Source organism: Pelmatolapia mariae, linkage group LG13 (assembly GCF_036321145.2).
Source record: "Pelmatolapia mariae isolate MD_Pm_ZW linkage group LG13, Pm_UMD_F_2, whole genome shotgun sequence".
NCBI classification, from domain to species: domain Eukaryota; kingdom Metazoa; phylum Chordata; class Actinopteri; order Cichliformes; family Cichlidae; genus Pelmatolapia; species Pelmatolapia mariae.
Window position 1 is genome coordinate 1,875,486 of NC_086238.1, and position 67,015 is coordinate 1,942,500.

Genomic DNA, 67,015 nt, shown 5'->3' on the forward strand with positions numbered 1-67,015 from the left:
CTCTCTTGCATCTTAGAATCAGGACCAGGTGGAGAGTCATGCAGGTGGTTTTATAGATCAAATGAAAGAAGAAGGTGATATTTGAAATGAGGAAATCAGATTGCTCATTGTGTACATTATGTGCAAGTTCCTCATTATTTAACTCTGCAGAATGCCAGCAGTCCCATGTACACAAGTGTGGAAATCAATGATCACAGGGCTGTGCCAAATTTATTTCAGTTGGTCTTTTGTTCCACCTGCCTGCTATTTTGATCTCAGGTGAGCCAGGCTAATAAAAAAAAAAAAAAAAAAAACTTTTTTAAAAAGGTAAAAAAAATATTCATATTTAAAGGGGACGTGGCCTGCTTATTTCCAGCACATTTTTATTATTGGAATATTTAATCAGTGAGAGACACTACAGTATTACAAAGAAAAGCCCAACAATCGGAAAACCCCCTATGAGCAAGTACTTGGTGACCGTGGGAATGAAAAAGTCCCTCTTAACAGGAAAAAACCTCTGGCAGAACCAGGCACAGGGAGGAACAGCGATCTGCCGTGACCAGCAAAGGAAGAGAGCAGAGACGGGAGAAAAGAGAGTATGGTAGAGGGAGCCACAGTTTAATAACTACTAGTGATTGAATGCAGTAAAGAGTGAAAAGAAATGAGTAAGGAAGAAATTCTCAGTGCATCATGGAAAGCCCCCCCCAACAAGGGTCCAGGGTCATTTGATCCAGCCGAAAATATAAGCTTTATCCAAACGGAACCTTTAAGTATAATCTTAAAAGTAGAGTGGATGTCTGTCTCCTGAATCAAAGCTGTCTAAAACAAGCTGTTTTAGATCCCTTCTTTTCTTCTGATTGGCAGCTCCTCACCAACAGAAGGTTTGTGGTTTTTGGTTGTCCAGGTGTGGGTGATTACTGTCACAGGGGCCAAGGTGTAAAGAGCCGAGTGAGGAAGAAATGCAATAACCTCCCAAATTATTAAGCAAATACCTTTAACACTGAAATTATTCCCAGAAGCTGTTGTTTTTTGATCCTTCTTTTCTGATTGTATGCACTTTCTTCTACCAGGTGCATGAGTCCTTTGGGTCCTGCAAGCAGAGCCCATGGAACCCGACATCATACCCTTGCACTCCTCTTCCCCGCCTCTGATGGATGATGATGGTGATGGGGAGGTGGCATCAGAGGAGGATGAGTTTAAGGACTTTTCTGTCGGGATGTCCTGCTCCTCTCTTAATTTTGCTGATGCAACTGAGTCACCTTCTAGTTTCAGACCTTCTCCAACCTTAGAACCAGCCACCCATCAACCCAGTTGCAGTTCTAATTGCGCAGGTGAACAATTCCAGCCTACATCCAAAGTGAAGCTGGAGTCTGGTAAGGCTCAGATGGATGTAGGACAGCAGGATTGTAATGCTGAAACTTCTTTGCACCTCACAAATGGATTTGCTGAAAGTGAACATAACTCTGGGGCCCATACTTCTTCTGTAGCGGGTGGTCGGTCTCCTGTGGAGGAAACGGGGTTTGCTGATTTCACTGTGTTTACAAAGCAGACGGGACACCCCTGGTGTTGTGGCTTCTCTCCAATGGCTAACGCAGAGCAGGAGGATGCGAGAGTAAGAGGGACAAACAGCACCTTTAGTGAACAAATACATGAATCAGGAGAGGATTTTATTATGGAATCTGAGCCCAGATATTACTGTGCACACAAAGAAAAACAAAACATCTGCACTGAGATCAGGGACAGGGAGAAAAGAGATGCAGCACTTGTGCAACCAGCTCAGGTCCATCATCAGCCTCAGGAAGCTGCAGGAAATTGGAGTTTTCCATCTGAAGAGAAGGAGCTAGAAAAGCCTTGGGATAGTCAGAGGGAAAGGAGGAATAGCTTTAATTCTCCTCAAACCTCTGAGGTACAGGATGATGGAGATGCAGAAGAAATCTTTCAAACATGTAGTATGCATGAGCCTATGTCAGAGGACTTAGCATCCTTCAGTGATGATTTGTCGTTTGAGGTTGCTTCTGCAGATTTGGAACCAAATGTTTCATCTCTTGCTTCTCAAGATGATCAAACTGATTGGGACCAGTTTGATGAAGATGATGAAGACCTGGGAAACTGCAGACATTCTGACTCTGTTGGAAACAGCAATGTGACAATCCTCAACCAGACTGAGTCAGACAGGGGTGTTCATCACTGCGAATATCCGACTCAGGAAAATTCTGCTACCTCCAAACAGTCACAATCTGGAACAAATTTGCAAGACAGCTTTGCTGACTTTAATGACAGCAGTTTTGAGCATCACAGACCTCAAGAAGATCTTCAAATGGCTGATGCAGGGGTGCATATTCTGGGAAATCTCCCACTGAGTGACAGCTTTGCAGATTTCTGCTCGGCGCCCACGCAGGAGGATGAAGAGGGGTCGTGGGCGGAATTCAATGACCAGAGTGCAGAGGATGGAAGAAGTTGGAGACAGTTCAGAGCGCCAGTCAGCAGCCTGCAGACTGATGTAGACGATGAGGAAAAGAATAAGCAGGACAGAGTGGAAGGAACAAGAAGGAACAGCTCTCAGGTAGAAGTTAATTTTATTTAAAAACCTAAACTGCTGCTTACATTATCGGTTGTCTGTTTTTATTATTAAATGTTACCAATTTTGTAAAAAGAATGTAAGCTATTTAAAGGCATGTTAATGTTTTAAAAAGATAAATACATATTTCTGAACTTCTAGTTTAAAAATGAACCATCTTATATTCCTATCTGACCAGGATTCACTGCCCTGTCGTGTCCAGGAAATCCTTCAGGCCAGTTACCCAAAGGTAGTGGTTCCAGCTGTGGAAGATGAGAAGGAGCTGGTTGGCCTCAGTGCTTTGCTTCAAGCTGAGCATCTCTCTGAGAGTGGGGAGGAGGTACCAGTCCCCAGCAGTGCTCAGCGGTGAGGAGAACCTCCTGAACTATGGCTTAACCAATCTGGAAAGCCATCAGCTAGTCTGTCAACTTCCCCTCAGGCTTAGGATTGGTTAATTTTCTGTGATTTCCTGTTGTAGATAGAGTATCTATATGTGAGCTTCTGGGTTTTGTTTTTTTTTTTGGGGGGGGGGAGGCTCTTCCTCTTTGTGACAGGTGGATACTGACATACGTGGGTGCAGCTGCCAGCTGTCCTCTAGGCTGCACCTCTGCTAAACCTGTGTCTGTGAACTGGACCTCGTCAGTGTTTGTAGTCTCATAATCTTAAGCTCTCCTGTGATATTTATTTTGCATACTTGGATTATTCAAAAGAATGATTTGTATATTATGCTAAATCTATGCAGATTTTTCCACTCCGGATATGATAGTAGGAGTTAGTAAACATTAGTAAAGTCTCCCTCTATAGTCTGAGTTTTTTATAGTTTCAGCAACAAAACTCAATTTAAATCAAAACATAGATGACACAAACATTCAGTAACACTCAGAAAGGTACGCTGGTAATTAGATAGTGTTAATAAATATATTTCACAAATATGATCCTATCCTGTCACTAAGTTTTCTACATGTCCTAGTTTACATTATGAAAGAAGTTATTATGAGTGATTATGAGTCTAAACCTTTTCTAATAAACAGTCGTCTTCTACTTTGGTTAGGTTTTTCTTTTTTTAAACAATCATTTATTAAAACTTATGTTTTCCTTTAACCCATTCATGAGTAGCGGTCACTACAGTGGACAGCTATTCAGAGGCTGTTTTCTTGTATTTGTGTTAGTGTTGATGGTATACTTGCATATAAACCACTACATTGGACACTGATGTGTCACTCCATACCCTGCCACCCACTCCAAAGGTGATGTTGTCCACCTAAGTGGACATGTAAAAAACTATTTGAAAAATAGTTTAAAAATGAAGTTCAAAAATCTTTTTCATGCCTAAAGATGAATAAAAATACTTAAGAAAAAAATCCTGATTGAGGTTGTCATAATTCATGCATGAAAGGGTTAATAGAAATCTGGTCTGAAGATGTACCCTTTAGGATTAGTTTGCACTAATCATATTAGTGCATATATTTGCAATTTGTAGTGGTATCCTTAACATTTTAGAATTTCATTCCTTGATATAGCAGATAAAGTAATAACTTCTCAAAATCTTTGCTGCTTTTAAATTTTCTTCTGACCTTCCAGGATTCAGCAGGAGATGTTGAGGCCACATCAGGATGTCCACAATGCAGTTGGGCTCCAGTTTCAGTGGGGTGGCTCCCATACTAACAGGACTCTGCTCAGTTGCCTTGGCGTGGACACAAGAAACGTGAGTTAGGCATCAGTAGAATTTTCCATTACATGGCTTAAACTGCTGCTAAAATGGACCAAAAATTCTGTTGGCATCTTCCAATGTTATAGTGTTCCTAACACTTGCTCATTCCCAATTCCAAGGTGTTCACTGGGAGGAATAAGCAGTCTGTGACTGTGCCTGCTTTTGCATCCAGTCTGGTGAGTCTTGCTGCAGTAAATGTGAATAAACTTCACTGGTGTGTGGTAGGAGATCAGACCAACTGTGTCTTGTCTGATTGTCTCTGAATCGAGGACAGATTCAGTAGTACTAAAGCATACTGGGCTTTGTCGCTTCCCTGTGGGACCGGTTGCTCTTTATATATCTTTATTCAGTGTTTCCCAGCTGGAATATCAGTTTCTGTCACTTTCAGGGAATGCTTGAGCCAACCAAAGATACTGTGCCAGCTGCCTGCTCTTCAGGACGCACAGCTGTTCCAGCACAAGCACCTCCAGGGCCCCGGGATATACCGGGCCCCTCAACACATTCAGCGCAGGTAAACTTGTCTGTTTGATTTGACTCATTAAAAAAAAAATCACAAAGCATTACACATGAATGGAATAACTTAAAATGCCACTAAAGAAGGTCAATTTTGTGTTGTGGCAGGAGGAGCTCCCTTCCAGCCAGCTGGACTGGAGCGGTCGTGGCCTTAGCAGCTCTCAGGACGGTACGTCCCCTCGCCGAGCCCCACATTTCTGGGGTCGGAAGTAGACTACCAGTCATGGCTTCTATTATCAAACCAAACCTTTTGTTAAGATTTAACTCTGGGCTTCTCACTATCTTCACAGCATGTGCTTTTTCTCTTTGAATTTACTGTGTTTCCCCTTAAGGCACTTTGCAGTAATACGGGATCACAACATGTCATCAAAATATAATATTTTCCTTTAATAATAATTTCCTCTCAAGAATAACAATCATCCAGTATTTTGAAATCATGACCAAAAACAGGGGAAACACTGTGCTGATCTCCCTTTTTGCTCTTTTTCTTCACTTGTTGTATTTACCTGTTGAGAAAAAATTTATCTCAGTATTTATCAGTCTAATTTATTTATGGACAATTTCTAATGAACTCACACCTGATGTGTAAGAAGCCTATTGAAGACATGATGTGCATACTAACCTGTTTCTTTTCTGGTTTGTGGTTGACTCACTGAGCATGAAAATAACATGCACTCTGAATAATTAACAGATTTGTTCTTCTAAAGGATCTTTTTTTTTTTGTTTTTTAATTTTTGGTTATTGTGGAGGTCAAACTCCCAGGTCCTTAGTACTAATATCGTCAACCTGTTGTCAGAATTACTGTAAGTCAGCCATTTAGACATTTTTAGTAAAGACAAATTAAAAAAGAATAATCTATACCAGTATACTTTTTTTTTCTCAGGAATGTTTTATGAAGTCAATGAGAATCATAACTTATTGTACTGTTCAGTTTTATGTTTTTGCAGTTTTCAGATGAACGTTTGTATTCATCCTTTATTTCCAAAAATCCTGAGTAATAAATTAAAAATTATTACATATTCTATTTGATAAGAAAGTATGATTTTTAAAAAATGTTCCAAGACTCCACAGAAAAACACAAATTAGATTAAAATATGGCCAATCTCCCCTTCAGTGTAATCTCCCTGTGCACATCTGGATCACTTCAAGCATGACTGCCTAATTTCATGATGAATGTCAAACTTTTGGAAAGCAAAGATCAAGGAGATGATCTTGAAGGGGACTTCAGCCAAGTATTGGTGGGGTACAGTTTTTGGGTTTTTTTGCTGTTAGTTTTTTTGTTTGTTTGTTTTTGGTTCTTTGTTTTTTGTTAATTTGCCTTTTGTCAATTGAATTGCAGAACTTTTTGATGAGACCACAAACAAAAAAAGGGCTGGTAGGAAAATCCCATCTGGTTCTTTCATAACTTAATGTGACGTGGATTCAAACCAACACACTAAAAAAGATATAGCTCTGTCATTGCTGTAAAACAGCTGTGAACAGTCATACACAAACTTTGCCACGCAAATCATTTTGCTGCTGCATATGTTTAAGAGGGTAAATGTAAAATAAAGTGTGCTAAATAATTATAACAAAGAGTTTGTTTTCCATGTATGACATGCAGCGTGGCTGAAAGCATAGCTTACTAACTTAAAAATCTGAATTGTGACTACTAACTAAAATATAAAATCCATTTCTAATTTGTAGCATGAAACGTAGCATCTTTCTTGATGGTGTTTATTGATATACACATGTATATAACTAAGGATGGCACTGAGCAGCTACTACACCCATTTCCTGGACTTGAGCAGTAATCTCCTTGCTCGTATCTGGATTATTTCAGTCTGCAGGCCCTCAGGCAACTGTACGAAAAGAGGAACTCATCTGAGTTCAGTTTTTTGTTTGTTTTGTTTGTTTTTATTTATTTGTAATTTTTTATTTTATTTTTAGATCGGCAACACGTAGAAGACAAAACATAGGGCAGAACAAAGATTAAAGTTGTAATAATGAAGCTTGCACAGCAGAGGGCAGTGTGCAGGGTGTAAGTGGTGCTGAGTGCAGAAAGAAAGTCAAAACACATTACTAGTTTGCTCGAACAAATCTATTAATACAAGAAGATGCAGGATGCAATCTTATTATTGTACATCATTTTATGTAACTGTGTGTGGTGTGTTCTGTAATTTATTCTTTCTTTCTGTTAGATATGAAGCCAATTTTGGGGTTAATTTAATTTGTGGGATTACTGTCCTAATAGAAGGCAGGCTTTCATAATTAAAACTGCAAAGGAGGAGTCACAGTTAAAGCTTGCAGGTGTGATTTTTATGTTGTCAGTTAATACTTAATCCTTTGTTTTTCTTTTAGTTTTTTTGCACTTGATTCTAGATATGATCGTTCTGTGTGGCAGTGTTTGATTCCAATTCGCTTCATTTTGAGAAAACGGGTTTTGAGTGCTTTTCAGTGTTTCATTATCAATCAAACATGTTTCTGCACTGTTCCTGTAAACCCACACACTCATTATTTAAAAAAAAAAAGAAAAAAAGAGTTGTGCCTTTTTTGCTAAGCATTTTCTAATGAGTGCTTTTTTTTTCTCCCAAATGGTGAAATAATGTTTGGACCTACAGTGACAAAAACCTTTTTTTCCTCTTAATTTATTCAGATTTACTGCTCAAATTGAGAATTAATGCACTGCTATCAGAGTAGAGGGAAATAGTTGTAAATACTGAAATAAATCAGTTGATCCTTTCTGCTTGGTTTGTCTTCTCTTCAAGTTTTCACTCTTTTATCACTTTGTGATAAAACCACTTTTCTCAGTGGTTGACTAGAGTTACAATACTCAAAGCTTAACCATTTGCATGGCTTTTCTGTTTATTTATTGATTTTTTTTTTTTTTTTGCAAGACAACAAATGTAAAAGTCCTAAAAGCAGAGACTTTTTTTTAACCCCCATCTAATTTACATTTTGTCATTTTTCTGTTCCAAACTGTCAGATAGTCAAACAAGATTTTACATAAAAACATTCAGTTAACACTAAATGATTGTGTTGAGTCTTTTGAGGAATGATTCTGTAATTCTGTAATGATTCAGAGACGCGATTACTTTATAAGTAATAAGAAATCGCGTCTCTGAATTTAATAGCTAATTGTGCCACCTTTAGAACATGTACAACCAAATGCTTTGTGCTTTGGTGCAGCCAAATTTAGGGGGCTGGTTTTGAGGCCTAATGGTTCTTTTCAGATCTTCCCACGGCATCTCAGTGGGGTTCAAGTCCAACCTCAAACTAGCTCACATGAAAATGGAATTTTATTCAATTTATGAGCCATTTTGAAGTGAACTTCTTGGAAGTGTTTTGTTTATTGTTATGTTTAGATCATTGTCTCACCAGGGTTGCCCCTGCACTCGAAACTGGGTTCTGGGATTTTTGGCAAGAGCCCCCAGACATGCTAGTGTAATCATCGATCTGGTTTTAAGCCCAGATAAATGGGAGGGGTGTGTTAGGAGAATCCAAGCAGATCCACCTGCTGTGGTGACCCTTTAGGAGCAGCCGCAACCAATGTTCCCTCTAATTTTTCACGTGTCTGAGCGAACACACAAACTCCCTGAGCGATCCCTTGGACCACTGTGAGCGACATCAGACGTGTGCACTGTGGTCACGCCAGCATCGAATCCATCCAAGTTACATGGTTTATTAAAATAATCAAATTACAGCATTTACATTTATGTTAGACTACTTTTAATTAACTGCTTTAGCCCACTTACAATGAAAATGTAAAAAAAAATCTTGTTCATGACCTGTGTAGTATGTTAACACTATTGGAAGTAAAAATTTACTTGAACACCAATTTTGAAAACACAACTTTCTTTTTTTTTTTTTTTAAATAAAGCTCTGACTTGTATTATGAGTCTGTGGTCTGGGAGAGAGTCCTGTAACTCTGTCTGCAAAATACAGTATATAATGACCAATGCTGGGCAATTAATTATATAGTTACTTCTTTAAAAAAAAGTAACTGAGTTTTGCAAACAAAGTTTTTTGCAGCTATTTTTTTAAATGCAGCCAAGGTGTTTTTAAATAAACATTTCAAACTATTTACAGAACAATCAGCTGTTCTGCATCAAGTCTGATGCCACACAAATTATTTGTGCCACTCCAAAAAATAATTACTGTCCACTATGAGATAAAGGAGAACAGCAGCCTGATACCTGCAGGCCTGACAACAGGAGATGTATCACTCCTGTAACACCTGTAACATTCAGCAGTCGCCTCATTGTTCTGACACACTCAACAAAAACTACACTACACACTAACTACACAAGATTTGCGCTAAACGTCTCAAATCTCTCACATCTTAAAACACTGCCGTCACTCCTAAAACTTCCCCCCGTTACTTAACAACTAGATGCCACGTTGCCATATCATTTTTTTGATTGGTCGACATGGTACTTTTTTGGACGAATAGGAAAGGGGGGTGGAGTTTGTTTTTGCTCACAGGCGGAGAGCGCTTTCGAGCGTTTTTCTTATAAAACGCCGTTTTTACCGTTTCTTCCCGCAGTAAATATAAACAACGATAGTATTCAGGAAGAAAACCAAACATTGCATATATTTTTATCATAACTCTGGTTTTACGTGGCCTATCAACACAATTTAAAAACTGGTATAAATTCCACACTTTTTCCGTCAATTGTTCCGTCTGTCCTACTCACATCTCCAATGGCTGTACACGTCATTAACGTGGCTTCACTGCACATCAGCCACGCCGCTTTGCTAGCTAAAACACCGGTGTCGCATATAAGGACGCTGTCATAGCCTGTCAACCACGTTGATTAGCTGCGTATATACGAATGCAAATCGCATTATTGGCTGGACTATGGGATAAGGTGGCATTGTTCTAATCCCATACGGGAGCAGCCAGTCACTTACTGACTAACACTGCAAAACAGAATTGTTAAAGTATTAATTTTAATTTCAAATCAGGTTAGATTTTTTTGTGCGCAACACAGATTTTCTGTGCGCAGAGACCGTGCCAGCAGTGCGCAATTGCGCACGTGCGCAGCTTAGAGGGAACATTGGCCGCAACTACTTTTTGTTCTACAAGATTTTTGGTCAATATCAAGTTTCTCTCTGCCAACTGGCTCCAACACCATTCACAACACTAACACTTCCACGCTTGACTCTTTGTAAAACATCCAATTTGTTGAATTCTGAGTCTGGTTTATACCAGGTGTGACATGTTTTCTCTTACAAAAAGTTCATCCTAATCATTCTTTAAAACATTGACCCAAAATGTCTGAGTCCATTAGAGTATGTTTTAGCAGAGTCTGTATAAGCCTTAGTTTTCTTCAAAAGATGCTATAATGTCTACACTCTTCCATGGGTCTCATTTTTGCCCACTGTGCACAGTTTCTTACATATTTCTCTTTAGATGTGTGTTTCTGCTGACCTCTACTTTTTTTATGACTTCCCGGATGAGCCATCCTGGAAAGGCACACTACTTTTTCAAGTCTTTATTTATTGATAATGTCTCATTGTGGATCTGGAGGCCATGTGTCTGCAAGGGTTTACATGAACTGGCCTCAAAAATAGCTTTGTAACCCATCCCAGACTGATGTATTTATCATTTTCTTCTTAAGTTCTTCAGAATTTCTTTGGATTTAGGATTATTGTGTTGCTGGAAGGTCATTTAACTGACTCTGCGCTTCTGAAAATCTCTAAGTTATTTTTAGTTAGGACTCGTAGTAATCAGGTGTGGTTGTCTAGTCAGGCTGTATGTATATGTGTGTGTGTGTGTGTGTGTGTGTGTGTGTGTGTGTGTGTGTGTGTGTGTGTGTTTACACAAGGTTAGTTGGTATTAATTGACCTTTAAGACTACTTCAGTTGCACACAAAAATGGAAAAAATCAGAACTTGGGGCCAAACATTTTTTTTTTTAACTACAAATGACAAGATTTTATTTCATGACCTTATAAGGACAAATCCACCAGACTCTGCAGGAGGAGGCAATCCTCATCAATTAGTACACAAGACTACTAGTTTGATTAGATTATTCTATTTCATCTTTAAGCTAGAACCTGTTAGCATTGCCATTCACTAGTATTACACACAATAATCACATATAAAACTTAAAAGGAAAACGCACTAAAATAAACCCAACTTTAGCGGTGTGTTTCTGCTGACCTCTACTGTTTAACCTTCTTCATTGCAGTGAAGCGGCAGCCTCCTGGTTGTGACTGGTTTTGTCAGTACAGTTTTACTTTAACATTAACAGGCATTACAAATGACAGCATGACCGAACAATAATGCATCAATTTGAGTCTAAATTCAATTTCACTGCTGGTTATATTTATTCTTCATCTGGTAACATGGCTCTAACATATAACTTAGTGTGCCCAAAAAAACACTGCTCTTTATTTACACGAAAAATATGATAAACCATCATGGACACATTAAGTATAAAGTATAAAGCTGGAGGATTTCTTGTGGCACATGATTTAATGTGACTTACGGTAACTAAGCCCTTGCTACATTCCTGTTGTGACAAGTCACAGTATGTCTTCTGTGAAAAAGGTTTCACTACAGTACACAACACCACTGGGTGTTCTCAGAAGTGAAACACACTTAATGACTTCCACCACAGCAGGCTCCAAAACACTGATTTAAACTTTGGTATAAGAGTCCTCTTTAAAACTAACATACTAATATACATATACTTGCCTTCCAAGTGTACACTCCAAGTCATGGAGAGTACATGTAGATAACATCTAACAAACAAAACTGCTGACTCAACATGTCTGTAAGGTTCTTTTATTTACCTTAATGATTGTACCCATTTCCTTTGACTGTCCTGATAAAAAGACAAAGCTTCAGACCTCTTCTTCTTTCTCCCTTATGCTAGCACAGACTGTTCTGCTCTCAATCTGGATTACTTTGGTTCTGAGGATGAGAGCAGGTCCAGCAGTAGCACCCAAAGCCAGAGTCCCCCTCCAGGTAAATAACTACACCTCTCAATTGTGATACTACCTTGGAGCAATACAGAAATGAGCCTAGATCAGGGGTGGACAAATACTTTTCTCAAGAGGCCACATTAGAAACTGGGACTGTTGTGGAAGGCCGGACCATTAAGCTGAACTCAATTCTGCTCAATATTAATCTTATCTATTTAATTCAATGTTATTTATATAATGCCAAATCACAACAACAGTCTCCTCATGGCACTAAATGTTATAAGGTAAAGACCCTACAATAATACAGAGAAACCCCAACAATTAGACACCCTATTAGCAAGCACTTTACTGACAGTGGGAAGGAAAAACTTCATTTTAACAGGAAGAAACCTTCAGCAGAACCAGACACAAATAGGGGCAGCCATCTGCCACGACTGGTTGGGGGTGGGCTCATCTCTTTATAAGCTTTTTAATGCATCCACCCACAACAATCCCAGTTTCATTTGGGAACTTGGGAAAATTAATTGCCCACACCTGCCTTCAATGCTGCTTGTGTTGTATGTCTTGTTATAACGAAACACTTTTGTGTAAAGGAATTGATCCAGAGCTGTATGAGTTGACCATCAGCAAGCTGGAAATCAACACTAACAGCAGCCACCCAGAGGACACTTTGAATCGCCTGATGTCCTCTGCAGAGAAGACGAGCATTTCAGTCAGGTCAGTGAATCTGATATATGATCCGTTTTTTGTTTTAAATTAAAATAATTAAAAGCCAGTTTAACTGTTACTGGTTGGTTGTGTGTGCTCTCTGACAGAAAATTCCTGCCGAGTGAAGAGCTGAGTGAAGAGGCTTCCAGGGTGATTGCTGTGCTTCCTAACTTGTCTTTCATGCAGGCCAAGGTCCTCATGTTCCCAAGCGTACTCGTACCCAAAGCATGCACTTCTCCAAAATGACAACACATTATTTATATTTACAATAAACTGGATTGTGAAAATATGAGATATTTTTGTTAAACACACACAAATTGAAGAGTTCAGAACATTTGATAACACAACTGATCATTTTAAACAAATTGTGATATAATTGCTTGTGTGCAGAGTTCTCTTTCCACTGTTTATTCCAGCTGTCTGCAAACCTCTTTTATACAATGCAGGTGAAACACTTCCCTGTATAAAAGAGGACAAAGGACACACCTGTGCATCCTCGATTGTAGCTTCTTGTAGCAAGACCTGCAGATGCATTTTAGGAACTGAGACAGGATGAAGAACAGGGGACATGAGAAGGCACAAATTAGAGAAATGAGAAAACCCTTTAATCTTTCACTTGGCCTTGGCCTGCTTTCCCATGTATGTAGCTGATTCAACATGGGCTGTTTGAAGAGGTATAGAATAGGTATACTACTACATGTGAGGTCACATGAAATCATAGTATACACAGTGACTGAAAAGCCCCCTTGTGGGATTTGAATACTCCATAGGTATAAAGACGTATTGGGAAACGAGAGGTTGATTTTCCTGCTTTAGTAAAAATACTCCACCTGCTGGCTATCCTCTGCTTTTAGGGTGAAAGTTGTGAGTAAAAAAAATATCCTCACATATAAGGATATTCAAATTTCAAAGCATACAAAACTGCAAACTGCACTGCGGAAGATCAGCAGCAACAGTACAGTGTGTAGAAGTTTTATTCTCCTCAATGTGCAGTGTTGTGATTTAGATTGGTTTAATGTCCCTTTCACCCAGATTTATTTAGTCTGTTAAAGGAAACACGTTAGTCCAAATGGATATTTTTATATGTATGTTGTTATTTTTACCTAAAAACGACACACACGGTTATTTTAATGTAAGGCTATAACAGACAAATCATATAAAAGACAGAAAGAATGTGATTATGTAATGTGGCCTTTTTAAAGAAATATAAATTTCAAACAATTTTTTTGTTTGTTTAATTTCAGCTTTAGCAAGATCACCTTTGTTTTCACTTTTTCTTTTTTCTTCCTCTATTACAAAGTTTTGCTTCATGCCAGTTACAGTATTCTGTTATGGTCTGTTTTAGTATTAGGATGCCATACATGTGTTTCCATATTCAAGTCACGAAAGTATTTGAGGTTTCTTTGATGATAATTTTTTTTTTCTGTTTCCTGCTCCTGGCTGATGTTTTGTTTTTATGTTTTATGATGTCCACAAATTAATAGGCTACATGTTCCTGACTATTTTAGAAAATATTTAGCATTATTTTTGTTCATTTGTTTGTTTCCAGTGGTTTTATGTTACTGAGTGCTTTGGAGTATAAAAACATTGTCCTGAAATACTGCTGTGACAAGCTTGTTGTCCACTTGCGCACATTCCTGTGAAACAAACAGCTGCTTCCTGTAGTCACTTTACAATAAAATGAAGTGTTTATGTACAGTCATGACACTCAAAGAAAGAACACCTTCTTTGAATCTGAAATGGGCCTGCCTGATCTCACAAGCAGCCTTCTGTCAAACAGGAAGTCACTAATCCCAATGCAGGTGGGAGCAGGCGCATTCAGCCTGGAGAGACGTAGAGCTGGGATGATGGTGTTGAAAGCATAACTTTAGTGCAAGGGATCCAGGAGGGGGTCGATGATGGGTTTGAAATGGGACGATACAACATCCTCAAACATTTTCATTACTAATGAGGTCAAAGCAACAGGACTGTAGTCATCAAGGCAAATTTTAATTGTTTTTGGGAAACAGAAAAATGGTGGAGGCCTTAAAGCAGGCTGGCACATTTCTCCAGCAAGGTATTGAAGATATCAGCTGAAGTACACAGTACTTCAGTACACAAGTCTGCTCAAGCTGTTTTGCAAAGGTTCTGTCTAATGAAGAGTCTATTTACATCTCTTTCAGAAGCAGTTTATGAAAAATTAAGTACACCCCATAAATCAATAGTTTATGGAGCCTCCTTTAGCATCAATAACTTAAAGTAATCGTTTTCTGTATGACTTGCAGTCTGACATGCTGTATGACTTGTCTCTTGCAGAGGAATTTTACCCTACTCTCTGTTATAGTGTTGCTTCAGCCCATTGAGGTTCACATTATATTAAGGTCCTGTCCTGTTGTATGAACCAGTTTGGACCAAGCTTTATCTATGAGATAGATGGCCTTACATTTGATTCTTGAATAATTTGGTATGCAGAGGAGTTCATGGTCGAGTCAGTAACTGCAAGAAGCCCAGAACCCGTGGCTGCAAAGTAAATCCAAATCATAACACCTACACACACTGCTTCTGCTTTTGGGTTAGTTTTTGCTAAATGACACATTGTAATATGTGTCATTTAGCAAAATGTGTCATATGCGTCATTTAGTTGATTGTCAGAGGTTTAATTTTAAGGCCTGCTAAGGATCAGATTATTTTTATTATGTCCTGATTTGTAAAACCTGAGAATTGAAAGATGGTGAACTTTCTTTTTGCCATGATTATAATGTGAAAAGAGGGATGGAAAGTGTTATCGGAAACTAATCAAATAAGCTAAAAGGAATTTGTTCTCTCCTTTTTCCTTTACTAAATAAAAATATGTCTGGAAGTGTGAGAGGGTAATACTAAATGAATACGTTTGTATACGATACATGGATTGTGTGCAGCCATTTATAAATATAGTTGTGGTCAGAAGTGGAACGCTCATCATGGGCCTGAATTTCTTGGTAATTTTGGACTTGTTTTGTCATGATTTATTTGAACTGTTCATTTCCCAGGATGGAACGATTGTACAGCATACATCTGTCTTTGTTCAAAAAACACTAATCTGAATTTATTTTGGATTTTCTCTAATCCACACAAGTGCACATGCAGGCTCAAATATATATATACACTCAAATATTTTAAAAGTTAAGGTTCTGCAGTTTCATTTAACTTGACGAGGCCTACTAACTTCGCATTGGTGATTATGATTGACTATAACTGTAGTTTGTCTTTGCCAGCATAAAAAGAATTTGTTTGACAGCACTCATTGGTCAACACTCAGAACAATGAGAAATTCCAAGGAACTCAGTGAAGTCTAATTAAGACTGCAGATTTACTCAAATTGGGAATTTCTATTGGAGTAAGTTTTAAACAACTGCAGATTACAATATCATCAGTTCAAAGAAGTACAAGTACAAATTATTCTTATGTACCACCACTTTTCCAAGCTCTGGAAGAAGATGCCAATTGTCACTCTGTGATGACAAAAAAATTGGTTAGGGTTTTCAGGAACAACCCAAGAACCACCTGGTTCTCAAGCCTGCCAAGAACTGGAAACTGCTGGAAGACCAGTGTCAGAAACTGAGCTATTTGGTCACAATAACAGAGGGTATGTGTGGAGGGGCAAAGATGATGCTTTCAAACCTAAGAACACTGTACCAGCTCTTAAGCATGGTGGTGCTAGCATCCTTGTCTAAGCATCATTCTGTGGCGCTATTTTGCTGTCAGTAATTGTGGTACATTGCAGAAAGTGGATGGAATAATGAAGGAGGAGGACCTCCTCCACATTCTTGCAAAGATAGTAGTAGTAGTTAGACAGAAGCTAGATAGTTAAAGCCAGAACACAGCTGGTTGCTCCAGGTTAGGTTCATGACAATGACCTAAAACACACGTCAAAACTGGACCGAATAAATAACTGTGCATCCAATTATTGTTGTTTTTAAAAGTCATTAAAGAAGTATGCTATGCAGTACGTAAACTTCTAACCACAACTTTATGCGTGCACAATATGTAGATGGTTTATGACACACAGTAATTATTTGTGTGATTGTGTTTTTCCCTTCCTTCTTTAACTGTATGTAGGTTGATGTTATGAAATTAAAAAAAAATAATAAAATTTGAAATAAATAAATAAAACGGGTTTTATGGGAAGAGTTCAAAGATGAAGAAGAGAATGTATGTTATTTGAACACACCGGATGAGCACCCTTCCCTTCCTCCTTTCGGCCGGGTTGGTGTGTCTTCCTTCCGGCTTTGCCGAAGAAAGTTGAGGGAGGTTCAGCAGCAACTGGGCTTTTACATAATGGACAGCCAGGGAAGGAAAGTGGTGGTCTGCGACAATGGGACCGGGGTAAGCTTACCGTTTTAGCTAGGCGTGTTACCAGCTCGACTCTTGCTCTAAAAGGAGCCGTTATGTCGACTGATTTGCTGAAACAGGAAGTGGGTCTGTCACCGTCCAAGCTAGCTAGCGTTAACTGGGTGTGTAGCTAGCCAGTTAGCCTGCTAATTTTCATTCATCCAGTCCTGATGCGGAAACGGCCCGCAGATTGGATGGAAATGCACGGATAAAATTTAATTAAAATCTCTAGTTGTATTGCTCCCTCCTGCATAACTCCCTTAATTAATAGTTAACGTCCTAGGTGCAACCACCGGTTAGTAAGCTAACCGAGCTAGCCTTTCTAGTTAGCTTTTAACAGCTGGCTGTCTGGTTTCTGCTGTCTGGCAGCTGCGTCAGTCATTTCAGCGATTTGTTCGGCAAACCACATGGAATTTGCAGATTCATTCTTTCCATGCTGTAGTCGGGGTTTGCTTTCCAAGTACCGGAGCTACATATTTTTTCCACTCAGTGTCGGCTAGGTGTAACGCTAGCTAGGCCGTGTCAGGTGAATTGAGGAACCACCTTTACGTTTTCTCGTTCCGCAGCTTACACTAACTTCGCTCATTAAAAATTTAACCCAAGCAGCCATTAGTAAGGAGTCCAGAAAGACCTCAGCAGGTGTATTTCTGCACGTATCTTTGGATCTGCACTTCGACTGTGTGTTTACATGTACTTATTGATTAAAATTGGGGGCTAAACACTCGGAAGTTATGGGTGTGTAAAATGAAACATTGCAAAAGAGCCCCCACCACAAAGGAAAGTAACCACCATCCAAAAAGCTGCTCATATTTGCACTACATCTGATACATTTTTGTGGTCTTTTCGTCCCCAATAGTAATTATCAACATGAATGATATACTGCTGTATTTCCTTGTAGCTGTACTCGCTCTTAATAAAATACTCAGCTTGTGCGCCATCAAGCATTTAATATAAACTTTACTGAGCTTTGTTTATGCTTCTAAATTGCTTATTGCACACACACAGGTAGCACTGTTTCTTTTGGGGTGTGCTGGCTTCCTTGTCTAAACGTCAGCAGTCAAAGAGGATGTTGGCTCAGCATGTTACTGACTAATAAGGCTCTTTTGAGTTGTGAGTCTTTCAAGAGCTTTCTGTGAAGCAGGGGGAAAAACAGCCCTGTGTCAGAGTTGAACTGAGAAGTCAAGAGGAAGTGAGACGAGTCTGAACCACAGCCGTATATGTCACTAGCAGATTTGTTAAGAGCGCTGTTGCATGCTTTTTCACAGTCCAATCAAATGCTGTTTGTTTTCTTTTCTTTTTCGTATGCAGAAAAAAAGTTTAGACTATTAATTGTTTAGCTTACTGTTGATAGTCTTTCAATGAATTTTACCATAACGGTTCCCAAATTGCATGTTTGCAGTCTGCATCCCTTGTTACTTGGTTAAATTTTGTGCTGTGTATTGATACAGAAAATGTTTTAATAGTTGGTTCAAAGCAAATTAAATTGGTGCAAAAAAGGGTGTGTAGAATCAGAAAACAGGCAAATATTTTAATTAGAGCTAAAACAACTTCCTGTAACGGTATTTGCGGCTGCTATTTTAGAGGTAATCGTACACCAGTGCACCTCTGATGCTATCTTTTCCTCGTCTTCGGTTACCTCGTGCAACTATTCTAGCTGAGCGCAAAGAACAGCAAATTGTCTATATCTCCATTTGGTGTAAATGATAGTCTTTGTAGCTCTCACAAAATTGATTTTTACAAACGGTTCTAATAATATTTTATTTGTTGGTAATAACACAGAGGGGTTTTTAATGTATAAATGTGAAAAGCATAGATGCAGAATATTAATGTTAAATATCTTTGTTTTTTGCATTAAAAAGGAAATTAGGCACAGATATAAAACATCTTGTACACTTGAGGTTTTCTATCAGTCTACGAATACAGGAACTGACCACATTTAGACATGCAGTACATGAAATGTGCATTGTCATCAAACATGCACATTCTGAATGATAATTGGGGTCTTTGTTATCAATAGGATGATAGTGATGTTTTCAAACTCTGTTCTAGAATTTATCTTATCAGTATTTTCTAATCACTTCCTCTGTGCTCTGGTTTTCTTCCCTTTTTGTCTCTCTATTGTAGTTTGTCAAGTGTGGCTATGCAGGCTCCAACTTCCCAGAGCACATCTTCCCTGCACTCGTTGGGAGACCCATCATTCGTTCTACAGCCAAAGTGGGAAACATTGAGATCAAGGTACAGACTGTTCCTCCTTATGCATTTTTTCCCCTCAAGGAAATGGGTCATCGGACAAAAATATAAGTTGAAAACAGGAGAGAAAAAAAAATCAAGATGTGAAATATACATTACAGAATAAAGTCAGTCTCTTATATAAGCACAGTGTCAAAGTAATAGACAGTCGAGATAGACTCTTGTAAGAGTTGGCACCCTAATGAATCTCTGAATAATACTTTTAACACCAGCCCACATCAAAACTAGCAGGTCCTTTTATTTTAGTAGGCAAGACAGCAGCAGTGTAAATGTCTTGACAGCTTCACATTATTTTGGCATGGTGCCTATCTCTACCTTTCTCCTTGTCCTTTCCACTTTTGTTTGTTCATTTTTTTATATATCTGCCTCCTCTTCCTCCATGTTTTGTTCCTCTCCTGGTGAAGTAGAATGTCCAGAAAATGGTAAGTTTAGGTTGGTGTGTGCTTCTGATTTTTGCTTGCTATAGAGAGCTGAGTCATGAAATGAAATTAAAAATTAAGCCTCTTGTTTGATTGAGTTTTTCTTTTGTTTTGTCCAGTGTGTTTCATGAATTTATTTTTTCATCACTCATTCTGATCCCATTTTTGTACATCCTCATTACCTTTTGATTTTGGGTGCTAAGCTGGGTATTGCTGGCTGGTAAGGCCAATCCACAGCAGTTTTTTTTCTCCAGGCTGAGAGTGTTAGCAGAAATAGCTGCAGTGAATCATAGGCCAGCTGTTATCGGTGGAGTGCTAAAAGAGATTTTGGACCGGTTCCATTGTCAAAGTCTCTGATCTCCTGCTGCATCCTGACAGCTACCCTCCCACCAATCCTGAAACCGTTTTCAGTTGAGAACAACTTAAAATGTCACCCAGAGCAATGTGTGCCAAAGGACAGATTTTTCTGTATCTCTTTGTATCATATGTGTCTATTTTCCCAGCCATTTTAAAGCAGTCAGCATATTTTAATTGATTAATGTCCAATATGAAAAATAATTATTCTTCATTCTAAGTGCAGAGGAAGTGCCCATACTTGAGGATGCATGGCAGACAGCTGTGGTGGAGATGGAAACACATCTGTTTTTCTTTCCTTTTTTCCCCCCTTCTTTCTTTCTTTTTTCTTTAATGACACCACATGGAGGCGATGCCTGTGGCTGGTACTCATTAATGCCAAAGAGCACAGGATGAACCCATAAAATGGCTGCCTTCAATAGGCTTTTGATGTCTCCAAGTGGAACGTGAGATGCTTGACTGTGTGGCTAACACTGAGCTCTAACCCAACAGTTGTTTACATTTTGCCGGGGTGCCTTGCATGCAGATAGTTGAATGGGGCTTAAACGAGTGGTGTACTGTAGCTAAAGGGAAGTGTTTCCAGGTGTATATGCATGGAAAATGATGCCTTGTTGTGCATGGTGGGTAATTGAGTTTTAAGTCGAAGTGCTACATGAATGCTTTTGTTGTCAGATGACAGGTTTTCAGTTGGCAAGTAGGCAAATGAGATGACTGAGTTTAATTTCCAGACCGAGGCTATGTACTCATCCTTGTGCCCAGTGACTCTGATTGTTCCACAGTGGGCTCCACAATCCTGAGGGCTCTGTTGCCCTGTTTTTAAATATTTATCTCTGTTAAATTTCCTGCAGGACCTGATGGTGGGGGATGAGGCTAGTGAGCTGCGCTCCATGCTCGAGGTCAATTATCCAATGGAGAACGGCATTGTCAGGAACTGGGATGACATGAAGCACCTGTGGGACTACACCTTTGGCCCAGAGAAGCTCAACATCGACTCCCGCAACTGCAAGATTCTGCTGACCGAGCCCCCCATGAACCCCACTAAGAACCGTGAGAAAATCATCGAGGTAACATTAAAATTGTCATTATCAGAGGTAGCATCTTGCAGCCTTTCGGGGGGAAATTGATTTTTAAAGCATAGCAGAAGTTGCAGTTTGGTTAATCCTCCGTGAAATGACTTCATTGTGTGCTACTTCTGCATTACGCTATAGAAATAATTTTGCACCCACGTTGCCCGCTGTAGTGTGTCAAGTTTCTCAACAGTTGTACTTCCTGTCCTCTACCACAGGTGATGTTTGAGACCTACCAGTTTGCAGGAGTCTACATTGCTATTCAGGCTGTGCTGACACTGTATGCCCAAGGTAGAGGCCTCTACATACATGTTTAGTCAAAACAGACACTAACCCTTTTCTGTTGCATAACACAGCTTTCATGTCACAGACATTTTAGACTTGTTCTTCTGCTTCCTTAAACTGCCTCATCTAGAAATTAATTTTAGCCCTAAAGTGCGATTATAGGCCCTTCAAGCGGACAGTTCTAAAACGTATTGTGCTGTTTACTTGATTACTATTTACGTCATTAAACTTAGAAACAAGACAGCTGTTAAAGTTAATTGTGTAACTTTTTGTGTAGCAGTATTTAGCTACCACACAAATATTTCTTGGTCAAAATGTTTGTTCTTACAGACCAACACAATCATATTTGTGCTAAAGCATTTATCAGTACTTCTGACATCAGCTGGTATGTTGTGCAAACACAGCTCTGCGTGAGGTCTGTCTATTATTCTACTATTTATATCAGTTTTTTTTTTAAATAAGCAATTACCTACTTATAACTGCTCAGTAGCAGTTATAAGTAGGTAACTGTTACATTAGCTGTGTTATTGCAGCAGCTTTTTTTTTTTTTTTTTTTTTTTTTTTTTGTGTGTGTGTTTACCCAGCCAGCAGTAATCAGTAGCTGCAAGCACACTCTGGATAAAACTAACCTTGCTTTATAGGATTGCAGGTTATTAACTGTAGAGTGTGTTTGCGTTTCAGGCCTTCTCACTGGTGTGGTGGTGGACTCGGGTGATGGTGTCACGCACATTTGTCCTGTGTATGAGGGCTTCAGTCTGCCCCATCTGACAAGACGTCTGGACATCGCAGGCAGGGACATCACCCGCTACCTCATCAAGGTATCCAGTTTGAATAATGTCATCAAAGTGTTTCTATGTGAGGTGGAGATTTGACAAAATATTCTTAGATTAATCTTTAAATAGCAGGTTCTGTGAGAACTCCATTCTAACATCCGACTTCCAAAATGTGCTGCTGAATGCACACGTTTGAATATGTTTTGCAGTGTATAAAAATATGTCACAGTTTAGTCTTTTTTTGTGTGAAGTCTTGCATATGTCATCAGATTCTTTGTTTGCAACTAAATGGGAAGATCTTAATTTAGAAAAGCTCAACTTCCTCCAGTGCAACTTGATATATTAGGAGATTACATTAAGTAAGCCAAAGCGTCTCTCATTTTATTCTGCTTTTCCTTCCCTATTCCCTGACTTCTTTCTCATTCTCCATGTGCAGTTGTTACTGTTGAGGGGTTATGCCTTCAACCACTCTGCAGACTTTGAGACGGTGCGCATGATGAAGGAGAAGCTGTGCTATGTAGGCTACAACATCGAACAGGAGCAGAAGTTGGCGCTCGAGACCACCGTGCTGGTGGAATCATACACGGTAGACACTTGCATGTTTATTCTCTACATTAATAAATCACTGACAAATGCAGTTACATTTGGTGTGACATTGTGAGAGAACTGATCCACATGTTTGATGTTAATCCCAAGCTGGTCGGTACAGTTGCCTTATGAACGCCAATAAAAGATTTTAGGGTGTGTCGTTTTGGAAAGCGTTATCAAAACACTACAGCTTGCATAAAAAGGGCGTTAAAAATGATTGCTGCCCTCACATGGGCATTGTGTGCATTAGTCACTCAAGAAGCTGAGCTTTATATAACAAAAATGCAGTAAAATAATGATAACAAAAATCTAAATACAATAACTACATACATTAATAGTCATTAACTCAAGTATACAAGTCAGCAGCTCTGTGCATTGAATCTTTTTAAATTTTTATTCCAATTTTGGCTCTCAGTGAGTCATATCACTTTCATTTATCCAGCACATTTAAACAACAAGACTTCGACTCCACTCCCAAAAACACACAACCCGTGAAAACAAACACTAAAATTACAAATTGCAATGATGATGATAATAAACAAATAAATAAAATCTGGTTCTGTTTTGTAGTGGTTAACACATTTGTCTAACGCACAAAAGGTCTCCAGTTCAAGACTCAGAAGAGGCACAAATTGCTGGGAGGGTGTCCGGGGTAAAAGTCTGTGCCAAATCAAATATGCAGATACATCCTCTGTCATGACACCTTGTGAATAAGTGAGCAGTCAAAAGAAGCTTTAAATAAAAACTAAATATTAATGTGCAAAAACCGATTGAAATTCTGAAATGTATATTTTTGGCATATTAAACATCTATTTTATTTAGGTTGAATGTTTTTACAAGTCAGCAAATTTCCAGCCCTGAGGGGTTGCATGTTTTTTTGTTTGTTTGTTTTGTTTACTTTTTTCCTTTAAAATTAGTTCTTTTTACGCACTCCACATGTGCACAAGTTTCATATTTCTGCCTAAAATAGCATCGGTGCAGACAGAATCCCTCCCAAAGGATTTGTTATTCAAAAGTGGCAGTATTTTGAAATAATCAAAACTAATGGGGTAACTAAATCTGTTTCAGCACTGAGCTAAGTAGACTACCACATGCCCACTGTTGGTGCAGTTGGCAGCTTTGGTACAGGACAGTGCTACTGACTAACAGTTTTCTCTGAGACTCAGACATATGGGGGTGCAGTGCTCCTCCGTCAGGCTTGCTTTTCTTTCCGAGGTCCATTTCCCTGCAGAGAGAACCACAGAATCCAAACGTCGGTCCTGGTGTCTGTGTTACTGCACGCCTTTCCGAGCACATGTTGTGTCTCAGTGCGCTCTGACCATGTGTGTTTGGGTTAGTGTAGGCGACTGTGTGCGTGTAGGTGAATAGGTGCGTGAACATGTATGTGTAAGTATGGTTTTGTGTGCCGAAACAAGGAGGGCAATGTACCTGTGGCCGAAAGGTCCTGAATTGCGCGTTACATCATTTCCTGTGCAGCCACTTTGCGGCAGTGGCTAGGCTCTGTTTCCTCCCACTGCCCTTGGCTGAATGAAGCCTTTTTATAGTCACATGCATTCACTATAGTCAGTTTGAGGCCAGCACTCTCCGTGCTCTAACTTGCTGTACAGTGTCACCAGTCTGGGAGGATTTTATTTTCTTTTGAGAAGTTAAACCTTCCTTTCAGTATCAATCATGATTCTCACTGTAGAGTTTCACACCCTTGGGCACTCTTGTACATTAAATCTTACCTCTTCATTAGTGTCATGTTTTTTTTTTCTTCCTCTCTTTGCTTTTTTTTCCTTATCCCTCCCACACAACTCCAGCTGCCAGATGGCCGTGTGATCAAGGTGGGAGGAGAGCGGTTTGAGGCCCCTGAGGCTCTGTTCCAGCCCCACCTCATCAACGTGGAGGGCGTTGGAGTGGCCGAGCTACTCTTCAACACCATCCAAGCAGCTGACATAGACACCAGGTGAGGCCAACAGAAGGGCACATGTATACTCCACTATCAATAAAAAGCTTTCCTGAGGGTGACTCAGTATTTCCACAGCATTAGGAAGTTTCAGCAGAGGCAGACGTTTTGGCAAGCAATAGATAGATGGATGTCAAATGGCAATGTCAGCTGATCACAGCTTTCGCTTAAGCAATGGAGGCTTTTAGACATAAAACTAAATATTTTGTGAAGTCTAGAGTTCAGTATGGAAAGTTTGAAAATTGATCATGAGTCTTTAAAAGAATGGAACAAGGGGAAAAAATGTAAACACTTGCAAGTCAACTAAGTATGACTGATCCCTTGCTGCTTTAGTTCAATAATTTATTTTTACTCTCTTGAAGTCACTGAAGATCTGTTTGGAAAGTACATTTTCCAGCATTTGCTGACTTAAAATGAGAAAATGTCTCTTCCTGCTCTCACCCTTTTCTGCCTTCCTGTCATCAGGCCTGAGTTCTACAAACACATCGTTCTCTCAGGCGGATCTACCATGTACCCCGGCCTGCCTTCTCGGCTGGAGAGGGAGCTCAAGCAGCTGTACCTGGAGCGTGTGCTCAAGGGAGATGTGGACAAGCTTTCGGTGAGAAACCAGCCCTCTCCTATAAAGTGACATGCACTACTGACTGTGAGCGAAAACTGCTCAAATATGATTCACAGCATGATTGTCACTTTGAAAAACTGGGACATTTATTTTAGCTCATTAGATCTATCCAGTGTGATTTTTAAAAAGAGTGCTCTAGTTATAGAACGGAACATAGAAGTCTGCATCTGGCCTCTGGTTTGAAGTAAAACATTTCCCCTGATTCTCACAATTCATTAAAGATCTTCAGTACAGCTTTTCCCACATGTTAGAGAGCATTGAAGTGCCAGAAGCAACCACAGGGAACATGTTTCTCAAGGATGTAAAGAACATCTCGCTGTGTTTTTACACACCTTGAACTTAAACTGCATGCAGCTATCATGTCTGAACCTTGCCCGTTTCAAGCACAAGACTGGCTTTATGAATTTTCTTTTAGTGCAGTGTAGACAAACTACCACAAGGTAGTGCCAGAGGCCAGACGCTCATTTAATTTAAACAAGCGTGCAGTTAACTTCACAGTGACAAATATTTGTTTTGGTAAAATATTTCTACCTTTTCATGTCGGTATCCCAAAGACACAGATGATTTTAAACAGAAGTATTTTATAAACAAAGCTCAGCAGATGACTCATAGGTTTAAAGAACACATCATTATGTGCTTTACTTTTCTGCCTGCAACTGCAATCGACCCCAATTTTCCCAGATTGTCTCATTTTTTTGAATTGAAGTCTGCAAAGTTAGTGTGGGAATCCAATGATAGGTTTTTTTTTTCCCTTTATGAAAACTCTTTAGAACTAAAAAGATGCTGCTGAGATTCAGTTTTTGCTAGAAAGAAACTGCTTTGCTGAATGTCAGTTTCAACTCTAGCGTTAAATAAACCACAGTCAGTCTTGTTAGCACTTGTTTTCCTGCCAGAATATGGCAAATACACCACCTCCTTGTGTAGATTGCACCTTTACGTGTTTGTTAGTACGTTTAGACAGCCAGTCACGTGAGCAACAAACAGAAGCAGCATCCTTTTCCCTATTTGGTGAAAATATGAGTGTTTAAACATGCCACACAGAAGTAGATTGTGCTGAAGGAGAAGTTTGTGTTATCATTTTCTGTGCTGAAAACATAAATTGGACTGCGTGTGAATCTGACCACAGCTGTCATGAGGCCGCTTTAAAGCAGCATCGGTCTGTGTTTTTGATTATCAATTGATCAGATGACGCTGTAATTTGAAAGGTCTCAGTTGTCGTGATAAAACCACTGAGTTATCAGCCCACTCTGTGATTCCTGCTGGCTCTTAAAGCCGCATTTTACTGCCTGTCACCTGATTGTTTTGGTCTTATGATAGAAAGTTTATTGGTTTTGCGTCTGTCTCTGAGCTCTCAGTCGCTTCGATTCCATGCAGGCAGCTTTCTTCCTATATTTTCCTCAGGAGCTGGAGAACTCCTGAGACAAATGCAGATTCTCACACGATCATGATCATAAGAGGATCCATTTTATTAGACTAAAAGCTTAGTCTTAGTTGGTCGGACCAGTCAGCTTCTTGTGGCAGCTGTGTGTTTTAGCTGCAGTAAAAGTCTACGTGTTGTAGTGGTGTACAGTCTCCAGGTTATTCTTTGTTTGTGCTGTCTGTGTAGCCATGTAGTCTTGTTTTGAATTCTTTAATCCATATACCAAATAAGAAATGTAAAAACATGAATGAGGTAGTAAAATGTTTCTATAATTAAAAATGGTGTTGTTTAATGCCTTTCTACAGTTTCACACTAACATTTCCATGACAACAGTGACCTCCATCAGTCATAGATGTTGCTGTTTCAGTTATTCACTACTTCTTTATTTTTGTTAAAACAAGGTTGATATGTTGTAGATTTGTGGTTTGTGCAGGAGTAGAAACCATCGTTTCACAGTGTAGCTCATAGTAAATCTACTTTAGATGATTATAACATTATGGCTCATAATCAAATCCCTATGGAGAATATAAATGGGATTTTCAGTTCCTGAACCTCACTGTCGTGTTCTGTTAATACCCACATTAGCCTGTGATAGACAGAGGCCTCATCCAGTCACCTGTCAAGAGCCTTTAAATGAAGAACCTCCCAGTTGTGTAACGGGCACTGTAAATTTGACTGGTCACATACTGGCTCCAAATGTTTCTTAATGTCTCGTAGGTCATAACAGTTTTTGCTCATTAAAAAAAAAAAAACTACCTCGGTTATTAATCACATGTATGTATGTGACGGACTACAGAGGTGCCCTGCAAGCTAGCGCTTCAAATTCACATTACTGTTATTTGTTAACAGTAAACTTGCGAGTGAACACGGGTTGATCCGATTCCTTTTCCCTCAATTTATTCTTGTGGTTTTTTGCAAGCAGAAGCTCCTCTGAAGGTTTAAACACATTTAAATGTGTTTTTATTTTTTAAATGTCACAAAAAATAACATGTTTGTTACACCTGGCTAAACCAAGCTGTCCAATCCTACTATAGCGCAGTTCTCAGGTTTTCTGTTGGGGTATTGAACATTTTTGAGATTAAACAAAGTTCACTCCCAATCCCAAGTATTAAAAGTTACCATGTGAAGCTCTATATGAAAAGGGTTAGACTTTAAAGAATTGAATTCAGCATGTTTTTGATAGAAACTCCTTCAAACACTTGGTGTTTGTTTTGTTTTGTTTTTTTTTTTTTTAAATTTATTTGAAGAAATCCCACTAGGTCTTGAGGAAAGTCTTGGCCTGTTTAACACTTTTCTGACCGAGGTGCAGGTGAGAGTGCAATTATCCACCACCATACTGGTCACGTATTAGCTGGTCCTTATCCCACCAGTTCTCCAGTACAGAGTCCGTGTCAGATATCAGATCACGCCAGTGTGCAAAAAGCTCAACTAATATTTAAGTGCATTTAATGCTAGCAAGAGGACATCATGTGTCCTGCCTCCTGTAGTCTCTAACTCAAGCAGCTCTTGTTGCCTGAACCACATGAAATATTTTCAGTAGCTCAACTCCAGTTGTTCTTTCTGAATGTTAAAAAGCGGACAGCTGTGGAAATTAGCAAAAAAGGCTTGTATTTCTTTCTTTCTTTTTTTTTCTTTTTCTTTTTTTTGCTTGCTTGCCTTTTCTTGTTTTCATCGGATTGCCGGCTGTCTGGAGGCGGTGTATGTGTATAAACTTAACATGAGGCTGCTTTGACAGCGGACTGTGGTTAAACTATTTTTATTAAGAGAGCTCACGCCATCTAAAGCCAAGGAGCTCATTGTGTCAAGAGTTGATTTTTTTTGGGGGGGGGGGGGGGGGGAGCCATGAATTCAGTTATATCATAGGAAGAACTGACAGTTAAGTAAAAAGTATTATCATAATTATACCTAATTATCTTCTGGTCTTAAGCTTTTATCAAGTTAGTTTCTATCTGATTTAGACCACTCGAATTTTGATATAAATCTCCTTGACATTGATTAGAAAAACATGTAGACTTTTGGGAACTTTGAGCAGCATTGGCAACTCATCATTCTCCTCTGTGTTTCTTTTCCTGTAGAAATTTAAGATCCGGATTGAGGATCCTCCCAGGCGAAAGCACATGGTGTTCCTGGGTGGAGCCGTGCTGGCCGACATCATGAAGGACAAGGACAACTTCTGGCTGACCCGGGAGGAGTACCAGGAGAAAGGAGTCCGTGTGCTGGAAAAACTTGGAGTGACCGTCAGATAAAGCACTGGACGGACAGAACACCCACACGACATAATAATACACACACACACACACACATGAATATACACACAAACGCACACATACACGACATGCACACACATTTCCACCCCTTGCCCACATCGCAGAGTATATATCTATTTATCCCTGTTCCTCTCTGTTTCGGCCGTTGATTCCCTTCAAACACCGCAGGGAATCCAGCCATCACCTTCCCGCTCTCTCCTCTCTCTCTCTCTCTCTCCACTCTGCCTCTCTGCCTCTCTCTCTCTTCTCTCCTGGTTTGGGATTGGTTCACACTTTTCCTCACAAGCCCCAAGAAACCAATTCCATCTTTGCAGATTTCCACTGATTCTTTCTGAGTGCTGGTGGGAGAAGGTTAAGAGCTGTCAATGCAGCACATTTACCTGCAGATTAGGCTTGTTGTGAATTAACACTTGTCGGGTAAACCGACCAGCCTCAGCAGAAAGCTTAGTTTCCTCCCTTGTTAAACCTGTAGAGGAGATGAAGTGATGCAAAGTTTCTAAGCAACTCGTAAGCGTCTGTAACGTCACAATCAGGGTCCACCACAAACAGCCACGGGCCGCTTTGAGCATCTTTTCCGGGTGAGCGAGAACTGATCACATTTTTATGTCGGTTTTTATAAATGATATCATGACTTTTCTTTTCTGGGAGAGGGATTACTTTGTTTTTGCTTTTTTCCCTTTTTTGTTGGATGTATGAGTTTGATTTCCATCTTTAAATTTGACTCTTTTTTTTGTTTTTGCTTTTTCATTGACTTTTTTGTTGCTGTGCACTGCTACCATTGTAAATGGAGTGTATTGTAGTAACAGAAGGTCCTCCATGTGTTGTTTTGTTTTCTTATTTTATGAAGAATTAATGGTTGATTTATAAAGGGACAAATACACAAACTAAAAGCCCCTGAGCTTGACATCGAGTGTGTGACGGTACTTTAGGGGTTCGTTGGTGGTGACACAGTGATGGGGTGTGGGGAGGGTTAGTATTTTTTTTTTTTCCTCGTCAGACAGCTTGGCCTCTGCCTCCTCTCTGGTTATAAATCAGAAGTTGAATGAATGGGTGTGAGCAGTTATAGCAATATTTCAAACTGTATCGACGCTATAGTACCTCACTCATCGTATTCCTCCAGATCCACCAAAGCACGGAGGCAGTGGCAGGTTTTAGGATGAGATCTGTTTAAATTTGGACACCTGGAGCATCGTAAAGCTGGGAAATTAAAACAGTATATTATACGGCTTATTTAAGTTCTCCAGACTTTCATTCCCAACGGTCGACTTAATGATTACTGGAGGCACTTCTATTTTGATTACGATAAATGTGTATATTTTTTTTCTCCTCTTTCCATGAACGTCTATCCAGTGCCAAGTGCAGTTAATGTTAACTGGATCTCATGTTTTAATGTCTTTCTTTTTGTCACAGTTTTTTGTTTTTACTTTCCTGTGTTGTTCATAGCATAACTGCCTAACGCTGATTTAAATAAAGAAAAGTGATTTATAAGGATGTTTGTGTGGCAGGTTCCTTCTTTTTTTGGCACATGAAGCTTCTGTTTCACAAATTTATGGCTCGGAGCAAGAAATCCTGACCATAGATTTGTAAATATTTATCTTTTGAAATGTATATTTGCAAGTAGGGGGCAGATTAAATGGGTTGATTAAGTACAATGACAGGAGAAGGGTGTAGGTGGCCGAGGCTCATCCACAGAAGAGGACGAGACCTCTGCTCACAGACCCGAAGGAGGAAGAGGAAATGGAACAGCGGCAGAGGACTGGCGCCACCAGAGGAAGAGGCTCTCTTTCCGTGCCTGAAATAAAGATCGCACCCAGACTCTTCCGGCCTTGTTCCATTTTAATCCCTCGACTCTTGCCACTTCCCTCTTAACCCTGAACTATTACCTCAGGAGCGCCGTTTGAAATTTCCTCCCCATCAGAGCACAAAGAGCATCACGTAAGGATGTTTGCAAAAGTAGTTTGGAGCATTTCATTGTGATTTTTTTTTAAAAATTTATTTATTTTCTGTCACTTCAGAATATGTATTCGGTATGAAATGAGGAAAAAGAGTTAAAAATCCACCACATGAAAACATGAACTTTACACATTTTAAATGGTGCACTCAAGTTCCCCCAAACAGCTTCTGAATAAACTTTGTTTAGCAATTTAAGACTAATAAAAATAATTCTTCTTTGATACTTGTTTTCCTATAGTTTTGCTGTCCAAACATTCTCTCTAAACTCTCTCTAGTCAAAGCATTTTCCACAGGGTGGGAGTAGAGAGACATTTCCTCTCAGCAGTCTTTATTTCATGTTCAGGCAATCAAAAAAGTATGCTGAAGCAACTATCTCTTCGAACTTTACATCTGTAACGTCTCTGTTCAGTTTGAGTGAATCAAGCAGTTTTCGACCTGATGCAAAAACAGAACAGGTTAAAATGCTACAAAGGTAATACTCCCGAGTTAACTGTTGAACAAAATCTTTGTGAAAAATGTTAAATCCTGCCTATCTTTGGGCATGGGACCACGGCCACCCATTCCTGTAAACTGCACTGGGAAGTGAGCGCCGGTGCTCATGCACCCAGAGAGGGGCCATGCTGACCCCATTACACGAGCAGATATCTTAAATGCTTGCACATGTGGACCGCGATGCTGTTTGCAGCCGTTGAGCTGCTTAGCAGGCCCCCAAAAGCCCTCAGGGACCTTCTTTCTCTTCTCTTTTCTCTCTCCCTCCCCCTCCCCTCACTTGCTCCATCATTATCGCCCACATGCTTTTCCAGAGACATCCTGAGTGAAACAGCTCGACGTACTCGATGGCTATCACATGTTCCTCCTGTGGAGGGAGGCAGCTCCCCTGGAAGACATGTTGAGGAGAATAAGACAGGCTGTGCTAGCCTCAGTTTTTCTTTGTGCTTTCTTTCATCAAATATGTTGCAAAACTTTTTAGAAGTTTCAAAGTCATAGGGAAAAACTTGTGGCTTTGACATTTTTTTTAAATCCTCTGGGTCTCCTCATGAAATCACCCTTTCTCTTTCCATGAAAAGTGATTTATAACGATGTTTGTGTGTTAGGTTCCTTACATCAAACTTCTTCGATTTAAAACTGTTTAGGGACTTCATATAACCCTATATTGAATTTTTCAGTATATTTGATCTACATTTCAGCAACTTCTTTCAGATGCTGGAAGATGGACCTAATAATATAAATCATTGTTCTTTAAATGTTTATCTTCTTGGATTTGCACTGCAGCAGGAATTGAGGCCAGTTTTTTACACAAACCCCACCTACCTCAAAAAAGAAACACAGAAATACACGTCTTATTTTTGAAGGGTTCACCAGAGGATAAATCCAACTGACTTTGGAGATTTCTTGTATTATTATTGGAATTGGTGGCTGTGGTCCCATGCCCAAAGATAGGCAGGATTGAACTTTTTTCTCCTTACCGCAAATATTTTGTTCAACAGTTACCTTTGCAGCATGTTAACACGTCTTGCTTCTGCATCAGGTCTAAAACTGAAGAGAGATGTTATGGATTTACAATTTGAAGATACAGTTGCTTCAGCATACTTTTTTGATTGCCTGAACTTGAGATAAAATTGCTAAGAGGACTTGTCTCTCTACTTAGGGTCATTGTAGTGTCACTGTTGATTTGGAGTTGTATTGGAGCACACTGGGGAGACCACGGCCATTGGGGAGGGCTGTTGCAATGAGGGGCTGTGCTTCATGTGCAATGATTCCTAGGCGGGAGGTACGTGTCAAAGTAACAACCACATGGATAAACTTTTAAGCATACCACTGAATTCTAAACCTTCAGGTGATTTTAACGCTGTGCTGATTTCTGTATGAACAAATGAAAAAAAATATATATAACTTAATTTTATTTCAGCTTCACAAACTTATCAGTAATGGCGTAACTGATGTGTGCTTACAGTTACAATAACGTATCTCCTACTTTTAATGATGTGTTGAGTATAACAGTTTGTATAGTCAGTATATTGTAATTAGCTAACTGTTTCAGTTGTTCATAGCTAATCGTTTCATGAGTGAAAATAGGATGTCAACCACCTTGTGACTAGGAAAAAATCAATGGCTGCCCAGTGACTGAATTATTTTGCTGTCTGAGACTGTTTTAGAAGTAGTTTCCATGAAGATCTGGTTGCTCAGAGGTTAACTGTGCAACATCCTTATCCCTTGGGCGACCACTTCTGATTGCAAGTTGAGTGCAATTGCTTGCTTGCCTGTCTCGAAACAACTGCAGTCTGACCCAGAGTTAGCGCTCTCAGACAGATTGGTCAATGATCGATCTTTTTTATAAATGTAGACAGACTGCCAGCATATTGCAATCAGTGAGTTAGTCTGCACTGCAGTAGGACACTTGACTCAACTGGTTATGAGCTGGTTACATTCCAATATCAACGGAAGACTGTGGGATCTTCAAGGAAAGACTAAAATAAAGGTGTAGACTTCTTTTTTAAAAATCGTTTTCTCTCATTTTATTGGAGGCGGAAGGTAAGACACACATTTCACTTTTCTCACAAACCTGGCCACCCTTCAGTATCTACAAAGTACTTCCTGTTCCTTCTTGAAAAGCAAGAACTACATCCATTGTACATGTTAGAAACAGTTATTTAAAAAAAATAGAAATAAAAATGTACAACATACACTTGATATATATAATATAATTTTTTGCTCTTTTTTACAGAGGTAAAAATACTAAGCATAAAAAATGGGTCTAATTCAATACAGGGAGTTGTTTCTTAAATTTTTCAATTTAAATACACAAGGAGATAATGAGGATGCGTTCAGGCACTTGTAAATGGCTCTGCATGTGAGAACACCAAACAAGATGGAGGTAAAAGATGACATGCTGACACACATACGCACACTCTTTCCAATCTGATTGGCCCCTGTCCCTGATCGATCATCAAAAGCATCTGAATCTACTCAGAAGGTGTCCATATGTCATAGCATATTCAGCTGATCCCAGTAGCTTTGGATCAAGGAGCAGAAAAGGATGAGCAGATCTGGAATAAACGCCAACACACACACACACACACACACACACACACACACATACACACACACACACACACACACACACACCAACAACATACAAACTGGTACACAGGACAGGATGTATGACAAAGATACCACTGGGGAAGGAAAAAGGACATCCTCGGGCATTCTGTAGTCGACTACAGTAAGTGACATTTCCTTGGCAAAACAATCAGGGATGGATGTTTGTTTCCAGAATTTCACGTTTTTCAGACTCCTGATCTTTTCCGATGGGATCCTGCTGATGTCCTGCGTCTCTTTATTTTTAAAAATCTCATTGTGTTTGCGCTCTGATCCTCAATGCTGCCACCCAGGCTTAGATGAATCATCTAGCACCGGAGTGGTTGTACGTTTAGTGTTGTGCTCTTATTGTGAAGGCGTGATGGGCCAGCTGCAGCGTCACAAACCACGACAACTGAACTGACTATAATGTTTTTTGTTCTTTTTGAAATGTAGTCATGCCATATTCAAGCATCTGACTTTACTCTCTTTGTGCTTAGGATGATACAACAGATCTGGGATTGAGGGGAACAAGTGCTGTAGGACTGAGAAGAACAGCACATACATGTGTCACATGTGGTTTCAGCAAGTTAATCTCTGGATTAAAACACCACATTCTGCGCTTAAGGGAATAGTTTGACATTTTGGAAACCAGTTGTAATTAAAGCACAACACCTTAAATGTATGTTTTATAAACATCAGAGCTTCCAAGAAAGAGTCTGACACACAACTAGCTGATTTTACATTGAACTTTTTGTATGGATTCAACTTAGACCCTCTGATGGATGGTTTCTGGTGCCTTCTAAGACAGCCAGACAGGCCATTTCTACTGCTTCCAGTGTTTACGCAAAGCTAAGCTAACCACATCCCGCATCTAGGTTACATTTTTATTTATCACACAGACATTGACGCTATTGCACGTCTTATCTGTGTGTGCTTCCTAAAATGTCAAACTTTTCTTTACAATTTTAGAAATCAGACTCATCACATTGCTGAACTGACATACATAGTGGAAAAAACACAAACCCAAAAACCCACAAGTCCCATGTTTTAAAAAGTCAGCATTAATGTTTTACCTTCATTCATTTTTTTTTTTTTTGGGAGTGATTTTGGATGTTTTCAATAGAGTTGTACGAGTTTTGGCCTTTGCTTTTGCACATAAATGACAGGCGGGGGAGAGGTGATTGTACTTCGCTGGCAAACTAAAATCCATAGTTTACATGCTCTTTTTTTAAAAGAGTTTCTTTTTTATTACAAAAATAGCTTAAATGGAGTTTCAAAGAGCATGTGGTGAGGCTTGATTGAGCCATAACCAAGCTTACACTTTTCGCTATAGCAGACATCTTAAAAGAGACGAGTGAGACTCCACATTTTAAGGCATATGGGCACCAATTTAAACGGTATCGGATTGATTTTTCGGTCCTTGATGTAACACGGACTGCTGGCTAAGTTTCTGCAAAGAACAAGAAAAAAAATCACACTACTCCAAGTGCACTGTAAGTAAAAATGAGCCAAAATCTGACTGGAATAAGACTCAGTGGGTTCCTGGTTCAGGCGATTTTAGGCACTGTTTGAAATAATGTTTGAAAGGAGCAGGGGCGGATGCTAGCATGACTTGAGGCACCGTCTCATTCAGTGAATGAATCATAGCCCAGCACCCTTTTGATGGTGGATCAATTTAAGAGAGAAAAATAAATAGGATGAAAGCTTGAATCTTTGGGATATTAGACGAAGATTAAGATGAGTACCACGTTTGCTTCGGTGAACAAAGAAGACGTTGATGGTGGAGAGCTATGTAGACTATATACATGAGCTTTACTATAAGCTGCAGTACAGACAACAAAAGGCCTAGGCGCACAAGCATGCACATATACCATCAACGCACACACACGCGTGCACACACAAACACACATGCGCAAAGAGATGTAGTGTTTGATGTCTCGTGTTGCTGGAGTTGAGCTGAGCGGGCCTGATATTGGAATAGAGTATAAACAAAATGGCCACGCGTACATCAAAGGAGAGAATGAAAAACAGGACAAAGAAACAATTCAAGTTCTTTGACGCCGAGTCAGTGTACAAATATAACAATATAAAGTACCTGCATATGTGATACATGACATATAGGTCAGCTATAAAAAAAAAAAAAAAAGGCCCCCTGAAAAAGAGTGCTCTCTCACTAGAAACAGAGCAAATGGCCACGTGGAGAGCTGAGAGAACTGTCTGCCGTAAGGGGGAGCTTATCTTCCCAGGCCGTTCAGAAAATGCACCAACAGTTTTTTTCTTTTTTGGCTTATTTCAGTGTCTGGAATTTGTAGAGAAACCCAGAGAAAACAAGGCAAGAGAGTAAGCAGTCATGACCACTTGTCCCTTCTGTTCGTTTCCCCATCCTTCCCTTTCCCTGTCCTTGCATTGGGTTTAGGTTTGAGTCGTGTCCCTCTGAGGTTTCCAAGCACGGCCGCTCAGCTCAGGGCCTTGTGTCGACCTCCGCAGCAGCCGCATGCAAGCCCTACCCGGTGGCAAGCGTGGAGAGGTGGGTAGAGGCAGAGGCAGGGCGCCACCAAAGACAAACCAAACAGGGCTAACCAGCGCGTGCCCAGACAGCCTCCCCCGCTACCCTCGCCCCCGTCACAGGAGCAGGGGTCTGAGTAGTCCCCCTCTGGGTCAGACATGCAGTGGTAGAGCATGGTGTCTGCCAGCCACATGCAGCTGACCCGTCGGATGCACGTGCGCACCGGGTCTGGAGCATCCTGGCACCTGCCTCTCCGGTTGCTGGAGAGGTAAAAAGCCTCACCGCAGTGCTCACACTGAGCACGCTCCATTCTGTCATCCTTCCGCCCCTTCCCACCATTGGTGGATGAAGAGGAGCTCGGGAGTAGGGAGCGAGGCTGACTGGACACCACAGACGGGAACTGCTGGCGATACGAGACGTTTTGGCCCTTACTGTTTAAGGGTCCAAGGGAGGGATCAGAGTCTGAGGGCGACAGGGCCGGTGCCAGCGGGTACGTGTAGTCGTGCTTCTGCGCCTCTGTCTTGTCAAAGTGGACATTGGGCTCAGGGTCGTCCATGTTGATGAATTTGTCACGCACTGTTGTGTGGCGGTAGTCCTCGTAGCCGGTGAGCCAGGAGCGATCTGAGTGGCGTCCACGATGACGCTCGGCGGGCCGCTCCCAGCTGCGCTCCCGAGGGTTGATGCGGACGATTTCCTCGTCCTCGAAGGTGACATGGCGGGGAATCCGAGACAATGGCTAAACAACAGAGAGAGTATAATACATAAACAACGCTGGCAGTAATTCACTCATAAAATATAAAATATGTATGGATACAGCTTAGCCGTGTTTGTCTCACCTGGTCCAAGTAGTAGTGGTCTGAGAGCCGATAGGGATCGTGGCGAAATCCCAGCGGGCACTTGTGTCTCTGGGGAAGGGGCGAGGACTCGAGCGGCTGCAGAGAGGTCTCCAGTTTCTGGGAGGAGTTGGATGAGCTGTCTGTGGTATTCTGAGGTGACAAACAAACACAGGATGCAGGCTGAAAAGCTGATTTCTGATTGCACACGTCAAACAAATAGCGAGAGAGGACACCCTGATTGGACAAACAAAAACAGGAAGCCTCCATGCAGCACTGATTGGAAAAACAGGAAGTGTGAGCTCTGTTTTCCAATCCACTTTTGGACTGCTATATTCGAGTTAAGCTTTTACTAACAACATCTGCCACAAAGAATCACTTATGAAAACATTGCAGTAACCATCACACCTTAAATCACAATTGAATTAACCACTTTGATTTTATTTTATTTTTTTAACATATTTTCACAGCAAAAACTCTTATCTGACTCAGTATGAATATATTGTCTTGTATATTTATATGAACTGGGTATTTGACAATGAAAGTAAAAGTGAATCAGTTAAATCAGCATTTTTTAAAATGGCTGAAAAAAAGAAACCTAAGCATTCATGAAGTAAGATCAAGTGACTGATACAAAATATTCCTAAATCCAAAAAAGTGAAACAGAAGCATCCTTTAAAATGATTTTTTAAAGTCTGCAGAAAAACTGTACATACACCATATCCACAGGCTCACCTTTTAAGCCTCTACACATCATCTCCTTCTCCCCAGTCAACCTGTCCTCCTTTCCTCAATCGCACTTTCTCCACATTCCACCTTTCCTTCTCCCTTTTCCACCTCTCCACGCATGTGTGTGCACATGTGAACAGTATCCCGTCTCCTTTCCGCTAATGTCTATCAGGGCTCCAGTCCAACTCAAACACTGGCCAGACACAAGACAGTCAGGCCGCTGCCGATTTCAGACATGCACAATGGGGGTCAGCCTCTGTTAGCCACCAGCTGATAGGCAAGGACTCCTTTTGTCTAATCATATCAGCATTGTAATATGAGTGCATGTATTGTAGATGTGTTTAGCCGCGGGGCAAAGGGTGCAGGTGTTTCTGTTTGAGAAGTTGTGCTTGAAATGTATCCTCTGCATTTTGTCTTGCTTTGGGGAAGACTGGTCACAAGAAGTCAATGGCAAGAACGATTTTCGCATGTCTTACTTTTTCTTGATCATCTTCTCTTAGCTATCTGCAACAGCTGTGAGATTTCCAACACGTTTTCCCAGAAATGTTATTTCACAAATTAGATTAGATTTTTTTTTAAATTCAAACTATCCAACTTCTCTTCAACTATTACTGGACAGATATACAAAAAGCTAGATCTGCCTTAGAGAGGGGTGGCTGTAGATACAAGGAATGTTCTATTAATGGCAACTAGTTTTGTCATTTTGGAGATATAATAAAGTGTCCTTGAGCAAAGCAATGAACCCAAAATTGCTACCGTTGGAGGCGACATTATGTGTATAGGCAATGGTCATGCCTTTGAGCTTCCATGCTTACACTAACATGCCAACATGCTAATGATAATATTTCTAACATGTGAAACTCTATGCTTACCACTCCAGCTGTTAGCATGCTGTCCTTACATAATACAGCTAATTGTGCTATTCAATATATTAAAATCTCTGAATTGCTTACAAACAAATCACAGAAAACAAACACAAAAAGAAACCACACGAAAAAACGCCAATCAAGGCAGATAGATGAACTTCTAGAAGGCAAGATAAAGAGAGGTTCACATCTCATTCAATAACAGAAGTTATGCATTTCATCATCATTAACACTGAATATCAGAGAAATCTCTGAATGAAAGAAACAAGGTCAAAACCAAAAATAATCGGCTGTGATCTTTGGGTCTGAAGTGGAAATCACTTCACAGGCTCAGGAACACTTCAGGTAACATCAGGGAGGCGATTTAAAACCGTCCTGTGTAAAGACATTTTGCACATACTGGGATTTTGGAGGACACAGAGTAGGAGTAGCTCATTTGGACACCATATCCTCCGGGCTAAGAGGGGACAGCCTGTTCAGCTTGTTATCAGATCTCAGGACCTGTGGTGTTGTGACATTATAAAACTGAGCAACTGAAATTCTGTGGTGACCAAGAATGTGAAAACATTATGCTTTCAAAACTACAGCAAGTAATCCAGGAAAGATGTCTCATCCTGTACTTTGGGAAATATGTTAATGGATTTCTGTACCAACACCTGATAGTTTGTTTTCAAATGAAATGCAAGGTTTTAAGGATTTGCAAATTCCACTTTTTTTTGGAAGCTACTTACATCATTTAGAATTTCTAAAACTATTCCTAAACTTGTTGAAATGCCCCCCCCCCCAAAAATACTTTTATTCCAAGTATTTGGCACTCCAATAAGCCTAAATCCAAATCTGCAAACTATTCTGCAGAACTATATGACCCAGATCTGATATTTGTGTGTGTGTGTGTCTGTCTGTCTGTCTGCTGAAGCTATCCCCATTATATCCTACTCCCCACATGGATACTGCCATGCTGAGAATTTCCCCTTAGCTTTCTTACAAAGCCCTCAGAGCAGCCTGCCAAAAATAACATAACATGCTGCCTCAGCTTTGGGCTCCGCCCCCTGGCGAAGCCATTACTGGGGGAGGAGTTGATATGGTTGAAAACCAGTCTGACTCTGGCCTCCATGGCTGCATCTAATTCAAAACACAGACCAGACTTTCAGCTGCAAGCTCAGACTGCACAAGAGGACAGGGAGACAAAGGGAGGAGTTGAGGGGGAGAGTTTGTATTTCTGGACATCCTCTCTCTATATATTCTGGTCCAAGGCTGGACAGAGGGCATTTCAAGTTATTTTCTGACACAAAACATGCCCCGACTCAAAGCTCGGGAGGATTCATCCTTCAACGGGCCTGTCTCGCTCTCCTGGGATGAGCCCAGAATTGCTTCTATAGCTTTCACTCCCCCTGTTGTGAATGAGCCAAAATAGAGACAGAGAGGGGAGATGTGCTGAAGGGAGGGACAGAGGAAGGGTTAGGTTAAGTTTAGGTTTGGCGAACGAGGAATCATTTAGGGAAGTATGTCCATCCTATCCCCCAAGCCCATCCTCCCCCATCCCTCCAAAGGCTGTAAATTTGCTCCAGCATTTCCCTCTGTCTACGACCGCCTGCCTCACTAACTGCCACCGCCGCCGCTGCTAACTTTAGGAAAGGTCATTAGCACAGAAGAAGAACACAAGCAGCACTAAACCCCTCATGTTCCACCTGTGATTTTACAGTCATGACACTTTGCAACGTTTCATTAGAAAAGGAGTAACTTTTTGACATGTTTTATAAGGCTGCTGTTATTGTTATATTCATGTTTTGGGGTTTTATATTCCAATATGCTATGCAGCACTCGTCAGGTAGAAAAATACACAAATGTTGAGAGAGAAACCCTAATAATGGGCAGGGGAGACACAAATCGAGGCAATAATTGCTTCCCCCCGGTTTCATTCATGAGTCCAGTTGCATCCTGACAATACTCGACTGACTTTCTGAACGTCTGTGGGGGAATATTCCCTGTAACTTTTATTTTTTTAATATCTGGCACAAGCATAAAAAGAATCAAACCCAACACGTAGCCTATTTTTGTTTTTAGATCCACTATGTTTTTTAGATCACAAATACAGACTGTGTCCTAGTATTTCCTCTTATGCAGTCGCATGCTATGTGTAGGTCTGCTGGCTGTTTGCTGTAATCTTCTGGCATTTTTCAGCACAAGTTTTAAAAGCAGACATGAGGCAATGCATAATATTTCCTCAGGCAGGCTTTGTTGGTTGCTAGCACGACTCATGTACCAAACAGGGTGAGCCTTGTGCTAAAAAATAGTTTATATTAGGCCGCAAGGGAAATGGAAAAATCGAGGCTATCACACTGTTTTGTTTTATAAGTCAGTGGGGATTTAACTGAAATGGATGTGAGCTTTCTGGGTCTTCATTTGTGGAGAAAAAAAAGTTCAATTTTATGCAACAATACCCATGAATTGCCGTGGATTTGTTGCACTTTTAGCCTCCCTGTTAGTGAAAACCCGCTGCTCCATTTCGGGGATTGCTCCGCCCTCCGACAGTGCTGTAGTCCCCCCACTCCTCAAGTGTTTGTATGCATCTCTGTGGTGGCTGCGTGCTCCCAGCAGAGCACCTATTAGTCTTGGCCCGTACAGACAGCTCGAGTCAAAGATGAACCACGAGGCACTTCCTCTCGTAAATCACCGGCCCTGCGCTAAGCTGGGAAACAGCTGCTAACTGCTAGTTTGGTAGCGTTTCTCTGTTTCAAATGGGAGAGGGATGGCGCGGGTGGGGGAGGGGGGTGGGGTCACCAGGAGAGTGGGAGTTTTTGGGACACAGGAAGTGACATTGTGACCCTGCCTGCTGGCCCTTGTGTCAGATTACAGGAGGGTGTGTGTGTGTATGTGTGCATATATTTCCTGTACTGTGGCAGGTATAGATGACCGGCAGCGAATACTCCGTGAACTCCTGAGCAGACATAATTTTTGAATGATGGATGAAATAAATTTGATCAGTGTGCGCGCCACACCAGATCCTAATTCTGCTGCCTCCTTCTCCAGTTATGAAGAGTGGAACTTCTAAGATAGGACTAGTGCAGTCAAGGTAAAACACATGGAGGTCTACACCTAAAAAGCCATTCAGACTAACATCCGACCTGCATTAAAACAAGGCTTGTAGCTGTGCTGGAAAAGGCGTGTTGTTTAAAGTACTGGATAGACATGAAATGTGATCCAGGAAGTCCAGTTTCAGCGTTTTAACCCCTAATGAACGGCACAGCACTGTGCAACAGCTTATAATGTTCACAACAGCGTTTTATAACTCTAGAAAGTTATCACAGCAACAATTATTTTCTGTTTTGTTGCACTGATAGTTAGGTAAACACAGTGTGTACAAAGTAATCCAGGAATGTGTTCCTTTCCAGATGACATTGTGAGAAATGCTGCTGTGTTGACAAAAACCTGGCTCAGCTTTTGCCTTTGAGTAATACCACACAGACCACTGAGGCACACTGCTTCTGTTTACCTCATGATGGTAGTGAGAGATTAATTTTCAGAGCAGTGAAGTTCTCACACATGACATTAAAAAAGTTTTGCAGTGGTTTGATGTCTGAAAAGCTCCAACTCTGCCTTATCTGTAGTACTGAGCAGCTGGCTGAGTCTACGGCCAGTTGTTTTTATTTAGAGCCTTTTGCTGCATGATTTTTATCACTGCCAGGGTGTCGGTTTAGTTTGTTTGTGTTAGCAGGATGACTCAAACGGATACGAGATTTGCATGAACATTTTACCAGAGATCGGGCCTTAAGCATTTGATTTGGATCTTTCCATTCAGAGTTGATGTGTACTTTGCCAGCAGAGAGCGTACAGAGCACAATGCTCGACATGGATGACGTTGTGAACTGGGATGAATAATTTTGATGTTCTTTTGGATCTAGCGGTTCAATTGTAGTGGTGACTAGAGCCGCTAGGTGTTGGCTTCTTCTTTTGTGTGGTGGAGACTAAAGCTGAGAGTTGTATACAGACATCACAGAGATTTTTATTATGTATGACCAGCGATTATGGTGCTGTGAAGACCTGACATTGTACAGATGATATTATCCGTGTGATCCAGAAGCCCATGTTAGATAAGCTAGCCGTATTTTGTTGCAAAATCTTTACGCATACAACCACACATTCAATCCACTGTGTCCACAACAAACTGAAACTTAGTAATGCTGCCTGCTGTGAGTCAAAAGTTGTGACCATCATAGTTATTAATGCAAAATAAAGTGCTTACAGTAAAGACGTCATCGTCACCCAGCTCCCCCTCATTCTGGAGTGCCGTAGAGGAGGTCGTGGAGCCTACAGACAGGAAGACGGGAAAAAACTTTATTTCAGGTTGTTTAATTTTTACATACAACAAAGAATCTTTTGACGTCCTTTGATAACTTCATGGCAATCAAATAGTTCCTGACTTCCTCATCCTGTCCCTTACCAAAATTTTTTAACTTGTAAGACAGAAAACAAACTTTACTTTCAGGTACACGTTCCTCCACATACTTAACCTTCATTCATGTCCTTGCCAAGACTAACTGGTTATACCGGTGGATTGTGTTATGCTTTAAAACTTCAAACCTTGAACCAGCTAGTGAGTGTCTTATTCATTAAGTAGTGTGGTTTCCTTTTCTTTATGTAGTCGGAAAGATGCAAACAATGGTTTAGTCATAACTAGAACGTGGAATTCCTGGAGAAATAGTAGCAAGCTGCTGCAGCTTTTAAAGTTCAGGAGGAGCATGGGATTGAAACAAGAAGTCTGCCTTTAGTGGACTATGGTGGGCACACATACAGCTGTGGTCAGAAGGTTACATACACCAATTATGTACATGGATGTGACGGTAATTTTCGGCTTTGATGATTTCTTTGAACTGTCCTTTTTCCAATGATTAGCATACATACAGCATACATCTTTAATGACTTTAAAAGCAGACATGATAAGTGTATCTAAACCTCTGACCACAGCTGTAGACTGTATATAAAAGATGGACTTAGCCACCCATCACCAATGACCTAGTAAGGTTTGTTGTAAAGACTTGCTGTTTTATGTTTCTGAAACCAGACCTCGAGAAAACAAAGCAGTGAAGTCTACAAAGAACGTATGCCCACTAAGCATATCTTGCTTTATCTTTCCCAGACAGGTACCATCATCTATAAAACAAATGTCATGTTTTATACAGTAAGACTTGAAACTAGCAAATGAGCCAATTAACCCAACAGGAGACTGTTTACTGACGTCGATTTCCACATAGACTTCTATAAAAACGGAAAGTTTTTTTTGTCAAGACAAAAAAAAAAGTTGGGTTTTTTTGTCTTGACAATAAAGCTTTTCAGCTTCAGTTTGGGTGTGTTTAATTAGAAACTGAGCATATTTTAGCTCTGGAAGCTTTATAGGTGCTAGGACAGGTCTCTCTCTGTCTTGTCAAAATATTTGAATAGTTATACTGCAGCACAGTTTACCTTCAGCCAGGTCATCAATTGCCTTTCGAACTCCCCTGTCGAAAGCTCTGGCATCAGCTGGACTCTGGAAGGATAGGCCGCACCTTCTGTCTTCCACCTTCCAATGGTGAAACGTGGGCGTCGCTATGGTGTACACTAGATCCTTCCTCAGCGGGCAATCCAGGATCACCTGTTGATACGACACACACCAACCATTTACAACATGGACCCATTTCTGATCTTTAACAGACACGTTGTCGCTCACATTCATGTATGTGTGTGTGTGTATTTTACCTGTTTGTCCCGCATTCGTTCACCACGGATGAAGAACTGGGAGCTGGTGGAGCCCAACACAGGTGCCAACTCTGTCGGCAGGAGGCGGCACACCCCTACTCTGCTCAGAGCTCCCCCATCCTGATTCAGCCACCCACCGCTCGAGTCGTCCCGCGTCATCACCACCGCTTTTACACGTACGATGTAGCTGTCACTGCACAGAAAGGAAGAGAGAAGATATTAGCACAAAGATGAGTGCAACGTAAATGTGTTTATATTATACCAGACAGTAGAGTGGTGATTCCAATAGACGATAAGCTCAGGATCTAATAATTTTTAACCCTTCCATTATGCTCATTAAACTTAAAACATGCTTTAAAATAAAAGCAGTATCCATTATGTGAGTAGTGTGATTTTGCAGAATTTTGAGGCAGAAAAAAATTCTCCGCAGCTATAAAGTTACACAACTTAATGCTTTAGGTTACTGGGAAACCCCCTCAAAACCTTCACTGCTGTTTATAGACTTTTGTAGCTGCAGTCATAGAGGAACCTTAATCATATCAAAGCCGAAGCCAGCAAACTATTCTGTATTTAACAATACAAGCCTAAAATGAGTTTGTCCACAGTCAAACTGAGCTAAGCAAATTACTGTGTACACTAATATATTGTGAAGTGTAACTGTTTCTAAAATAGCATCAGTAAAATTTATAGGCGTTTTATGTCATTTCCATGCAGGTGGACAGCGTATACTGAAAGCAAAAAACACATCGGAAAGAAAATTCGCCCCTTCTGAAGGAGGCAGAAAGGGCGAATAATCAGATAACTACACAAACGACTAAATTTAACACTAAAACATTTAAAACAAATCTATCTAATCTCTTCATCAGATTCTGGTTTTGCTGCAGTGCAGTCCAGTTTGCTTGAAATGTGGCAACATGTCGAATGACAACCATTTCCTTCCACAGGAAAACCAAAGAAATGTATGAATACAAGATAACGTAAGGTCAAAGCAAAATTCACATGATTGCAAACCGAAAAATAACAGTAATATTTTCCACGCGACACAATAACTCTTTGGATAAGAAAATAACATCTTATCCCATCTTGTGAAACTTGTGAAAATTGACAATGCTTTTCTTAATGTGCATTAAGAGTTTATTCTAGAGCAGGAATCACACCCTGGCAGACTGTTTGAGGGCGTTGCAAGTCACGACTTTGCCTGGTCCTCGCTGTGCTCAAGTAGGAGGTGTTGTACCAAGACAAGTCAGCATTGAATGCACACACACAAACAACCCCAAAGTTTAATGTAAATTTAATATGGTGCTATGTTGTTTTAAAACTTCTGAGAAGAAAATTTTTAAAGTTAAACTGCTGCCATTTTAACATAAAACAGTCCACGTATTTAATAAAATGCTGTTTCAGCCCATCATCTCCTCACTAACCTCATCATATAGCTTATCACTTCTGCTCCATATTTTCCTGGAGTAACCCTGTGATTATTAATGAAAACATCCCTTATCTTGTCGCTTTAGTGGTTGTAAACTATAAGAACTTCCCTATTTTCATATTACATGTCATATCACTTTATTTCTCTACCATCACAATAAATTAAAATAAAATTGCCTACAACAGTGGGGAGATTTGAGTGGATGTGAAGTTTTTGCAAGTCATCAAACAACAGAAAATTTAGGTTCATTATTTGATGTTCATTCACAAATTGCCTTTCCTCTTCCGTGAAGGTTAGATCCACTCATAAAATGTACATATTCCTCTTTTGTTTTTGAGAAATACTTCTGGACACATGTGAATACAAAGAAAATGATGCCAAGTGCTGTGAAAAGCATGCTAAAGCAACAGGTGGTAATAGAACCCTAACCCTATAGAAATGCTGTGTATTTAGAAGCCTACAAACAGTAATGCAGCCCACAGTCTGACCTGAAAAAAGGGAATGAACGTGCACATTTCTGACGTTGGAGACATCTGGAAAGTCTTAACTCTGGAAGGAATTTTTCAAACGTTCAGTTTTCAGTAACTTAAAATGTTATTTTATGCATAGAAGTAAGACTAAAATGCTTAGAAAAAAACAATATGTTTTCTAAAATACCCATGTACATGTGTCAGGGCGTTAGTATGACTGTAAACTGAATTCCTTTTTTAACAAACGGAAATTTTAGAAATAGTGTATACTTAAAAATTGCTCAACTGCCTGAGTGATAAATCCACTAGGCACATATATTGTGTGCTCACTTAAAATACAGAATTTTTTTTTATCGTACTGTTGGCGAGTTTTTGCAGACACGTCAGCATCTTGCATGCAAACTGCAGCAATTACTGGTAACAAAATAAGTCTTGAAATTGCATTTTCTGCAATTGTTAAAAAAAATTCTTGTTAATAAAAGGGAATTAAAAAAGAACAATTTACTAATTACTCGTACAAAATGGCTGCAGCCTAGTTAGAAGTCCCAGGTTATCCATGTTATGTCTTTTTTTTTTCTTTGTGCCTAAATCGGAAATGGAGTCATCTGCACCATTTAGATGAGACAACATTGGATTGGAGCCACAAGTTATACAAGCTGACAGATAATACAGTTTATTCTATAAGAAGTACAAAGCAGATGACAAAAACTGAAACCGGAGACAATACACCGGAGGCTGATAGTAAAATACATGGTATTCTTATGTGTAAGCATGACAGTCACCACTGTACGTATACACAATGGACATGGTTGCAATCCACATGCATGTACCCATGTATGAACTATTGATGCTGTGCTGCGTGTGCGTACATGTGTGTTTGTGTACGCGTGTGGGGGAGAAGCATGAAGAGATAACGACAAACATAAAAAGAGAGTGATGAAGTGAGGGAGGGAGGATGAGTGGGAGTGAATGAGAGAAGCGTTGTTATATAATTAGCTAACAGTACTAAGGACTCAATGCACACACACACACCTACACACACAGGTGGCAAAACTGGTTCACCAGCTCCCACCCACACACATTCATAAAACTGACTGAATGACAGACTGACTGGGTGACAGCAGTCAAACTGCACAAACAGAAAAGCAACCAGAGATTCACCCACAACTCCTGAGCTTTTGTTTCCATTCAGAAATTTTAAAGTTACTAGAATTAGAAACTCAAAGACACTACCCAAAATCTACTTAGCAAGAAATATTACTCACTGTGAAGCATTAAAGATTTAGTGTTGTTACTGGCCCTGTGATGGACTGGCGATCTGTCCAGTATGTATGGCCTCTTTCTGTCAGCTGGGATATGATCCAGCCCCACTGCAATACTAATTAGGTATGTGGTTAGAAAGTAGACAGATGCACATGTGTTGTTTCTGGCTATAGCAATACACTCTGTAGGCAGATATTATTCATCTGCTATGTCAAGCCACAACAGGCGTAGGTAAAAATTATTATTTGAGCTCTACTTTACCGTGTGGAAAAATTAAGTAGCAACAAAGGAAATAAAAATGAAATCTAAAAATAGAAATGGTGGTGTACTAATTTAAGAAAAGAAGCTTACTATTACTCATGGACAAAAAAAAAGATTAATTTCAAAGGTCAGACAGGCGGTAATATAGTTTTACATCTATATGGTTGACGATAAAATACAGTTAACAAGCAGATTATGGTATGTTTGTAGTGTCAAATGTGTCTGCAAAAGGGAAACAACTAAGGATACAGAGCAGAACCACCTGACAACCACTGCTCATAAGACAAAAATATGTATGTATGTATTTTTTTTCCAATTAAATTGCTTTTTAATTGCTTATCTGTTTTAAACATTTATCTATAATTATCTGAGAACAAGGTATCTCCTGCTTACCCATTATATTTAGTTAATATTTCTAACCTATTCAGGTGCATTCAGTCTTATAATTACATCATGATATCTGTTTTTTTCACCACCGGTACTTGAGGTCATTTTTACCCATTTAACCACTGGCTACTGCAGAAGCAACCCTGGAGCATTTGCACCCCTGGTTAGGAACGGCTAAGCTATTTCGGTTCATTGACATAATTTCTGCTCTTAAACTGAAAAATGTTTAAAAAAAAAAATCCCCACTCTGCTTTTATATGAAAGTACCACAGTGGTTCAACATGACTCAAACACATGTATGACATATTTCCATACAGAACCACACATCCAGGCCACCCACATACAGAAATAACACCAAATTCTGTGCTATATAAGCACATGTGCTTTAAGACACACGATACCAGCTATCAGCTCTCTGAGATGAACTTGTCACATTTTGGGCTGTCTTGTGACCCATGTTTAGAGCCCCGTCTGCCGACAGGCCCTATAATCTGTGGCGGGGACACACAGACAACCACAACCAGCAGCTACACACTACTTTAATACACTTGGAATGGCCACACATTCTTACACACACATACATTTGGGAACTGTGAATCTAATTCTGTCCACACGAATGTTGCAAGAGGTACTGATGCTGAAAAAGAATTGCAACACCCATTTTGAGAAAAGGTACAGTACCGTGCAAAAGTCTTGTGCCATCCTTCATTTCTTTAGGAGCCTGAGTTCCATGTAATTTTTTAAAGTGGTCTTAAGCAATAGTTCCCCAGGCTTCCTGAAAGTCAAAGGCTTTCTTTGGACATTCACTGCTTTTTCTGTTATTTTCACTCCAGTACTCATACCTGACCATTTTCAAAGGAATATTCTTTTGTTTGTTTGGTCAGTTAACACTGACCTATTAATCATTCAAGCACCTAACTCTAGGAATGAATGTTGAATAATTTAGTTTCTACACATATAGAAAGCTTAGCAAGGCACCAAATTTTAAAATGTACATTTAAGCTTTTTGTTACTAGCAGCCTGCACAAAAATACATTATTTGCTCCTGTTTTTTAGCTGAATCTATGAAAATTGCCCAATATAACACAGTTTGACAGACATAAAGTAATACTTTTGAACCAACAATGTGCTGCAGAAAACCCTTTTGGATGACATATCTGGACATGGTGCGTCGTGTGTCCTTAAAAAACTAATTTGAACTTTTTTTGTTCAAATTACCAGAAGAGCGGAATAACAGTGAGTGTCTACAGACATCTGTAAAATACGGCTGAGGCTGTGACTCTTGAGAACTTTGTACAGTACTATAGTTTGTAGACTATTTATAATCACCAATTAAAGAGGAATTCACATACAGTACACAGCATCTCTAACTGTACATGAACCATTCTAAAATATGATTGTCTAATATTTGGGGGGTTTGTGATCTCAAGCTTTAAGTTGAGACTGCAAACACTTTTCAAAGTCTCTTTGGGTGGGATAAGGGTACAGTTTGTTGCATCAGAAAATGACTTGGTTTAGAAGAAAGGCTTGGTGAGCTTACCCACCTGCTGATAAGGAAATCATGCATCACATCCGTTTTTAATTTAATATGAGACTTCAGGTCAAAGGTTCAAGGTGTGTCTGGCTTCCATTTCTTAAGAAAAACAGCACTGCAGTTGCCAGCCAATTGCTTTTGTTTGCTTTGCAGTACAGCCTGACAATACCTCACAGCGCCAGATTCAGCAGCTTGGCATGCAATCATACCAACAAGTTCACTGAGCTCATGGTAGCCATTACCTTAATAGAAATAAAAAATCCAGGCTGGAGCACAGTTCTGTTTCAAAAAAGCTGGGATGTTGTGTAAAATATAAATAAAATATTTAATGTAATATAATCAAATTGTTAAAAGTGAAGATTTTTAGATAGTTTTTAGTAAAATGTGAGAGATTTACATAATCTGAAGAGAAACAAGATTGTGTTTCCCAATTCTTTACCAAAATGTTGCATCACCTCTTCATTTACGAACACTTAACTAACATTCTCACCTGTTAAAAGCTCAAGAGTTTTGGGTCTTTGTCATTTTTAAGTGTATAATAAAATCCACTAAATGTTTTAAATGGCTCATAAATTTGGAGTCCAGACAGGCCAGTACTTTGCACTCTAACTATGGAGCCATGCTGTTGTTAGATGTGCAGAATGTAGTTTGGCATTAACGGACTTCCTGGGCAAAGTCGACTTTCAGCATGAATGGTGCTCTCACAGATGTGCCCATTACCAACGCAGTGCACCCTAACGCAAGCTCCACACCAATATCTTGGAATTTGTAATCTGTGCTGATAACATGCAGCATGGTCTCCCATCTCTTTAGCCTGGAGGTAAAGATTTTACGCCTAATATTTTCATAAAGAAATTAACACTTAACATTTTGACTGTACCAGACCACAGGACAGTTTTGGCCTCACCCAAGCTGCTCTCAGAAGGCACAACTGCTTGCATATTTTTCTGCTTCAAAAGGGACTCCCTACTGGTGTCAGTACAATTTATTATTGTGCATTATTAACTGTAAATTCTGTACTTGTTAAATTTACATCAGCTCATCTTTTTCCACTTGAAGGCAAGTGAAGCAAGCTGTAAACACAAAACTGACTCGTTCGGATTCACTCTCAGTTTAGCTACGTTTTGGTCTCCACCTTCTGTGATGACAACTACAAAGTTGCTACTGGAAACCAAAGCAATCAGCTGGCATAAGGCTCCGTAACAGTTAGTAGTGTAAATATAAAGATATGAAAATGCAAATGTCTCCCTATTCAATAGCACTGTGTACACGTGGTTCAGATATTACTGCCAAATCTTTAGAAATGATGTAAACAAACAAACAGAAAACAAGAATCCTTACAGAAACATCTTCTTTTCATTTAAATTAACACACATTTGTTGCATTAGCTAGAACTCCATGTCCACTCGAAAAGTCTAAACAATTCAGTGTAACATGAACTTGTAAGAACAGTCTCTCCGGTTCAAGTGGTTCATTGCAGTAATCATTCTGTTCTTTTTATTTTTATGCCTGCTCCACACCTTATAAGCGAGTCATCATAATAAGGAAATGTGATGTGGGTGGAGTACACACCTGTTGAGTGAAAACTATTTATTGCACTGTCATTGTTATTTGCCTTTATGGCTCAACTGTCTTTAATTCCACATTTTGCCAACACTTGCTGTTGAACCACAAAGACACTGAATACACTCTTTTAGATTATACACTGTTAAAAGTGCTCCACAGATAGCCAAACCCCGAAAATACTTGACGTCATCTGTGTGTAACAATATTGCAATAAAACAGTGAAAGGGGGTCGGAAGTGCACTGGTTATCAGGCCTGGAATCCAACTCATCTTTGACAGATAAAAAGGCCAGTGAGGGCAGCCCAACCATGTGTGATAACAGTGGCTATACTTCCTCTGATAAGGAATAGCTGGCCGCGCCTCTGCCTGATCAACAGAACACATACACACACCCACGTCTCTATGTACATCTGAACACAACACACATGCTCCCTGTGTCAGGAAGCGACAAAAAGGTCCATCAGAATAAGGGTTGCTTTATTGTACTGAATGCTTACAGTGTTTCACACTTCAGCCTCAGTAATGGCTGTGAGTAAGGCCACATATAGAGCAGAGCTGATTAAATATTCCTTAAATGTCTGGACTTGATGTTTTCTGTTTCACATCACTGTAACTTTGAAACTTGTGAGTTCCTTCACTCATGTTCAGCCCAAACATATGTGAATATGTGTTAGTTTACTTCAGAGTGACCAGAAATGAAGTCACAAGAGTGGTTAGAGATCAGCTTTAGAGATCAGCAAAATGTTATTAAGTCATAACATATGCACTACATATGAGTTGTTCTTATATGTGGAAAAATGACTGAACTGAACAAACGTGAACATTGTGTCATTTAGATGCATTATTTAAGCTAACCGTTCTGGTTCACAAGAACGTAGAGCTTAGAGCACCAGGGTTGTGGTGGCAACCCTGAACTCCCCTATCTTCAACTCACAAGTCTCACTTCCACTGTGCACTCTTTCACCAACAAAAATTCACACAATGAAGCAAAAAGACAAAAGTAGACTCTCCAAGTTCTAAGCGAGAAAAAAATCTAACCAGAAAACAGCAATGCCCCTCTGTCTGCTTTCTCTCATTTTGTGATAAGGTTGCAGGCTATCAGTGTAGCTAGTCTTCATATGCATGATAATTTCTGTGCAAAGGTGCAAGCATGGACGTCATGTGTGTGGCAGTTAGACCTGGAAATGCTGACATGAAGCTATAGCAGAAAAAAGTAATATGTGGAGCATGAGGTGGACTGTTAGATTGGCAGCGCGTCAGCGGTAATGTGAGCTCTGTACCAGACTGTTGTAGTGAGGACAGAGCACACTCACAGTCTTGAGATTTGAGTAATGACTGAAAGAGAAGGTTGGAAATACAAGTAGTCAACATGCTGGGCCTTATAGATGGGGTAAGGAGCTCAGAGCTTATGCTCACTGTGTCAAAAGGAGCATGTTCAGGCCGTTCAGGCATACGGCTAGGAAGCCTCCTGGGCACTTCCCTTTGGAGGATTTGTGGACCTACCCACCTGGAAGCAGACTCGAACTACAAGCAGATCCTGCTGGAGAGATTATATCTCTCATCTGGCCTGAAAAATCTCAAGATCCGCCAGGAGGAACTAAACAATGTTTTTGGGCAGGGGGACATCTAGAATATCCTGCTTGACCTGCTGCTGATGCAACCCGGCTTTAGATAAGCACAAAATAACAGATGGATGAACTCATTACTGCACAAATTGCAAAAGATGACATAATATTAATTTAATGGAATAACTGGAGAAAAATAAATGTGAATATCCCCTTCATCATACAACTAGTGAAGTTCATTGCTTATCGGCTATATGCTAGGTTGAGCATATAGAGCCTCATTATGTTTAACGTATTAATTATTTCATGTTTTAATAATCTAACCAGGATGTGTGACAAACAGCTTCTGTGGAGTGGTGTGTATTTTGAAAGAGAGAAGAAACTGATCAAATGTGTGGGCAAAAATGTGTGCTGCTATCAAAATCTTGGTAAGACAACTCCTTGTGTCTTACAAGGCAGCTTGCTACCATTGGTGAGTAGCGTGTACATTAATTAGAGGCACGCTATAAAGCACACTGGGTAAAAACAATATGAAAATAGATTTATGAAGCCCAAACAGTATGGGGAATTATCTTACAATGTTGTTCTTTCCTGTTCTGTCTTTCATTCAGAGGGCAATAGAGTGGGGGTTGGTGGGTTGGGTGAAGAGAGTTCATTCACAATTATTGACACCGGAGGCTCCTCAGGGGAAGTTTGATCAGCTTTCTGTCAATCAGCTGTTGTTATATGGAACGGTCACATGTTTGGGCAGCACAAGACTGCCAGTGTGAATGAGTGCAAATGGGTCAACTGACATCAGAGAGGTCACCAATATTCAGAGAAGTGTTAAAGGAAAACATCCCATTTCCAAATGACCAGTTAGAACATGAGCGCTGAGCTATTCAGTGTTTCCAGCATTGTGTTTGTACACCAAGAGAAAGCCATCGGTGCGAAGGTGACTCTGCAGCAGCACCTCCATCTAAACATGAACTTTACTGAAATAAAGCTGATTCTAAACCTCTAAACCTCTTAAAGGCAACTAAACCAATTTAAGACTCTTTACCAGATATCCGCTTAGGTTCTGTTAAAACCTGACACTTTGGCCACCCGTTAAGTGATCGGTGAAAGGAGGGGGGGGAAACTATTTTAATCGTCTTTACATCTGTGATCTACATCCAGCACTGTGCCAACCTTGGTCTTTTAATCAGGTAGATGCTCACATCTAAACTGTCAGATGTCAATGGTTTATCTTGTGATTGGTCTGCCCGTGTTGCTACTCCAGGGCATTAAAGAAACGGAAAGTTATTTGCATAATAAACAGCAGGACATCTGTTCTCTTTAGGCTTCGTTTAAATATACTTATTTTTACCGCTACACATGAGCGACTGAAATCTTTCAAGATGCTGTTTGGGATTAACCAACCTTAGCGTTTCTCTTTTTCATGGGTGTAGGAATACTTTTCATTTTATCCTGAAACATCTGGTTTGAAACTATGTGAAATGAAAGTGAATCTCACAAAGTGTGGTGGAACTTTTTTCACAATTAAAAACCAGTTTGCTCAGCTAAGGTCAGCAAAGGTGAATAAACAAGAGATTGTCTTGTACATGACGTGAATAACTCCAAAAGAGGATCTATTGTTCTGATTTTGAATTAAATGTTTTTATTTGATTGTAACTCTACTAGAGTAACACTTCAATACAATCCTTATTCAGTCAGAAAACTCATGTTTGAAATGGTTTATTGCAGCAGAATAACAAAGTCCGAACTTGGGCTCCAGGCTTCTCATTCCCTGCAGATATGACACACACGGAAATTAGTGAGCGATGAGTAAACATCCCCCTGGATCCCACAGGTGGATGCTGGGGTGGTGGAGGGGTTGAAAAAGCAGGCAGAAATGCACCGAAATGCCTGCAGGAGAAGTGGGAAATACTTCAACTCAAATAGACCACCACATTGGGGTAGTTGTGTTTGGTGCATGATGTAAGGAGAGAGAGGTGGGTTGCACTACCTCATGCACACTCGAGCTGCGTGCATGAGGCAGTACAGCTCAAGTTTCCTGTCTGAACTAGCTCCCAGGCTTCGCTTCATTTATCGTATACCGGGCTTTGGCACAGCCCCTCAGTCCATCTATTGAAACTACCTGTTTTAGCCAACTTTATTTTAACTGGGTGCCGCTCGCAAACAAAAGATTGAAGAGTGAGTGGGTGGCGCGCTTGTGCTCACAGCCTCAGATGACTAACTTGACATAATACGTAGCCAAGGGCAGAAAAAACTGTCTGAAACCTAGAGTTTAACAATTACTTGTACATACGATGATCTCATTATTTGAAAAACTGAGTATGATTAATTTGCATGGGCAACATTAAGGAAAAGGTTCCCTTTAAACTTGCAAAATAAAGTCTTAGGTGGTGTTATCAGTAAGTGTAAAAAAGTAATCAAAGTACACTCTCATTTTATCTAACACACTTGTATTATTTATAGCCATCATACAAGAAGAAAATATGGCACTGGTAGACGAAAAGCTAAATTATAAATGCCAACAGGTTTGAGATTAATAATCAGCCAGGATAACAGAAAACCCACAGTACAGTTTTATTTATCTACAAAATAATAGACTGCATGCATGCAAACTGCGCTGTTTGTGTTGATTTAAGTAAATTATTCGAGTAATGAAATGCCAAACCAAACTAAGCACGAACGTAAAGTGGTTATTGACGAAATGGAAGTTCACAGGGTTCACACACTGAGAAGAAGTGTTTTCAGTAACCAGCCCAATGGATTGTTCTACATGTGGTGTGACAAGCGAAAAACACACAGTGGAGTGAATGAAAACTTGAGCTATTATAATCTTGGTCATCTAGTCAGCTGATGAGCAGAGATTAGTAAAAAAACAGACAAACAATCCGGCTCCATTGTTTAGTCTCTCGATATAAACAGCTCGGGCCATTATATAAAGGCTCCGGATAGCAACCAGTGATGAGCTGCTCTGTAAAACACAGGAAACACTGTGAAAAGGGATCTGTTCCACATGATGTGTGCATATGTGTGTGCGTGCAGAGGGAGTACAGACTGAAAGAAGAAATGCAAAAGGTCTGTAAAGGAAGTTATTATGTTAATTATGTGTATCCACATATGTGGACTTGATATTTACCCAGATATGAACCTAAATAAACTGCCGCTGTACTAACAATGATACTCAAAGTACTGCATCTGTCTTGCAGGTTGGTTAATACAATGAGTATTTCTTATTTTAGGATATTATCGTGTTTCTGCTGTTCTAACATAGCATAAAAGAGAAGCTGCTAAACAAGCCCATCTGAGTTTCTTTCCCACCACTGAGTCGTTCGGTCTATGCATGCTTCCCAGACTGTTTTGTTATATTTATGTACTCTTGTTACAGTATATGAAAACACTGTATACATGATCGACCAGTTAGCCATCTACAATGCAAGTTTGACAGTAGAATGCGTCCGAGCATGCTAAAATACCAACAGAAAAATTTCCAAATGAAAGAAACAAACAAACAGAGCCTTGCTAGGCAATGCAAAGTGACTCCCAACACATGGAGGCAAAGTCTCCTGTTTGAGTTTTGCCCTCGCTGCAATAAATCTCGCAACACATTCGGAGAACTTTTTGATGTGTTGTGATCTTACTGGTAAATGACGGATACAGTGCGAAACAACCCTTGCAGGCATTCCTGAAGCGACATACAGGAGCTTTTCCACTTAAAAGAGCAGAAAAAGTTCATATTAAGTGGCAGGTAGGGTGAATGGCACAAACACATTAAAGTTCAGTCTGAACTAGGAGCATTTTATGGTTGAAGTTACAAAAGGATCCTACTTTGTGTAACATATACCCTTTCACTATGTTCATCATGTTAGAATTAATTGGCAACCTCTGAGGGTAAAAATATGGAAGTCTGTTTCCAACACTAGAAAAAAGAAATAAAAAGTCAAAATTTTCAGTTATGTGTCTCAAAATGTCAACTTACAGGCAGAAATCACTTGAAACTTGGAAAATACTCAACTCAAAATTTCAACTTACTTCTTTACTTTTTTTTAGTGGCAGAAACAACTTTCCATGAACAAAACAATCATATAGCATCTGTAGAGAAACCCAAGGTCAATTTACACACAAAAGACAAAGGCCTCAATAAATACGTTACATTTCAACTTCCATAAAAAAAAAAACAAACAGCCCAAATAAACGCGCCAAAACAGCCCTGTAGTTCCTTGAAAGGCCACAGGGCAAACTAACTAGAAATGCGAGTCAATCAAGGTGTTAAAATGTTGAACTTTACAGCAGGACTTTAAAGCTAGAGCTTTCTAAAAAAGCTTGCACAAACTACCTAGCTGAGAGTGTTCTTGTTTATTGAATTACAAAACAAGAAAGAAGGCCAGTGAGGTAACATGTACAGCCAACAAAATAGGTTTCAAAACAGTGTAACAGTGTAAGCAGTTGTTACAAAAGTGAAGCTCCAATATGACTAATTACGATTCATGCACTAATGAAACGTGCTAGTGGGGACACCTCTTATGGTTTATCTTAACCTTAGCTCTACTCTGTTTTTGGCGATGAGCTTTGCCCTAAAACTCTTGTCAGGTTAATTATACTCTATTATGTCGAATGCTGCTAATGGAGAAAAGCATTATGTGCGAGGAACAGAACAATCCTGCCGGGGGAACGTGCAGGCCTGCTAACGCCTGGGTTGGTCAATTGATGAGTGCTTTTATTCAGGGATTATATTTCGATGCTACGTTGACCTTCTCTGAATGTCACTGGACATCTCCTGTCTAATACTGACTGTGCACATGCTGACCCTGCAGCAGCTCACATTAGATCAATACGTCCTCGGCTCGTGTTGTGACTCTCGGTGCAGGGGAGAGCTTCTACTTCTATAAAAGGTAATAAATGTCCCCAGAAGGACGGTGCAAAAGAGGGACATCCTCCAGAGAGGATAGTGACATTATAGTTTAAGGTATGCAGTCAACAAAAGATCCTCTCAAAAACTATGTGTGTGCGCTACTAAACACAATGCCTGCTGATAGTAGGCTGACACATGGGCATGTGACCATCTCCATAGCATGGATCAACAAAGACAAGCTAAAGACGCACAATAAAACTGAAGCTGTAAAAGAAGTAGTGACACTGCTGCACAACATGACATAAAAAGGTGTGTCTTATTTCCTGACACACCTGTAATCCCACAAAAGGTGTAATTTCTGATAAGAAAGCCACAACACGCAAAGTTGCAGATAACAACAGCCGATCACTTCCTTCCAGTAACTGGACAATAAAAACTTTATGAGGCCACATAGCCGAGTGGTTCACATTAAAAAACAATTCAAAAAAAGAGATTTTGTACCATGCAGAATAAAGTTATTACTGCAACAAAAAATCAATTAGAGAAAGATGTGGATTAAAAAAACCTTGGCCTGTTACTGGTGATTTTATTTGACTATATTCCTATTTAGATACAAACATATGGACTGTGATGGCAAATCTGCAGCTGTCAGACGTTTCCAGACAGTCTAATTCAGTCCAAAAGAATACAATTAAATAAAACCAAAAGATAAATTGAAATCTGGCAGCCAAAGGTTCATACATTAAAACCACCCGATGTTTATTGTGCAATACTGTGGCTCATGAGTGTTCCTCTAACCGATCCTGAGCAGTTTTTTTGCCATGTGGTGGCGTCTATTTTCACTTTTGTAAAGTCTTTGCCACTAAAAAAATGTACTGTTATTGCATTTAGAAGCTTATATAGGCCGGTTTTAATGACTGCAAGAACTTTAACTGATCTTTTTGGCCATTTTAGTGTAAAATAATGAATCATAAAAACATAAAAAAGGCCTATTTTGCCAATTGATAGTCAATCAGCCACGGTTCTTTTGAGTGCTTTTCCCATCACACCATGAGAACGCTGTTTATCAGAAACACATGACTCAGAACAAGGCCATAAAGATACAGTTAGCACAGATGTTAATACAGGAAATGCAGAGTTTCAGAAGGCAGGCAAGACAGCAAAGCGTAGTTTGATTTCTTGGTTGCATCTAACACCCCAAATGTGTATCTGGCAACATATGACAAGCAGAGACAAAGGCTTGGTCGCAGTCCCTGCTTCTTTCAAACCCTAGGACCGGGAACAGACACACAGACGCTGGCTTTGTAGAGCAGAGTACGGCCGGCAGGCATGAATGGGGACGCGCTGAAGGTTAGAAGGCTTTTATGAATGAGCCGGCGTCACGCCACCGCAGCGCAAACATCCCCTCCGGTGCCCTTCGCCCTTCCACCCCCCTCAACAGATTTGCAAGGCAGGCATTCCCATCGAGCACAGCCCCGTGTAGACTGACAGAGACAGACGCTGACGATACGGCTAGGCTAACAGAGCTGTAAAAATGCAAACAGGAGCCAGTAAATTAAATGGTTTGGCAGGCCTGCTCGTATGTCTGTACATATGGGTTTTTTTCCTGAGAAGGCTGCAGGATTGAAAAAAAGAACAGGCTATATAATCTATATTTGTTTTGGCGCTCTGCAGCCTACACAGTGTAAAGGTAGTACAATGCATATTAATCTGCTGTTAAGCAAATTCTAAGCGTCAACCGCTTGAGTACAGGCCCATCGGTGCCGCACACGAACGTATCTGTGGGCCTAGGCAGTGAACAGCTCTGTAGAAGCTATAGTTCGCAGAAGAAAAAGCACAATCCCCGCGTGTGCATGTCAAACACAACTTCGCCAGTTTCCAGTTTAGGAAAAACGGACCAGTCTCTCTTCTTTCTTTTTGTTTTTTTAAGGCTGAGTCGACGTTTACGATCGCTATTTTTTATGAATGGAGCGTGGTAGGCTATGCAAATGAGGGCGATTGAGAAAGAGATGGCGGATGAGGCATATCGGATATCTCACATCCTGTGAGACTTCCCCTTCGGTTAGAGACAAACACACAGATGTGACTAAAAAACAAAGCGAAAATGCCCCTGCGATCGCCGCTCAGTGTTTTTTTTTTTGCTTGTTTGTTTCTTCCGAGCTACGCACAAACAAAAGGTTCGCGAGCTCGCCGCCGCGCGTGTATTTATAAAAGGTGTAACTTCTGGGCGTGCTGGAGTTTCTAAGTTACGCTGCAACAGGGGCCTGCTCTCTCGCTTCAGATCCTTTCAGAAAATGTTTCCGACCCACCCACGCTTATTCCCCTCCTCCTCCTCCCACTCCCCTCTCCTTTCTCTCTTGCCTTCCCAAGCCTGGAGTCTACACCGAGGTGGGGGCCCTAAAAACCCTCTTCGACAGCACTGTCAATGCATTACTTCACAGCAGCATCAAACAGCAAATCCAACCAATTGAGCGTAATAATAATAATAATAATAAAAAGAATAATAAAAAGAATAATATTAATAAAAAGCATACACCATGAACTGATCTGCACAGAATGCACATTCCATCAAGTTGCTCCAATCACCTCTAACTTGTAGTCACGGAGGGAAGCAAGGGGGAAAAGACAGAAAAGAGAGAGCGGTAAACATATAGAGAAATCTTTTGAGTCCCAGTACTTACTCGTTTGGGTGTGTTTCTTCTATCATTTTCTCGTTTCACCTCAGGTAATGTACCACGGCGGTTGCATACTTTTCGCTTGTCATTCTTTCACCGTGGCTCCTCCGATTCTGTCTCCAATTCCGCATAAATCCCCCCTGCGCCTTTGTGCGAGTGTCGGCTCTTTGCTTGCCTTCGACTGGCTGCGACTCCGTCTTCTTTACCCCTAAAATTTTCCTCTTTTACCCCCGGAGCCACCCTCTTTCTTCTGGATCGCGAATGCCCGCTTTACTATCACTTTAACACACCATCACCTAGCATGAACGGACAATTTTGTAGCTTAATCCAGCTCCGGTCTTCTATTACACCCCCCCTCCCTGCCCAAACACACACACACACACACACACACACTCACTCACTCACACTCGCACGCACTCTCTCTCTCTCACACACACGGGCGCACAGGGCACACACTCCGTTTTTAAGTCCTAAGGCGCATGTTTTCACCGACGACTCCGGTTCCAATTGTGCGTAAAAAGCGCGTCGTCGCTGCTGTTACCGAGGGGTGGCCCCGCTAGAGCCCCATCTCTCTCTACTCCATGTTGGATTGCAGGCGGCCGAGAAGCTCCAACGACGCCGGGGGAGGGAGGCGGGAGAGGAGAGGGGGAGGGATAGCAGGAGGAGGGGGCGGAAGCGGTGACGTAGTTTACATTTTAACGGAGGGCCCACGACGGCTGCAAGCCAAAGGGTCTCTTGACAAACGCACTCTCTCGTCTTTCTCCAGAATCCTTCATTTAAACCTCAATTGTCACCTTTGTGCGCATATGAAATCCTTCACTGGGCACAGTGCAGATAGTTCACAGAAAGAAAAAAACACCAACTACATTCCAGTGTTAACACCCTTCAACGCAATAAATCAGCCTTTATTATCATCATGATATTACTTATTTATTATTTATTTATAAGATCTAAACTTATAGATCTCGTTATTAAGGAATATAATAGCACCGAGTTGCTCACAAAAACCAGCACATATTGAATTTTAGGGGGAAAAAAAGAGGCAAAGTTCAGACTTCAGAAACTAACACAATGCCTGATGAATCAAAAAAGATTAAAAGCGATTGCTGGCTAATCTTGTTAACTTTTTAGCACCATATCAGCGAGAGGCTATCTGGTAATCTCTTATTGCCTTTGTGCCGTGAACTACTCTGCGGATTGAGGTCTTTAACACCTATTGATTTGCTAAGGTGTGTATAAGTTAGATGATTAGCCTGTTTTGTTTGCTCTGAGTGCTGCCAGATTTGTGTTCCTGCCCCCAAACAGTTGCCAGTATTGTTTTCAGGTTCATGCCTAGGCAAAAAAAAAAAAAAAAAAAAAAAAAAAAAAAAGAGAGAGAGAGAAAAGGAAAAAAAAAGTCTTGTTTATTACTGTGGTCGAGTAGCGCCCTCAACTGGTATTTCCTACAGCTTACACATTTGGACTTACTGGTTTTGACCAATAATAATAATAATGTAATTCTGAGAGTTCACAGGGGACAATGTCAGACCTTGAAGTAAAGCCAAGACATTCCCTCTAAGTTTTCACAGTCTGTGTTCATGCAGTTGATGAAAATATGTTTCCAAGGATACATTAAGACAAAATTTTCATAATATTTATTTATTAATTTATTTGTTTATGTTTCCAGAGGGTAACTCAGTGAGCATTTGCCCTCATATCAGTAATCACTACATACTTTTACAGTAGGCTGCACATGTACTTAGTGTTGTCTTTAGAAACATACTTCTTGATGATGCATTCACGAGGGGTTCTGGGGATATGTGGACTTTTCTCTTAAAAAAATAAAAGAAGCACAGACATACTATAATAGCTATACCAGTATTCTCCAATACAGTGACGTCTCTGCCAGGGCCAATTTAGCAGAAGCAAGTTTTATTGTATGTAGTAAAACTATGACATGTGCAGCAAGCATACTGACATTTGTACAAAACAAAGAATGTATGAATGGTTGCATGCACCAAATATAAAGAGTCCATGTGTTCAACACTGACACGGTGTGGTTTGAACGTGTAACTTCAGAATGTAGTCATCCTCCACAGCAGGGGCGTCAAACATAAGCCCCGGGGTGCTGAATCAGCCCAGTGAAGACTCCAATCTGGCCCACTGGATGGCTTTGGAAAATGTGAAGGATATACATTTTCAACTTTTAACTATATTTTCACAACTTTTACAACATTTCCTGTTGACAAAGACCTCCCCATTGGCATTCACGCTACACCAAAGTAATTAAATGGTAGATTTCTGTCATTTCAAACATTTACGTCTTGCAATTTAAGCCCATAGAGTCACGCTGACAGATATTTTTAATTTATTACAGCAGCATTTCATTATCATGTAGAAAAAATGAGACATACTTTTGAAATTGGGCTTCTTTTTCTGATATTAGATGTTTAATTGATTATAAGTGTAGTTAAATTTCTGTACACTGTGGCCCGCAATGTAAAATAAGTTTGACATCCCTAGCTATACAGCTAATAACATTTAAAGGGATGCAAAAAGATTAATATGCATATTTGTCAAATTGTCAGTTGCTGTAATGAAATATTATTTACTGTATTAAAAAAAAGTCAAGATTTTCCTATAATTGAATGTAAAATGTTATTGAATTATCCAATACTATGTCCCCATGTTGCAGTTATAATTAAAAATTGTCTTTGATCCCCTTAAAAGTACAGCCAGTGGGTATAGTGTTTTATACTATGTCTGGTTTCTGTCAGAAGTTATGTTGTTTTTGTGTGCTTGTGCTGTCCTAATATTTGCTTTATATTCCGTATGTACTTCATGCAACAGAAATTTCCCCTTAGGGTGTTAAGGGGTCATTCATCAACAGCTCTCCAGTGTATATAAACAGTAAATGAGTTCTCTCTCTCACACACACATACAGTCAGCATACCATTTATTTCAGTGGAGTAAACACTATGATTTTAGTCTCAGCTTTCCATTTCTCAGCTCTGGGAAATGTATTATAGTATCATTTTACAATAATTAACATACTTTTGAATGGCTGCATTCAACAGTTACTCCATTTAATGAAACTAGTCACATTTAATGAATCAGATTGTATAGTCTTGTAGTTTGTAAGGTGCTATTTGATCAACTGGGACCTCCTAATGTGTAATTTCACTCATTGTATTAATCCCAGTAGTGATACAATGTAGCCACACATTTTTGTTTTTTAATTTTTTTGTGTGCACTAAAAGTCTGTTTTTTTCACAGATGATCTGTGGCTACCAGTCTGAGTTTGGCACTTGTCCGTCTGGTCACAATTTGTGTGACATGTGTTTGAGTCATGAGTTATTTGGAAACCACTTGTGGTCTCAAATCAAACTTACACAAGTATGTTGTGAAAACTTGAAAACTTTCCAGTTCAATAAAATACTTTTTCACACCTAATTTTACTTCTTACTTCAGTTTAATTAACTATTATGGCTTTACCTCAAAGTATCCAGGTATACAGTAAAAGATGTAAAAGCAAGGATTAGAAAAAAATCTACAGTATCAGCATCAGAAAACTTGTACTTGTAGTACTCATTATTCATATTAGTGGTTAATGTAAATGAGAAAGGGTGATTTTGATTGACTCACAAGTTGTCTGGAAACCATTTGTGGTTCCATTTCCAACTTTCACAAGTATTGTGTAAAAACTCCAAAAAAAGGTCCATATACACAAAAACAGTCACTTTAGAAAAGGAGGAGACATACTGTGTATTACACTTAAATCAGTTTCTTTCATTTGAACAGTATTATACTGTGACACCTACAGTAAGAGAATGTAATAAGTCTATACAGTCTATTACTCTTAATCGCAGAGGAAGATGGAAAAAATATTAGGTAATTATGATAATTCTTCACCACTGTTCACAACAGACAACCTGCTGAGGAAAAACTGACCAACCTAATGGACTTTACAATCGTGGAGGTGTCTTGTATCCTTTTGGGGTGCTTGACATTTTAAAATTTAAGCAAAATGAACTGGTGAGCATAAATGCGGGAGTTACATTGGTTTTATTTATAAATATCTAAAGTCCAGTCCAGTTTATTGTGCCTGTGTGGTGCATGGTAAATGGACTGGGTCTTATATAGCACTTTTCTACTCTAGCTGAGCATTGAAATGTGCTTAGAGCACTACTGTGATAGAGATCTACTGCATGGCTGTTGCTTCTGCTGCTGTTTGATGCTCCAGGTGTGTAATAAATTCAGAAGACAACCTTGTAGAAAGAGCAGGAAGTGGCAAACCAATAGCAGCTGTGTGAAACTATAGTGAGAGGTGTAAAATTTGTCATACATGAGAGGAGTGCAGACCTCTATCGAAGTTGGCATCAGTCCAGCTGATGGGGTTTCTGTATTGTAAAACAAAAGATTCTCTATAATTGATATTAATAATCGTTTAATTTGAGTTATGATTATTGACCAATTTTTCTAATTTTAATTCTTTATTGTTGCGTGTTATCCTGTGAAGTACTTTGTAACATTGTTTTGAAAGGTGCTATATACATAAAATTATTATAGTACTTAAACTCTAATATAAATGGGAACACATACAGAAATATATTAGTTTAGTAGGAACAAGGGGAACATGCAAACTCCATAAACTGTTATAAAAATGTTACTTTGCCACAAAAAAACCACCAAGCAAAAGCACTTGTGATCATAATTACATGCAACTGTTTTGGTCCTTCCTTGGGTTCATATGGATGCGTCCTCTTGTGTCTGCGGTGCAGAAAGGATGGCAAAGGGATACTGAACTTGTTCATAATCTGGTTTCCTCTTTATTTTGGTACAAAAATCATCATCATCTACAGTGTTTAATGCAACTGCAACATTCAGGTCTCCAGCTTAGGATTAGTTAATGAAAGACTAATGTAACATAGTTTCTTACATCACAATGTTTTCAAACTCTTCCTTTATAAATTCTACTTCAAACCAATTGTGTGATCATATAGTGGCAGTAATATTTCATACAATACCTGACAAATAAGAGACATTTTTTTTTACTTTCTTTGACTAGCAACAACAAACCAATGTCTTTAATTTTGCTCATATAAAACACATGTATCGCCATTCTTTGTTATATGTAATGCAAATATTATTGCTGTTCTACAAAAACCTCATATCAGCATTTCAAGAACTAAGACCATTATTTTCACTTTATACTTGTGACCATACACTTCTAAATGGTTATCAGGCTGTAAATAGCGGTCCATAAGAACCAACATAAGCCTTCTTTCCATGCAAATCCTTTTGTAAGAGCTAGAGCAAGTTTTTGTACAACATCAAGTACAACTTTTATTTAACAATGCCCACCTAGTATACAAATCACATTACACAGCTGTCATCAGCAATGTGTTACGCAACGGCAACTTTCAGGTCTGTAAACAAGCATACAAGAAACCTTTAGCCTCATACATAAGAAAAAAAACCTTTTAGTAGTAACTTGAGACAATCCTTCAGTAACTTAACTTTGACATTAGGAGAGATTAATTGTAGCAGGAGACACAGCATTGGAAAGCATAGCAGAGTCTATCATCATGAGGAAGCACAAGGACTCAGTAGTTAAAGAGCCACCCCAGTCACCTACAGCTGAGAAGTCTAAGTCTAAGCTGCGAAGCCACATGGTAACCGACTCAGCTGTTGTGGAGCCGCCACAATCAGCAGCAGCTGATCTGTTTCAGTCCAAATGTGAAGTTGCAAACTGGGAAGAGCAGCCAGATACTAGAGAAATACTAGAGAATTTGGTATCAGGACATACAGTGTGTAAAAAGCCAGCAAAGTCTACCATCTTGAAGAAGGAAAAGGACTCAGCTGTTGTGGAACCGTCACAATTACTTGTGGTTGATCTGTCTAAGTCCAGTTGGGAAGTCACAGCTGGTTTAGAGGGGGTCCAGCAGCATAAACACTGTTACTTTTATACTTTAATCACAATATATACTTATATTTTAATGCAAACAACTAAAGTGTCGCAAAAAATATGCTACATGCTTGAATTGACCTGTTCAGCATTACATGAACCAAATTTTAACTTATTTTTAACTTACATTTTAAAGTTAAAAATCATGAGAGTGAAGGGAGCTATTCAATTCAAATGGTGTATATCTGCAAATATTAACTTAATCTTTCTATATGCTAGAGCCGGAGTGTCCAAACTTTTTTTTTTGTAAGAGTGCCATATTTATTAGTAGAAAATCACCCAGAACCCAACAATCCTCATCATCTTTCTTCGAAGCATAAACATTATCTTTTTAAAAAAAAACAAACAAACAAAAACATTTTATTTTCTATAACACAGTAGGTCTTTAAAATCTGACCTAGGGACATGATTGGCCCCCAGGCCGCACTTTGGACATGCCTGTGCTAGAGCACTGACAAAATGATTATTGTGCTGGTTAAACAATGAATTAAACTGAGCTTTCAATGAACTTACCAGTGTAGCCTGTTAACCAGCAAACTAGTCTATGCTGGTCAGCTAACTAGCAGCCTTTACTTTAGCAATCCAAATCAGAGGCTAGCATTAACATTTGTTAGCATCAGTTAGGAAGGTCTGAGACTACAACTATAACTCTGCCTG

At 39.9% G+C, this 67,015-nt stretch overlaps 3 protein-coding genes across 6 annotated transcripts in view; 2 read left to right on the forward strand and 1 right to left on the reverse strand.

The window, feature by feature from the left end:
• The window catches only part of aftphb (aftiphilin b), a 16,198-nt gene extending 737 nt beyond the window's left edge, over positions 1-15,461 (forward strand). Inside the window, exons 2-10 of one of the 4 annotated variants that reach the window (XM_063491299.1) lie at positions 1,050-2,542; positions 2,760-2,902; positions 4,118-4,241; positions 4,367-4,423; positions 4,636-4,758; positions 4,869-4,929; positions 11,630-11,716; positions 12,267-12,390; positions 12,489-15,461. In XM_063491299.1, the coding sequence (XP_063347369.1) occupies positions 1,085-2,542; positions 2,760-2,902; positions 4,118-4,241; positions 4,367-4,423; positions 4,636-4,758; positions 4,869-4,929; positions 11,630-11,716; positions 12,267-12,390; positions 12,489-12,627 (2,316 nt within the window). In that variant the 5' untranslated portion in view covers positions 1,050-1,084 and the 3' untranslated portion in view covers positions 12,628-15,461. Of the gene's footprint in view, positions 1-1,049; positions 2,543-2,735; positions 2,903-4,117; positions 4,242-4,366; positions 4,424-4,635; positions 4,759-4,868; positions 4,930-6,099; positions 7,492-11,629; positions 11,717-12,266; positions 12,391-12,488 lie in introns of those variants that run through there. The other 3 variants (XM_063491298.1, XM_063491297.1, XM_063491300.1) reach the window with 3 other exon arrangements.
• Positions 15,462-16,595: 1,134 nt separating this feature from the next.
• On the forward strand, positions 16,596-30,212 carry LOC134640212 (actin-related protein 2-B). The gene is made up of 9 exons (XM_063491853.1): positions 16,596-16,725; positions 18,856-18,966; positions 20,603-20,818; positions 21,040-21,112; positions 21,788-21,924; positions 22,316-22,465; positions 24,270-24,415; positions 24,881-25,013; positions 28,530-30,212. Exons 1-9 carry the CDS (start codon positions 16,678-16,680, stop codon positions 28,698-28,700), a joined length of 1,185 nt encoding a protein of 394 aa, XP_063347923.1. The 5' UTR covers positions 16,596-16,677; the 3' UTR covers positions 28,701-30,212.
• A 2,969-nt stretch (positions 30,213-33,181) lies between these two features.
• LOC134640104 (sprouty-related, EVH1 domain-containing protein 2-like) lies at positions 33,182-60,747 on the reverse strand. Its single transcript, XM_063491711.1, has 6 exons — positions 60,418-60,747; positions 44,423-44,615; positions 44,150-44,318; positions 42,933-42,997; positions 37,098-37,247; positions 33,182-36,997 (listed from the first exon to the last, which is right to left on the reverse strand). The coding sequence occupies exons 1-6, from the start codon at positions 60,441-60,443 to the stop codon at positions 36,212-36,214; spliced, it is 1,389 nt and encodes a 462-aa protein (XP_063347781.1). The 5' UTR covers positions 60,444-60,747; the 3' UTR covers positions 33,182-36,211.
• Between the last annotated feature and the right edge of the window lie 6,268 nt (positions 60,748-67,015).

Coding starts and splice junctions, on each gene's coding strand:
- LOC134640212 (XM_063491853.1), top strand. CDS start 16,678: ATGGACAGCCAGGGAAGGAAAGTGGTGGTCTGCGACAATGGGACCGGG. Junction 18,967..20,602: donor TGGGAAACATTGAGATCAAG/GTACAGACTGTT, acceptor AATTTCCTGCAG/GACCTGATGGTGGGGGATGA. Junction 21,925..22,315: donor TCACCCGCTACCTCATCAAG/GTATCCAGTTTG, acceptor CTCCATGTGCAG/TTGTTACTGTTGAGGGGTTA.
- LOC134640104 (XM_063491711.1), bottom strand. CDS start 60,443: ATGATAGAAGAAACACACCCAAACGA. Junction 42,998..44,149: donor AATTGATGACCTGGCTGAAG/GTAAACTGTGCT, acceptor TCCTGTCTGTAG/GCTCCACGACCTCCTCTACG. Junction 36,998..37,097: donor ACCACTACTACTTGGACCAG/GTGAGACAAACA, acceptor TCTGTTGTTTAG/CCATTGTCTCGGATTCCCCG.